Here is a 72,089-nt window from a genome sequence, read left to right on the forward strand (position 1 = left end):
ACCGGTCAAACGAGTTGGTGATCTGCAGGATATTTCAATGGACGATTCCTGCCTTGAGTTTGGACCCAACGACAGCCAAGTTGTCCTTAAGCCCAGACGAGGCTTTGTGCCTAAGGTGCTTTCTACACCCTTTAGGGCACAAGTTATTTCACTCTCTGTTCTCCCCTCTACTGAGGATGAACAGACGCCACATCCACTTTGCTCAGTTTGGGCCCTTAGGGTGTACATTAGGCGCTCTAGCCAGTTCAGGCAGTCAGAGCAGCTGTTTGTGTACTTCAGCGGCCGCTCTAAGGGGCTGCCAGTTACGAAGCAGAGACTATCCCATTGGATAGTGCAATGCGAGTGAACCGTATCGAAAGGGTTCCTAACATGGGAACAGTGTGAGCTTCGTTGAAAATTCAGAGTACATTTTTAAAAAATGCTCGCAACATTTATTTCTTCTTAGACAACTTAGTGGCTATGGAGTTAGTCAGCATATTTTAGAACTTGTGTACAAATCCATTTTAGAGAGTGTATTACCTTTTCATCTCCCTGCATGGTATGATCACCTAAACTGCAGATCTTAAGAACGAACTCACCAGAATTGTGCCAATGGCAAGCAAAATAGTCGGCAGACCACAGAAGCCCTTAGTGCAAATTTATGCTGAAAGGGCAAAGAAGATGGCGAAGATTATTCTTGCAGATAATTATCATTCTCACTTTAGTCAATTTGAGCCCCTGAAATCAGGTAGGTGCTACTGAATCCTTCTAGTGAATAAAATGTGTTTAAGAGGTCTTTTATTCCAAACACTATTACAACTCTCAACTGTGCAAATGATTGATAAACCAAGTGGCATGAACTGTGTTTTTATATCTATGTAATGTGAATCTGTCTGTGTTTTTGTTTTGTTTTGTTTTTGTTTTCTTACTACTGCCTGAATAGTTATTTTATGTGCTGGTGGGCCAAAGACAATTTTCCACCTTTGTGGACAATAAAGACATACAATACAATACAATACAATACAATACAATACAATACAATACAATACAATACAATACAATACAACATAACTAACATATCCTCGGTTCGCTGAGATAATTGGAAGGAGCATTGCGTAGCTTTCTGCGTAATTCTGACTAAAAATGCCAAAATAGCCATAATTCTGACTAAAAATGGCTTTCAGCGCAACCCAAATAGGCAGTCAGCCTCACCCGTTTTGGCGGGCTGAAGTAATAAGAAAAAAAAACAATTCATCTTTTTTTTTCTACAGTGTGAACATTGAGATGCCTGAATGTTTTGTTAAAGCTACAGTGTAATTTTTTTAGTTGATTCTTAGCAAAAAACACTTAGTTCTTTCAAAAATGTATGTGCTCATAAATGTATATTTACTTCTTTCATGTAATAAAGTATTCTCGTAAGTTATAATCTGCCATTGAAAGTACATACGGGTGAGGGGTTCGAATGCCGGTAGCCATGTTGCCCCTCCATCTTGAAACTACATTAGCCAAAGAGGGACATACCTGTAAATTCAAGCTTCGCCTTTTGCGCTTTACACTCAGTGACACAGAGACGAATGCGAGGGGGAGATTACTTGCGACTGCCGGCAGATTTGAAAGATTGCTGATGGAGGATCACGCCTATTTTCGAGGACATGTAGCAGAGTCACCAAGGAAGCGAAAGAGAGAATTAAAACGTCAACGCGACAGGCAAATCAGCAAGACCAAAGTCAATACTGGAGTAACTTTTCCCAGATGGAAAGAGCTCATGAGGAGCAAAGATTTTAAAACGGACGCCGAAGTTGCCTGCTTTCTTCTCGACAGGTAAATCAGCCTATTTGTGTAAATTCGAAGTTTTATAGTTGCTTGTCTAACCATAGCATGGTTGTGCATAACGCCAGAACGACCTCTAGTATACATGCGTTACTTTTCCTCACGTCAATGGTGAAAAGTATTGTTTACCTTGTAACATAAATCTGTGCTGCGACGGATCACAGGTGATAGTTTTAAAGGCACAATTGGACGAAGTCGAACTGGAAGCAATTTTAAATGATGTTTTATAAACAAAGTTCGGGAGGAGCACGTTCAAATAATCAATCCAATCTACTCGTCATCAAACAATTATGTCTACCCTAATCAGTAGGACAAGAAGTATATATATATCCACTCTGTCAACTCACCTAATATTCCTTGAGTTTTTCCAACATCCCTCCACCACCCCGACTCCTCACTCTTGGCTCAATCTTTTACAGCCAGGAATACGGGGGGAGTACTCTGGGTTCGGGCCGAATACCGAGCCCGGAGCCCTCTCCTCGGACAGCACGCCAAATACGCATTTATTCTATCTGACTTATTTGTAAGTGTGAACTAGTGAATCTTGGAATAATATGGCCACCGTAGGAGTTAAAACGCCCTCGAAATTGAAAGGAACAGAAACTAATATTCACTGGGTAGTCATATACAATTTCACCGCTAGATGGGGGAAAATATCACACAGTGTAGCTTTAAAGTATTTGCCGTGTTGTAGGTACTTTATAATAGACATCCAGTTTAATATAGTATCCACAGACCTACATTACTCTGCATTGTGAAGAGCCAGCGTCAAGGTCCAGCACACTTCTGAATGGTTGGTGCCGGGTTTCATAATGCATTTCGAAATGGTAGGTGTCACTTTATAATGTTTTGTGGCATTTTCTCTAATGCTAGTTTACAATACCTAAAAAAAAAATCGTCTGGTTCCCGTTGTTCCACCACCACTCTGCTTTTAATAAATACTGTGTGCACATAAACCTGTCTGTCTCCTCCTGTGTTTGTGACAGAAGACCAGACCATCATGCAGAGTCCTGTTGGAACCAGCATGGAACATGTGCAGGCGGTTCAGCAAACTCTCCCCTCTGCACCACCCGCTCCTTCGCCACCTGCCTCTGCCAGTCCCATGGCCCAAACAGCGACATACAACGTGAGGCGGAAGATTGCAGTGGGTTCCTTCTACAATGTTCGCTATATTTTGAGATGCAACCACAGCTTTTCTCCACCGAACGGGCTCGTATCGCCTTCATGGTTTCCCTGCTATCTGGACGCGAACTCCATTGGGCCCGATCCATCTGGCACGCCAACGGCCCGGTTACGACTTAATTGACATACTTCACCAGTCACTACAAGGAAGTCTTTGGTCAAACCACCTCAGAATTATCTGTTCATGATCAGCTATTCAACCGCCGTCAAGGTAATACTTCTATGAATACTTATACTCTGCAGTTCTGCACGTTAGCGGCATCTAGCGGTTGGAACGAGACAGCCCTGTTAACAGCCTTTTACCAGGATCTGAACCCGGAAGTGCGCCACCAAATGGTAATTTATGACGACATCGTTGGTTTGGAGAGTTTCATTCAGAAAGCTGTGCGAATCTCTCAACGTCTTTCAGCCCACTCATTGGATCAACCCGCTTCGCATCCTCCGCCCATCTCTCCATCTGTCGCCCTTCCAGCACCAGAACCCATGCAGTTAGGCACTTACCATCTGTCCAATGCTGAGCGTCAAAGAAGACTAACACAGCACTTGTGTCTGTATTGTGGGGGAGAAGGTCATATCATCACCAACTGCTCGATACGACCACCACGCCCAGCGGTGAGTACCATCCAGTTTCTGCTCAAAGTTGCACCTCTCACTCGCATGCCTGTCCAAATTCTAACCCCAAAACTTCTCGTTTCAGTGCAAGCGCTCATCGACTCTGGGTCTGCTGGAAACTTCATCTCTCATCAACTTCTCCAAAGAATCAACCTCCAGAGGAAACGCTGCTCACAAGAATTAGCCATTCACACTCGGCAAGCCACTGGGCCGTGGTCATGTCCGCCACTTCTCCCCCACAGTCACGCTAAGTGTCGGCTGCCTGCATGAGGAGAAGATCTCGTTATTGGTGCTCGAAGGATCCACCGCTGACATCATCCTGGGACACCCCTGGATGGCCCAGCACAAGCCCACCGTCATTTGAAACTCTGAAGAGATTCTACAATGGAATGATTTCAGAACTGTCTGTCATCTGTGATCAAACCGTCTTCACGTCGGACATCTCTCAAAATATTCATCCAGTCTCCAGGTGAACTCCACCTCCGTCGAAAGCCCAGAGACCGAGAGCAAAACTGAAATCCCTCTAGAGAGTCTAGAGTACTGGGCATTCTAGGATGTATTCAGCAAGCGGTTGGCGACCCTTTAACCACCTCATCGGCCATGGGACTGTGCCATCGAGCTGCTGCCTGGGACTACTCCACCTAAGGGTAAGGTCTACCCACTGTCCATCCTGGAACAGAAGGCCATGGAGGAATACATTCAGGAGGCTCTCAAACAACGTTTCATCTGTCCGCCTGCCGCGTCCAGCTTCTTCTTCATGGCCAAGAAGGATGGGGGCTTGCGGCCCCTTAACACACAGATTGTTAAATACAGTTATCCTCTTCCTCTGGTCCCTGCCGCGTTGGAACAACTCAGTGGGGCTCACATCTTCTCCAAGCTGGACCTGCGGAGTACCTAAAACCTCATTCAAATAAGCAAGGGTGACGAATGGAAGAGAGCGTTTATCACTCCGGGAGGCCACTACGATTACTAGGTGATGCCGTATGGCCTGTCCAACCCATCCTCCGTATTCCATGGTTACTTGAATGAGGTGTTCTGGGAGTACCTCCAACACTTCGTCATCGTCTACATCGACGATATCCTGATCTACTCCCGGAACCTGGCCGAACATCGCCACCACGTGACGCAGGTCCTCAAGAAGCTGAGAGAACACTACCTCTATCTCAAGTTGGAGAAGTGCGAGTTCCACACACCATCTGTCCAGTTCCTTTGGTACATCATCGACCAACAGGTTATCAAGATAGACCAGAGGAAGGTGGACACCATCCACAACTGGCCCCAACCTGTCACCGTCAAGGAACTCTTACGCTTCCTAGGCTTCGACAATTTCTATCGCAGGTTCATCTGGAATTACAGTCTCCTCAGCTCACCTCTCACCTTGCTCCTCAGGAACCGGCCCAAGTCTCTGTCCTGGAACCCCTTGGCCACCGAAGCTTTCCAACACCTGAAGGATGCCTTCACGACCGCTCCAATCCTGGTACATCCCAATCCAGAACTCCCATTCGCGGTTGAAGTCAATGTGTCTACCACCGGGGTTGGAGCGGTGTTATCCCAGCAGCAGGGTAAGCCTCCTCAACTCCATCCATGTGCCTTCTATTCCAAGAAGCTGTCCCCAGCAGAGCAGAACTACGACATTGGAAATCGTGAGCTGCTCGCCATCAAGCTCGCCTTGGAGGAATGAAGACACTGGCTGGAGGGGGCGCATCACCGATTCAAGGTCATCACCAATCATTCATCACTGATTCATTCATCACCGATCACCGTAACCTAGAGTATCTCCGAGAGGCCAAGTGGCTCAACCCACGACTAGACCGTTGGGCGCTATTCTTCACACCGTTTTGATTTCACCGTTAACTACCGACCCGGTACTAAGAATTGCAAGGCGGATGCCTTGTAGCGTGGCCACATAAGGGAAAGCTTATTTATATTAATTGACTGAGATTTGAAGTTTGGTGTTGTCAATTATTTTAACTACTTTTCCCTGTATTCTGTATTTGCCTTAACTGTTGTAGCCTTTATTTGACCTTGATCCCTGTTCTCGCAATATTATCTTGTGTCTTCGTGTCACGTGAGGTCCTGTCACCCAAACAGGAAAATACTATGTGATAGGGGTGTCCATGGTTAACCGATTAACCGTTAAAAATTGCATAACCGAGTGAAACATTTTGCTCGGTTAAGTGGCGTCAATGGCGTGCATTGAATTTAGTTGTAATACATTTTTGCACCGCCAGAGACCGCTAGACCAGTTTTCTAATATGAAGCGGGCAAAGACAGCGCGCGTCCGAGAATGAAGGCTGTGCGCGAGCCAGAAACAAATATAGTCAGTCAGTATCCGCGCCACTGATCGCAGCACAATAATATCTGTCTGCAGAGCCGCAGAGCCGCAGAGACACCAGCAGTTTTTACCCCGCGCATGCACAGTTTCATCACAACAGTTTTAGTTCGTTTACCGTTACATTAACCCATACAATTTGTATTATGCATTTCCTAAACATGTACTTGCTAATCAAACACTTCATATGAACAAACTACTAATCTATAAAACACAATTGGTCTTCCAACCTTTTACTGTGTTGATATGCGCAAGAGAGAGAGCAATAGGCCTACAGCGCTCGTGTTGTTTGAAGGCGGTGAGAGTGCGCGCGCGCGGCCGGGGCTCTCTCACTGTTTGTTCTTATGCGCCCTGTCCACTGATCTAAATAATTAGTTGTTACGACGACTTATTTGTTCCCTCGTTTTAATAAATCGTGGACACGTTGAACTAATTCCCTCCCTGATTTTGATTACAACGTGGCCAAAAACAGTTTGATAGCCTACTATTAATTAGTGAATGCTAAAGACCTAGGCCTATATTTTGTGATTTGTTGAATATTCAGGTGAATTATTTCGTGGCCACGAATTAATAATAATTATTAAACTGTTTTTCTTACCTGTGAAGATAGCTCTTCAGTGAAGGCCGACTATTCTCGTACAGCTTTTTATTCTTTTTTTTTTTTTTTTTGTGAATTGGTGAATATTCAGGTAAATTGTTTCGTGGCCACGAATTAATAATACCTCAGCACGTTTTACAAGACCCTTCTCGATCACAGCGAGAAACATTTAAAAAACAAATCGGCAAAAAAAAAAAAAAAAAACGAACGAAATGAATGCTCTGCTAGTTAACTGGAGATGTTTTGTTTATTTGTATTGGTAATCGTGCGGCGAGACCTTAGAAAATAATGGTGGGGACATGTCCCACCCGCAAATTTCGCCTATCTCGGGGTTGCGGCGCGCACACTATGGTATTAACAGAGAATGTCTTTAACCGCTAAGGGCCTCCGTTAACGGTTAATGAAAAACTTGAAAACGTGCAGCCCTACTATGTGATCTTTTATACAGGAATTATTAGGACATGATTGGATAGATAAACTGGAAGAACTGGTTGAGGAACGACCACTCCTTGAGAAGACAAATGACCTTTCTGGAAAATAACATTTGAACTCTCTCTTGTGAAACTAGCACCTCTCACAAGTAATCCTATTTTTCCTTTCACCCATGCCTACCTGAATTCACAGAAAAAAAAATGGTTTAATGTGAATAATTATAAAACAGTATTACACATGTTTGATATCATTTGAAATGTCTCAGTGCAACTGGTACAAAGGTCTCATTCTCAAATAAGTAAAACAAAAGGTAACAAGATTTTTAACAGTTTATAGATAATGACACACAGAGGAGGGTGTGTCTCCTACTCCTAAAAGGTGTCAACTCTGAATGTAAGCACTTACATTCTGAATCCCATTGTTAGCAGATGTTTCCATGTGAAAGAAGTTTCTGGCTATAATGAAATGCAACTAGAGGATCAGCGCGATTCTGTAACCCAGATCAGCCCATGATGTTGAAGGACCTCAAAGACTTCAGCATCATGTATTTCCTAATGTCGGGTTTGCATCTCTTCTCTTTATTTCCAGAGCATTTAATGTTTTGTATTGATTATCTTTGAAGTGATTATGTATTTGGCATGATATATTTACCTGACATAATAAATTGTAAACATTTGATTTTATTCTAACAGACTCATTATTTGCAGTAAAGAGTTAAAATGAATAGTCAAACATTCATTCACATTTAATGATGCACAGATATCAACATTACAACCTTTTCATTTATGGAGTCAGATGAAATAACGAGAAAATACAAATGAGAAAATGTATTTCATTTAATCAAAAATACTTTGCCACAAGAAAAGACAGTAACACGCAGAGACCTTCCCCGCTACTCGGATGCCTACATTGGACCGATTGAGTGCGGGCTTACAACTCATGGAAAAACACTGTAATACATATGAATTGCTACAGTCACAAATTGATAATGCAAAAATAATCAAAAATACTTTGCCACGAGAAAAGACAGTAACACCCAGAGACCTGTAAGTCTTCCTGGCAGATTTTATGCTAAAGCTTTCATTTATACCACAGGCTTTATTGTACACATAAATCGAAAAACCCCATTCTAAAATCCCATAGGAAAATGTCTAAGGAACCAGTGGTGAATTAGTCTTCCGTGTTCTGACGTCATACTGTACCTGCACCACTCCATGGCTTCTGTGTGTGAGATGCCATGCCAGTGCGAGAGAGACACTGAATGCGGATTCAGTATTTACGAAGGCGTGTATACAATCTGTGTGTCATCTGAAGGTTTTACATCAAATCACTGTGTTCCAATGCTTCTTTAGAGTCTTAATTTTAATTTCAGGAGGTCTTAAATTTGTTGACAGAAAAACAGAAATTACAGAAATCACAATGGCTTGACGTGACCAATAAACTTCAAAAGGCTATTACTAAAGGCTATTAGACAAAATAAAGGTGAGCACTGCAGGTTTCAATGTAAAAACACAGTGCTGTTGCACGTTCTAGGCCAACTCGCACTTTCAGAGCAGTTTGCAATCACCAAATAGGCTAGCCCACATTTATGCCAAGCGATTGCTAGATCGATACTGATGAATTATGACTAATTTATGTTGTTTATATCATACCTGTAAACTCGTCACATTTCGACTAGGGAAGTTTCGATTGCATTTTTTTTTCCATCTTAGCGAATTATGTGACCCTATAATAGTAGACACTATAAAATTTGGCACTACACCGGTGTGACCGCATGCCGCTATAATTCTGCTATTCCATAGAGAGTGAATTTACATATTCACCTATATTTGACTTTTACATTTTTACGCAGCATACACACAGTGTTGTAAATGCTAATCGGAGTATTGAAAAATATCAACATAATAAATAATTGACAAGAGGGGGTAGGGCAGGGGCCTCTAGTTATCTTAAGGCCCCCCTGTTTATAATAGGAGAGACAAGGGAGTGTTGTAACACGGGGTCAGTTGTAACACTGTCCGTTTGATAAGTAAGAAAAGAGCTGTGCTGATGTCATCAACATCATACACTTGCATAACTTGTTTGAGCTCACAAGTGGCATGTGAATGTGAGCAACATTGTACATTTTATGAACAAAAATATTATTAACAATAATCAAATTATCAAGAATATTATTATTTTTTGCCTAGCAATCATTGATTTATTTGACTTGCCTTATCTAAAGTAGCTATTTCTCTAGTTTAATTTGATGCTTTGCATTCATGCTAACTTCAAACCCACATGCTAAAAACAGTAAGCTAAGCTGTTAGGGGTGGGGGTAGTTGTAACAGTTGGTTCATTAAAACATGTTACAACCAACCCCTTATGATAATTCCAGTTATCAATCACATCCCCTGTTAAGACAAAATCATGTGAGGGTTTTTTTTTTGTTTGTTTGTTTTTTTTTTTACATTGAGGAATTTATAGTAAATATGTTTCCATCATCTGCCTCAATTGAGCACATACGTTTTTTGTTCACATTTTTAGAATTTATGCACATCTGTACTTCCATACAGCGTTTTTAAGTGATTATGTGATTTTTTTTTATGTCCAAAAATTCACATAAATTATGTGGATGCAACATAGTGACTGAACTGTTATGTGACGGGAATACAGTAGGCCTACACTCAAACACATACAGCAATCGTTTTTGTGCTAGATTTAAAGACTTTAAAGAAATACAATACAATGTTTTTTGTTGCTTTAATTGCTCACTTTATTCAAAACTGGTTATACAAATGTACATACATTAGATTGTGTGGATCTTATTTCAGCAAATCACCTCTCATTGCTACATCTATCCCCAGCCTGTGTTACAACTCACCCCAGTTATGGGTTAGGTTGTAACAACGGAACTCTTTGTGTTTGACAATTAACTCACATAATTTGTGATAGGGTTGTACATGCCCATGCTGTGAATTATATTTGTAGCTGACAAAATGTGGCTTCCGTGTATCACATTTTGAGAGATATATAGCACACCACACACAACCACTGTTATGCTCAAACAAAATGTGTTACTTTCATCCCCGGTCTCCCCTACTCCAAAATCCTGTACAAATGACAATTGTCCATTTTTGATTTCATTCCGACATCCAGAACACTGATCTCTGACCCTTGTTCATCATCTCGGTCTCTTCAAAAACGATAATAAGAGTTATGTGTGCGTGGCACAAAGCGAGAAGGGTTTGGCAATAGTTGTGCGTATAAACGCCTATACTGCAACACTTGTGGAAGTCTCCGCCCCGAACATCTCTACGGGCCTTTTATTTTCTATCAATCATTCCGCGCACGTCCGTGTGTGTTCATTCACACATCCGTGTGTTTATACCTCATGGCTGTGTGTCGCGCGCTCGCATGCACACACGCAATTGTTTGCTTATTGTATGACTTTTTTTTCGTGACTGAATCATAGAGGATAGTGGGAGTTTTATTGAATAAGGGAGCAGACAGAAGGGGGGGGAGAGAGTGAGAGAGAGAAAAGAGAGTGAGAAGGAAGGGAGGGAGGGATTCGATGTGTTCATACAGGCTGCGGAGTGTTTATTTATTTGTGCTAGATACCCTTTTTCTTTCTTTCTTATTATTTTTCAACTGATTTTTTTCCAAAATGAGATTAAAGGTTGGATTCATCCTTCGAAGTGTACTGGTCATCGGCACATTTTTGGGGCTGGTTTTGCTTTGGTCTTCCCTGACACCAAAGGCAGGCGACGATAACCCGTTCGCTGGCGTAGTGGTAAAGTATCCCTTTAATGGCCGTTAGTTATATGGAGACGAAAGTGTTTTCGCTGTGTTTGCTGTTAATTTCACCATGTTTTAGTATTCAGGCGGGTCGGCTAGCATGATGATTAGCATGCTAACTGCTGCGGTTGTCATGGAGATGAGCAGTGAGAACTGACCGATGAATTGAATCAGACACAGGACGTTTTTATTAATCTTAAGAAGTATTTAAATATGTATTTCCATTTAAATTAAACTCAAAACGCAGATATGGATGTCAGCTACTAGCATAAAGAGCTAAATGTCGCTGTCAGTGTCTAAGTTACATCCTCATAAGTAGCAGCAAATTCAGCGAAAACCCGGAAGGTCGTTTCTGTTTTTACTGGTTGTTTAAATTTGAGACACGCATAATTAATTTAAAATAGCAGTTATTTAATATAAACATTTAATATATATATATATATATATATATATATATATATATATATATATATATATATATATATATATATATATATATAACATTATATATATATTAGGTGATCAGTCTCTAGATGGTTGTTTGCTGTATCAGTAACGTTACTGATTATGGACTAATGGTGTCTTCGAGATCGAATAGCCTAGGTGGTCGATATGCTTGCAGACTGAATTAAATGATCAGCTCGAGATGAATAAGTGTACATGGACACACATTTCTTTGCTTTCAGAAGAGATTGCACAGAAATGCAAGTGACACGTGGCACATTGACACCTTTCTGTCAACTCCAGTCTGGTGTAGTTTGGCTTCTCTCTATGGTATTCAATTCTCGCGGATTTATTTGCACTGCTTTTGTACGGAGCATACATTATTTGTACAGAGTTTCTTCTTTGTTTACTCATTTCACCTCAGGTTGTCTTTTGCATAATGGGTGCTTATGTAGGCTAAATGTTTACTTGAAAGTGCTTGTCTGTAGACCTGTCATTTGAAATAATACTTTGGCCAATACCTTGTAGTGACCCATGTAGTATGATTAAATTAGCAAGAAAATTGAGCTTACGATCGAAAAGGGGGAAAAACATCTTAATGTTATTCAGAGGCTCAAACTGAGTAAAAATAGGCAATTTGGTTCAGTTTCAATTTAGATGGTCAAAAAGTAATATGAAATTCTGATAGCTTGTAAATCAGTGAGATTTTATGACAGTAGCGTTATAGCAATTAGCAAACTACAGTAAATGTCCATCTTGAAATATTATTACTGTAAATGGTTAGTTCACCCAAAAATGAAAATTATCCCATAATTTATTCACCCTCAACCATCCTAGCTGTATGATTTTTCTTCTTTCAGCCAAAAACAATCGGAGTTGTATTAAACATATCCTGGCTCTTTATAATGGGAGTAAATGGTACCAATTTTTTTTGAAGCCCAAAAAAGTGCGTCCATCCATCACAAAAATAATCCTGGACGTTTATAAAGGCCATTTGAAGTGAAGCGATGCGTTTTTGTCATAAATATTCATATTTACTACTTTTATACAGTCTAAAAATGCATCGCAATTACAAAAACGCATCACTTCGCTTCAGAAGGCCTTAACCCCCTGAAGATGTACATGGACTACTTTTATGATGGATGGACGCGCTTTTTTTGGCTTAAAAAATTATACCACTAACATTCTCACATTATAAAGCTTGGATATTTTTTAATATAACTCCAGTTGTGTTAGGCTGAAAGATGAAAATCATATAGGCCTACACCGTAGATGGCTTGAGGGTGAGTAAATTATGTGATAATTTTCATTTTTGGGTGAACTAGCCTAACCCTTTAACAACATAAAAGCTATTTGCTACGTTTACTTTATTAAAATCATTAAAGAATTCACAACAACAAGTGTAAAATCGTGTGTACCACAATCTGAGGTGGAGCATTTCAATGGAATTGTACTTGCTAAAAAAGTATGAACTATCAGCCAGAGGGCAGAAAGCATGTAGTAGATATGGGTTAACATCTAACAACAAATTTGTCTCATTTCATAGGTAGGAAGAGATGCAGATAAACTTCTGCAGCCCATCCCTCCCAACAATGACATGGCTGACCAGTTCAAGCCAGTTGTTCCTTGGCCCCACGTTGAAGGAGTTGAGGTCGATCTGGAGTCTATCCGCCAGAAAAATGGTGACAAGCCAAACCCTGAATTAAGAGCCCAGAACCAGCAGAATGTCATTCAAAAGCAATACGTCACCTTCAAGCCCCACACCAATGTTTTTAGTGAACCTGTGTTGAAGAAAGGGATTCTGGGCAACTTTGAGCCTAAAGAACCTGAGCCTCAGGGGTCCCAGGGCGGACCAGGAGAGGGGAGCAAACCGTTTGTGTTGGGACCCGAGTACAAAGATGCGGTTCAGGCCAGCATCAAGGAATTCGGATTTAATATGGTAGCCAGCGACATGATCTCCTTGGATCGAACTGTCGGCGACTTGCGGCATGAAGAGTGAGTATGACGACGCACGTCACTCTGATTTCAGAATTTATTTGGGTGTGTGTGAGGGGAGAGTTGTGGGTGTGGTAGCAACCTCTGTTTTTTTTGGCAATGTTTTATTTTGGTGTTTTGCTTCATTAGACATTAACTGTTTGGTCCTCTTTTGTTTCAGCATGTATTTGACTACAGTAGGCTATCTATTTATAAAATATTTTTAATTTATTTTTTAGATGCTCAGACCACACACTTAAGACAGTCAGGTTTGACATATTGACTTTCTGAGTTATTTTTGTGATCACACCCAGAAAGATGAAAACGATAAGGACACACCTTTTCAAACAAGTTATTTCAGTGGCGTAATAAAGGAAGAAAAACGTCCTTTTGAGCCACGTCATTTTCCATTTCTCCTTTATTCTATTCACACACACACACACACACACACACACACACACACACACACACACACACACACACACACACACACACACACACACACACACACACACACACACACACACACATGTCTGGTTTACTATCTTTGTGGGGACTCTCCATAGACTTAATGGTTTTTATACTGTACAAACTGTATATTCTATCTCCTTACACTAACCCTACCCCTAAACCTACCAATCACAGAAAACTTTCTGCATTTTTACATTTCCAAAAAAACTCATTCTGTATGATTTATTAGCTTGTTTACCCATGGGGACTTCAATTTAGGTCCCCACTGTGACACGAGTCCCCATGAGTCTGTGTGCATTCAGGTTGAAGTCCCCACCGGGATAGAAAAACATGAACACACACACACACACACTCACACACAAAACTATAGTAATCCTTCATTTCTCACATAAATTTCACATCATTTTTGTCAGGTAAGACCATTGAACATAGAAGTACCTTGGTGTACAATGTATTGTGAGCACCATGTAGCCTATGCAAATATCGAAAAGTACCTTCAGATATTAACACTGTACTGTGTTGCAGTACATTAAGGAATGTATCCTATACCCTTTTCACTGAAAGGATGGTTAGTACTGGGTAGATAATGTGCTGTACTCTGTTACTAATGTTCCAGACATTAAATAGGATCGGCATTATGGCCATAATTCAGCCACCAAAATGTTGTTTAGCCACGTCACAGCTGAATGATAAGCCGCAGTCTCTCTCATTAACTCCCCTCCAAGCTGGAAAGCTGGATTATCTGCCTGAGACTGCTTTATGAGTTCATACAGCTTCAGAAATGTCCTACCTGAGGCTTTAACAACAGCTTCAGCTTCATATTTGACCACTGTCCAGTTTGAACACAAACTCATTTTCTTTTTCGACAATATTATTATATGGTTACATTTCACACTTGGTATACATTGTCATTGGGCAATAGTTGATGGCATAAAAAGCATGCAGTGTTTTCACTATCTGCAGTTTAATTATTAGTGCATTTTATAGCGCTTTGGTCAGTGCTGTTTCTTTTGCAGATAGCCTGAATGGTGGCTTTTAAAGGGATAGTTCACCCAAAAAAGAAAATGCTGTCATCACTTACTCACTTATTTACTTAGCCTATGCCATTTCAAAACTGTATGACTTTCTTTCTTCTGTATGACCTTAAAAGAAGATATTTTGAGAGATGTTTCTGTGTTTAATTGTACAATGAAAGTCTAAACTGTTTTGTTACCAGCGTTGTCTGGAATGGCATGAGGGTGAGTAAATGACAGACTTTTTATTTTTGGGTGAACTATCCCTTTAATGAAAATTGTATTTACCTTGACCAGCTTATTATCTAAAAATTATATTGAAGATGTTTTTAACAAAAAGAAAAAAAAATGAACTCAAGGTATACACTTTGTCAGTTTGCCTGTTCCCTGGAAATTGAACACATGACCTTAAAGTTACAATGTTGTGCCCTCTGAGCTACATGATCCTAAATATAACCAAATTCAGTCATGCTCATTCATTCAGCTGTGTTGTAATGTCATTGCTACATGTTTTGACTTGATGCCAGGATGCTTTTAATACACAAATACGCATGTTCTCTCAAACTCGCTTCCTTCAGAAAAAACTAATTCTTTTCTAGTAGAGAAATCTGGATTGCGTCTGGATCCAAGTTAGGGCTGAAACAATAGACACCACTGTTCTTTGGTACAGGCAGGCAGGGTGCAAAGGTTTTCAATAGCTTATGAACTTGGAGTATGGCACTAAATGTTCCTGGGAAAAAGAACACCGCTGATCTTTGGTGGTATTATTATTAACATTGGTTAGAAGGCTATATAATATATATGGCCCTTTTGAACTGATCAGTTGTGAGCCCGCAGGTCTGTGACTTCTCAGAGTGCAGCAGAGCTCAGATATATTTTTAACCTTTCACAGACGCAGTTATGATCATATAGATTGTAGCATGATTACGTTATGGCATTTGTATTGGTTGTATTTCCTTGGAGTGTATTCGGTGATGCCAACTTTTGTCTGAAGATGTCAGTGTTTACACACTTTGTTTCTTAGTAGTGATGTTTTGCTTCATTTCATAATTTAGTCATGCCTTCCTCATAAGTCAAACACACTGCAGCATGTTAGTCAAGTCAAGTAAGAATAGCTTTATCAATTTTGTAATTTAAATATTTGTTTGTTGGCACATACAAGTTTTTTGAGCCAATAACTTCCCTTTTGAAAAAGACAAAGCTTATTGGCCAAGACTGCATAAAGTCCCAATTATTAGCAATTATCCTGAACTGTGACATAAAAGGAAGCAGACGAGGACACATAATCATTCATCTCTATTTCCTGCTTTTTCACCCCAAATATTCTAGCCTATACTATATAACTATATATATATTGCAAAAAAATGTATTTCGTCAGAGTTGCATTTGAATGGCCGTCAATGGAAAATGCTTTTTAATTTATGAGTAAAATAAGGTGAGTGGTTTACATTAACTTGTTTTGAAGAGACCTTGTTTTGAAGAGTACAACCACCACAAGGATCCGGGTTGACGTGCTTCATGATTCTGACAACCATTGTAGTTCTTCTAGAATTATTTTTTTGGCTACTATTTTTAAAACTCACATTTGACATATAACTGTGTAATTTACCCTATATTGTAGAACAAAACATGAAAATCTCTTCAAGTGATCTTTGCAAGACCCTATTTTAGAGAGATAGCTGCAGGTCGATATAATGGGCGTGCTGAAAGGTGAATTGCTTTAAAGGAGAACTCCGGTCAATTTTAACATTGAGCTCATTTTATTGTACATTTGGAGTGCTGTCAATACAGAGAACAACTACAAAAATCGGTGTTGCCTACACCTAGTTATTCTATTTTTAAAATTTGCACCCTGTTAACTTCAATAGGGCAAGTACTAAACCTGCTTTTAGGCTCTTAACATCCTTGATGTGTCATTACAAGTGCACAGAAAATGTGAGTGATTCCTTCTGAGTGAACACGAGTGGATCTGACTGCAGTAGATGTAAAAGATATGTATAAAAATGATGTTATTTAAGCCAGCGCAAATACCTGTTTACATCCTGTTTTTCGGTTGAAGTCCAAAGTAGTCGATTGCCGAGTTCACGCGCATAGGTTTAGTTACCTATGATCACGCGCGTGAACTCGGCAATCGACTACTTTGGACTTCAACCGAAAAACAGGATGTAAACAGGTATTTGCGCTGGCTTAAATAACATCATTTTTATACATATCTTTCACATCTACTGCAGTCAGATCCACTCGTGTTCACTCTGAAGGAATCACTCACATTTTCTGTGCACTTGTAATGACACATCAAGGATGTTAAGAGCCTTAAAGCAGGTTTAGTACTTGCCCTATTGAAGTCAACAGGGTGCAAATTTTAAAAATAGAATAACTCGGTGTAGGCAACACCGATTTTTGTCGTTGTTCTCTGTATTGACAGCACTCCAAATGTACAAAAAAATTAGCTCAATGTTAAAATTGACCGGAGTTCTCCTTTAACAGAAACTAACCCCTAACCCTACCCTACAACCTGACATACAGCTTTCGCTACTGAGGATAAAAACCTTTATCCACACCCCAATACCTTTTAGCACGGCAATGATGCAGTGGAAATTCTCAAGGGACCTCATGATGAATTGGCCCTCTGAGTTGGCCTACAAATGGACGTCACAACCGAACAGCTCCATTACCTCAGAGATTCAGTGCTAAAATTAGCTAAAACATTTAACTAAATAGAATCATGTAGTTGAGAAGAACAGTTAGTATTAGCACTCGGATGGTGACAACGTGTTTACAAGTAGTGCAACACACCTTGATCTCCAGCGAGATTGAATGCCATGGGAGTGAGTTGTTCTTTCAGTTGAGTGGCTTTACTGTGTTATGTAACACACAAGTTAGGCCTCTGCACACTTAAGAACACTGAAACCTAAGTCTGATGCTAAAAGCGGTTAAACCACCTTAAGAAAGAAAGTATTGCTCTGGCAGTGTGTTGTGTTGCAGGCAGGAAACAATATTTTTTTATGGTTTTGGGAGGGAAATTGTGTGTGTTTTAATTGCATGCATAGGCAAATCTATGTCCTATTTACTTAAGGCATCAAGAGTTTCCTCATCAATAGATTTTCTATTTTCTAACCTGATCAAACTTTTACTTTAAAACTTCTGTTTGCACTATGTAAGAACTTGTACATACATTAAGCCCTAGTGCAAATAACCCACCTGGAACCTACAAACAAAGCCAAATTGTTTGTGCATGCATATCCTTCAGTTTCATAGCTCAAATAAGTGCCTCTATATTTCAAATATATTAGAGGTGTCTGGAAGCTCAAACCTTCAAAAAATAGCATGAAGTTTGTGCAATTCACTCAACAGCATTTCTCCCCCAGTCCCACACACAACTGTATTATTTACTGCAAGTGAATGAAACTGGATGAAGAAACTTCAATTTTGAGCTTAGAAAGAGAATGAGGAAGTGTAACTGGGCATTGCTTTCCCCCTGTGCGGAGGAAACTGTGAGCAAAGTTGCTGTTTCCTGTCTCACAAATTTCTTTCACTGGATAGAGGTGCATGCCAGTGTGTAATAATCTACCACTAACACATGATAAGCTGTGTATTCATGTGCAAACCCGTGAACAGAAATACAGACCAGACATGCACTTATAGCATCAACGTTCACTTCCAGTACAGAGTGTGTTTTATAGCTGTTTATTATTGTCTGCAGGTGTAAATACTGGCACTATGATGACAACCTCCTCACCTCCAGCGTGATCATTGTCTTCCATAATGAGGGCTGGTCCACCCTGATGAGGACGGTGCACAGTGTCATCAAAAGAACCCCAAGAAGATACCTGGCTGAGATAGTCATGATTGATGACTTCAGCAACAAAGGTAGTGTGAGCATTGAACATTGTTTTCATTTCTTCATCAAATACTCTAAATAGCAAATATGAATAGCACTCTAAATAGCACATGTCTGGTTTGCACTTTTTTTTTTTAAACTCAGCACAGTGCTTGTGCAAAAAAAAAAAAACTAAAGTCATATTTACACCACAAACATGGCAAAGAAAAAGTGCACTGATGCTGGTAGTTTTTTAATTAACAATCACAAAGGAACTATATCTATATCTTAATGACATTTCACAGTATTGTGACAGTAGCTCTCGGCTGTTTTCAAATCAATGAATGTAGATGTAGTAACTGGAAGTAGTGTCACTGGTTTTTATGTCCCTTGCACATTTCATTGTTGCAACAGCCAAGCAAACAGGCAATAATCAAACACACTTTCCTGTCCTCCTCAAATACCAATAAGTCTGAATCATTTTATTTTATTGGTTATTGCATTCCATTTGGTAATTTAGAAGAAACTGAAAAAAAGATTAATTAATTTAAGTGAAGTGTTCATTGCTGTTTTCTACTTATAACTTTCTAGTTTTAGTGTATTTAGTGCTAATTAATCTGTAAATTAGATTAGAAATTAGAAAAATATAATATCATCTGATGCTGCTTCCCATTGACTAAAGGTAAGGACACACCAAACTGACTCCAAAGAACTAGCATTGATTAAAGCCGACTGTGTTGTCGGCTCGCGTCGCCTGCGTTGGGGAAAAATATATGTGCTTGAACACACAGAAAGGACTACAGGCGACTGTCAAGTAGCATCTGCATTCTGCTTGTTAAAGGAGATGGCCCTAACTCTGTTTAAGCAGATATGTTCGTCATTCAAAAAGAGAAAGTGAAACTAAGACTGCAGGTATACAAACCATAAACAAAGCAGCGCTCGCTGACTTTTTTGCGCACGTTGCCCGATGGCCGACCTTCGGCTTGGTGTGTCCCTGGCTCTAAGGCGGGCGTACACTGTGCGAGTTCGGACACTCGGGAGGACATGAACCATTGCACACGTTACGAGTCAGTTAACCTGCTAATCGCCTCAAAGTAGCTGGTACACGGCATGACTCACTGCATGGCGATCTAGCGACAATCACATGAGCTTTCGCGCTAAACACAGAGACCTTTCAATGTAGCTGCTATATCGTTGGATAGAACAAGAAAGAAAATATAAAGACTAGTATCTACTTGATTTTAAATTGATTTTAATCTACTTTTTGTATAACTTTATTATTTGTTTATTGTATTATTTTTTATGTATGCCTGTACGGTGACCTTGAGTGTCAGAAAGGCGCCTTTTAAATAAAATGCATTATTATTATTATTAAACGATTTGGTGAAAAGCAGAGAACAACAAAGCCATTCCTTTAAACAAAAACAAAAGTGTATTTGTGTGTCAGTGCATGCGCACGCTGTAGGTTACAGCCTGGGCTGTAGTAATATTCATAGTAGTGCTGGGCGGTTTACCGGTTCATACCGAATACCGGTGTTTATTTTTGTTACGATATGAATTTTTAATATACCGCAAAACCGGTGTATGTCGCTTTAATCGGAACGCGGCGCTGCGCGACACAGCAGGCATGAAAACAGGTCAGGGGTAAAAAAGGTGAGAAGGATGCGGCATATATACCCCCCCCCCCATTATGCAATATATAATTTATATATTAATATATAAAAAAATAATAAAATAAATGTAATGAGTGAGTAAGAACGCGTGAGAGTTAACACGAACAGATGAAATTAGTTCAATTAATAGAATTGAACTATACTCCACAGTGATGAACCACCCCCCCCATCACTGTGATGAGTGGACCTCTGCCACTCTAGGGGGGTTCGGGGGCATGCTCCCCCGTAAGAAAATTGTGTGCTTTTTAATGTTAAATTCATCAATCTGGTGCAAATTAAACAAAGAAAAATTCAAAACTCTTTTAGTTACAGTGTCTGTCTACATTACTACTACAATAATAGTTATAATATTAATCCCATGATAGTAATAGCCATATATTGTAAAACAAATGCACTGAAAAATAAAGGAAACTTTCATAATTAGTTTTGTACTAATTTCTATAGGCCTACTTGAAAGAGTATATTTCTATACTTCACATTAAAGATGTGATTGGGCTAGCCCAGTGTCAATCAAGAAAAGAACCAATGGGCCGCTGATCTACGTATTTCATCGGGTGTCAGAGAAAAAAAAAACTATTTACTACTACTATTTATCACGCATTAAAAATGCCCCAAACCAGTCGTCTGTATGATAATCTGAAACAAGGACTGTCCTGCTTCACTTCACAGATGCTGAGTGAAAGGAGAATTATAGAATGAAAGGATACTCATTTATATGACACTTTATTAATCAGGAGAACAGCTCGTTCAGCGCGTCATACGTCGTCCTTTCAGTTTCGGTTTTCAATCGATCAAGTTTTTTCACGTTCTCTCGATAAACCACCCCTTTCAATCCGATCGAAATGATTTGTAATAGACACTTTGAGTTTTTAACGGGTTATGTTAAAGCCCTACTTGTTATTAATGTTCTCTAGTATTAAATATCTCTAGTGAATGCATTATCATATCACCGTATTATTTACCGCCATGCGAGCCACAAATTAAAGCTTGGCGAGCCGCGCAATGAGTACTTGTTGTTCCTGCTCGCTCAGCGCTCACGGCGCCCGCGCCCGCTCGCGATATTATCTCGCCCACTTCTATGTCAAAATTAAAAATAATGACATTGGCAACATCGCTGTCTGTATCTGACAGGACAGTTAACATTGTAAGCTAACTTACCTCAGGCTTGCTTTCCGGCGTGCGGTTCTATGTTCGGCAGTGTGTCCAGTTGTCAGACTCGCGGTGTAAAAGACTTTGAAAACATTTCTGCCCGTTACTCTGACTCGCATGTTTCGGCATTAGGAATGATGCTTGTTTTTTAAAGCTGCGAAGTTTATGGTAACTTTATAGGGGATAAATGCTGGCCTCGACCTCGAACACCCCCCCCCCCCCCCCCCCCCCCTCTAAAATATTTTCTCATCGGATCTGCACAAATCACGTAGGTGACCCTTTTAGGTTTTAAAACGGCGAATTTCGCCGAAAGGTGAGGAGTTTTCATGCCTGCACAGTCTCACCCCTCATTTACAACACACGTCTGCGGCGCATTACAGCTGCGACAAGGTTTTATTCCGTCCTCCACGTGGTGCGTCAAAATAGACCAGGCGCCTATATTTAGCGAAGCGGCGCGGAGAGCCGCTTCTGGGAAGCTTCGATCTGAAACACAAGGGCTGCGTCCGAAATCGAATACTTCCCTACTATATAGTATGCGAAAAACAGTACGCGAGCAGAGTAGTATGTCCGAAATCATAGAATTCGAAAAACAGTAGACGAGAAGTACCCGGATGACCTACTACATCCGGCGAGATTCTGAAGTGCGCATACGATGGACACTTTACTATCCCATGATGCCACGGGAGAGGAGTTGTCGTCGTTATATTTGAAAATGGCGGAAAACGGAGACGCGGCTGTTTTCAAGTGTAAGTACTTTACAACACACTTTTTGTTTATTTGTGGTTAAATTGTATTTGTTTAACATCATATAAGTAAACGATTGACTTGTTAAAAGTTTAAATAATGTAAATCGAGGGTACAAGTTTGTGAATTGGCTGCAAAATGACAATTTTATCATTATTATTATTGCCGAACAGAACGAGCTAATGTCTGTCAGTTAACACTGTTTTATTTAAACAACGACGTTGTTTCTCAGTTAAATGAGAGGGTTACAAAACTTTTATTTTTTAATTTTACAACGATTTTATTTCTTCTTTACCAGTGTTGATATGTAATTTGTGTTGGCTACAAAGCAAGCTACTGTAATCAAGTGTACCTCAACTTGTCCAACATTAATATTAATTTAATAATATAGATTGACCATGGTTCATCACTAATGTTAAATTCTGTATTGATTTTGCAGGGGCTGATGACCACACCTGTGTTCTTATGGCTAATGGAAGAGAGGAAAGAAAAGAAAGAGCGACGAGAGAGAGAGGAAAAATTCCTTCTGCTTTTAGAAATTGCTAAAAAAAAATTATAATAAAGAAAACAAATGTTACACACTCTCTTTCCATTTATTTGTTATAAGTTCATTTTGTAATGCTGTTTTAGCAAGTTTTATTACAAAACACTTAATTCCCAGGGATTTACAGTAGTTAGATTGTCAATTGTAAAGTGTTTAATATGTGGCATTGAGTAATTAATATTTTTAAAGGGTGTTGTGTGTGCACTTATTTTGTGACAGATTCCAGATGTTTTTTGAAACAAGCAAATTGCAGGTATATCTGAAAAATATGAGTGCCACACTGAAGAGAAATATCCACATACCCCAGACACCTTTAAAATGTATTTGCTTTATTTTTGTATATTATTTAACTTTTAAATGGATACAGAATACAAAAGTTTAAAACAAAATAACAAAACTTTGGCAAAACTTTTTTTTATTAAAGTGTCATCTTGAGGGAAGAAAATGAACTTCAGCAGCTTCAGTAAGGTAACCTTCACAGGTTTCTAAAGATCTAAAGGGACTTTCTTACTAACAGTCTCATTTGTTGGGCATCACTTTAAAATAATTTAAAATCTGTTTCTTTAAAAGCATGTGTACAAGATGAGAACTTTACACCTTGGGTAATTTTTGGATTTCCACTTGAATTTTTCCTACCTAAATTTAAAGTAAATAATTTGTAAAAAATTAAGCTCAAATATGTGATATGTAGCTAGAACACCAGCACCTCGATGTCCTTTTTTTCCACCCATGGTCGCAATCAGTGACTGGATGGACTACCGTGAGGGGTGGAGGTCAGCTCCATCTTTAAAATATAGATGAAGAATTGGCGTTGTAGGGCTCACAATCTGTAACGTGTTCATAGTTTATTTTAAAATACGATTTGAATCGACAAGACACTTGTTTTCTGTGTTGGATTATTTATATGTATATGTATTATATGTATATGATCCATTTCTTATATGTGTGTGTGTATATATATATATATTATATATATATATATATATACACACACACACATATATATATATATGAATACTTAAGATGTAAAAGCCTCTAAGTGCCATCTGGAATTTTCTTTTAGTTTGATTATTTTTATCAAGCTTGTATGTTTATGTTCAGTTATTTCACTTTAATGGCAATGAAAAGGACCTATTAATTGTCATTAAAGTGAAATTACTGAACCTATAATACAAGTTTGATAAAAATGCTCATTTTAGAAGAATCCTTTTCTTTTACGTCTTAAGTCTTCATACATGAATGAATGTGTGTGTGTATTGTATCTGACCTCAGTGTGTTACCCTATTGTTCACTGTGTGTGTGTGTGTGTGTGTGTATATATATATATATATACACACACACACACACACACACACACTGTGATATTGCCATCCATGAATGAATCGACAGAGATAAACACACGCATATTATTGATTCATTCATGTTTATTCATTGATGGCACTATCACAAGCAAATAAATTACTTTTTCCTTACCAAAAATCAACCTCTGCCATTGTTCACAGGTTTGTGTGTGTGCGAGCAACTGACCGACGACTCTGAATTGTGAGCACGAACGACGTAAAAACGCAGACGAAAGCGGAAAGAAGAACTAAAAATGTTATGTTGGTGCAGTCAGTGGAACGGGCTCTTTAAATTTTCGCGCTGATGTGACCGCGCATGTTACGTGACAATACCAACATGGCGCATGTAGTACGTCCGGACTCCATTCATACTACCCGTATTCATACTATATAGAACGTACTTTTTTAACGGTCGCGAAGTACGTTCTAATTTAAATGTAGTACCTACTCACAAAGTATGCGATTTCGGACGCAGCCAAGCATTGACTAGAATGGGCACGAGACGTGTGGGGGTGAGAGTCTTTTTTTTCTTGCGGCGCGCGTGTTTTTATACTGTATTAACGTATCTGAAGTGAACTGACGGTCTTAAGAAAAGTTTCTTTGTTATTACGATTGAATCTTTCTTTATCTTTCCTGATAAAGCAGTGTTTATGAGCGTTGCTGCTTTGTGTACAGCCGTTACCGGGGAAACCACTGTTTCTGCCGCTCCTAAAGCGCGTCCTGCTGGCACCTCTTTGTAAACAGCCTTGCAAACCTGTATTATTAATATTAGTGTGGATTTTTTCTATAATATTCACTCATGACAATAAAATAGGGCATTATAAGTAAATCTACTGCACTATTTCCTCTCTCACTCAGTAGAAAATGTGGTAAACACCCATCATGCTTGAGAAAAAAAAAACACACAAAAAAAAAACCGGTAAAAACCGTGAAACCGGTATAATTTAGAAAAAAAACGTGATGTTGATTTTTGGTCAAACCGCCCAGCACTAATTCATAGATCTAGCTAGCCTGTGTGAAGTGGTAGTGTTTGATTGTGGGCAATAGGGGACAGACTGGGGTCAAAATCAGGTCGACTCCCTGAATTTTTTTTTACATATTTTGAAAATTATCGGGAGGTGCTCGTAACGTACTTGGCTCGGCTCGTTATTCCTCTCATACAACGCGAGCCACGATCATACGAGCATCAGTGATTTCCATGCAATTTCTCCCGAAAGAAAAAAAAATCGCCTTCGAGCTCGTACAACAGCAAAAATTGCACCGTGTGCACCCTGCTTTATGGCGGGCATACACTTTGCGATTTTTCGTCTGATTTTTGAGCCGAATTCTGACTCGTGCGACTCTTTTTCGAGTCGGGCCGATTTTCAGCTTTGTCGTTCGTCGTTTGTCGTGCAGTGTACAGGGAGAAACGAGAGGCGATTAACCTCTCCCGACCAGTCGGATGAATTTCTGGCATGTCAGACTCGTGACTATATCGCACAGTTGAAGCAAAGCTACTGTACGAACCGATTGCCCTAAACTCAGTGTTTTTTCCCTCACTGTGCCTGCGCAAAAACAAGTTTAACCATTTCATCTGCAGCAAGAAAGAAAATGATAAGAGGGAGATCTTTAAGTTCTGTAGCTCAAACTAGCTACAAATTACTGTTGCTTATACCTCCAGTTCGTGTTGTAAAATGGATTAACCATATATTACCCACGTCTTCCAAGCCACCTGTGATGCAGCTACACCGTGCCTCTTAGTAATTTGTTAAACATTGTTTTTGAAATAAAGCTGTTTTTAATTTTCATTGATGACTAATTATTGCAGTGTTCGGACATATTATAGACTGTTATAGGTCCCATTGCATGAAAATTTCACTTTATGAGGTTTTTTAACCTTAATATGAGTTTCCCTAGCCTGCCTATGGTCCCCTAGTGGCTCGACGTTTTGATGGGTGTAAACCAAGCCCTGGGTATTTTTGAGAAAGCGAAAGCTCAGACATCCCCCATAAGGGGAAAGGTTACCTCCCCTTTCTCTTCTTTGCCCCGCAAAAAGAATTTGGCCCTCCCATGAGAAAATGAGCTGCGCGAACGTGGTATTGGTTTTTCCTCAAGAGACATCATGGCTTGCAAACGAGCGAAGCATGGCAGTTGCTCAGTGTTTGGATGTACAAATGAACACAATTTTTTTTTTTTAATTCCTTCATCCGAGCCTCTGAAGAACCAGTGGGTTATGTGAATTTCTGATGTGTAATTGTTCAAGTTCAGTCAGATAATCTTTCTCTCAAAGCCGTTCAATACTGTTTATGCATCAGTAAATCAAGCCAGTGACTAAACGATCAACTTCACGTCGTTTCTCTTAGTAGGATGAAAATAATCTTACTTAAACTGTGATTAATATATACAGAAAGCAATCAAAGAACAATCCCTTTCCAATCGCCCAAGCTGTCAATCACACAGCGCAAGTTTATCTGGACACTTGCCAAAACTCGTTATGAAATCAATGATGCTGTTACGCTGCACAACGAAGCTCTTACTGTACTTGCCTCATGTTTGCATTGGTGAAATCATTAGTGAGAGTGCAGAAACTGCGTTGCAATGATAAGATCTTCATTCACACGATCAACAGTCTGTCATCTGCTCAATGCTCATCACTGCAACCTTTTATGTGATGGGAATAGATCTAAATACTTAAAATACTTCTCACGATTCGTTAATCTCGATAGCTGTAATAGTAAAAACGTATAATAGCTGTAATAGTAAAAGTATTCGAGAGAGTTCCACATGTAATGCTAGTTATTTCATATGTAAGCATGTCAGCCAATCACAGCAGAGGGCGTTTACACTGAAGTCTCACAGCAGACACGCCCCTTCAATTAGAGTGTTCAAATCAGAGGCTAAAATCAGGCTAGGAAAAATGCCTTTTATTTCTAAATTATAACAATTTTTGATCTAAAAAACATACTAACATTATAAGGGCACCCCAGGAAACATTCTAAAATAATAAAATAATCCATGCAATGGCACCTTTTAATAATTTTAATTATATGCCTATAATTCATTGTAATCGACCTAAATGTTTTATACAATTTTCAATTGGGAGTAAGCTACCATGTAATCTTTTATTATCCTCACAGCGCGTTGGTTATGTGGTGATGCGCTATGAAATTATTGCGTGGGAAATTAATTATAATAGCCTATCAATTTAATAATAAAAGTAGCCTAAGCCTTCCCTAATAATAATAATAATAATAATAATTATACAATAATACTAATAATAATGTAATACATAAATTGGAAATGCTAAATCATCTAGATATTGATAGCTGATGCTTGTTTTGACAATATCTCTGGATACATGATATCGTCTATTGATGCAACCCGGCACGGGGGTTTATCGCGCATATTTCACACGTATAGTGTTAGTAGTCAAGCCGCAGCTCGACGTTCGGACCGTATAGTGTGAGCACACAAATCCTGAGCTTTGGCTTTACATCGCATGCGATCTACTTGTTCAGTGTGAGTAGGTAACCTTGCTGAAATCGCACAGACATCTCACAGTGTATGCCCGCCTTTAGTCGTGAGAAGACTGAAGTAGTGACAGATTTGTTTGTTCCATATTGTGCTGAGTGAAATGGATTATCAAAAAAAGAAAGAAAAGTAGGGCAGGCCAGGGACTTGTTTTTATCAGTCGGTTGTTGATTGGATGGAGGTAGATTGCCTTAATATAAGTTTGCAGTTGATAATAATAATAATAATAATAATCATAATAATTTATGACATTTATATAGCGCTTTTTCTGGGTCCTCAAAGCGCTTCACATATGGAAGGGGGGGGATCTCCTCAACCACCACCAATGTGCAGCATCCACTTGGATGATGCGACGGCAGCCAATTTGTGCCAGAACGCCCACCACACACCAGCTCATTAGTGGAGAGGAGACCGTGTTGAAGCCAATCAGTATATGAGGATGATTAGGAGGCCATGATGGACAGGGTCCAATTGGCAAATTTGGCCAGGATGCCGGGGTTACACCCCTACTCGAAGGACATCCTGGGATTTTTAATGACCACAGAGAGTCAGCACCTCGGTTTAACGTCTCATCTGAAGGACGGTGCTCTTTTGACAGTATAGTATGTGATGGGGTCACTACACCGGGGCGTTAGGACCCACACAGACCACAGGGTGAGCTACTACAGAGACTACTGGCCTCACTAACACCTCTTCCAGCAGCAACCTGTTTTTTCTCAGGAGGTCTCCCATCCAGGTACTAACCAGGCTCAGCCCTGCTTAGCTTCAGTGGGCAACCAGTCTTGGGCTACAGGGTGATATGGCTGCTGGCAAGAGTAAGAGTAAGATGGTAAGAGTCTGGCCAAAGTTCCCAAAACCCATTCACTTGGTACTTTGGCAGCAATATTTGCAACGGCTTTCGGCAACTATTTTGGGCATCCAAGACTAAGTCCTATCTACTTGAATAGGGAATCCTGAAATCTCAAAAACTGCTTGCCACACTCACATTTAAATAACATTCCAAATCAGCAACAAGATCTGGGATGAACTGTCCCATAAATGTTTTTTTTATGGTTGAATATGAGCAAACCTAAGCAGTGTCTCAGGACACTGACTGTTTCTATTGCATCCAGAGCCTCTAACAGCGGCTGCAGTGATGTGAAGACTTAATTTCATATACGTATGCGGATGAATTGTTCACAGTAAGATCGATAACATGCATTTAGTAAATCAGTTTAATATCACTTGATTTAAATATAGAACCTGTAGTGCACCAGGTGTTTTTTTTTTTGTGTTTTTTTTTTGGCTTTCTTGTCTTCTAAATGCTCTGGGATTTGCATGTTCCAGCTGTTTTGGGTTGTGACTGTCTTTCAGCTGTTACTGGTTTTTCAGGTTTAAGGAAGTGATGAATGGCTTTAGTTTTTTTATATATCTCTCCTGAGAGTCTATTCTCTCCTGAGAGTCTATAAGTGAAAGAGACATATCTTTGCCACAACCTGTAGGCAGTCTGCCTGAAGACTAATGCTTAGCGCTTGTTCATTAATATGGGGCAAGCAGACTGTTACTGAATGGAGATCATTACTCTTTAAGAGATCGCTCACAGGGGAACTATGAATGAATGCAGTGCTGCAGAATTAGCCGATAAGAATCGATAAAGAGCATATAGGCTCAGAATGTTTAATGCGCTTTCTAGTAAAGGTCAGTAAAACTTTGTTCATGCTGCACACAGTTTCGATTTGTTTTTCAAATGCAATCTTTAGGGCTGACTGTCTGCACTGTTATTTTGCAAGTGGTCAAATCGGATCCGCTTGCCTCAGACGTAATCGATGTCTGCTGTATCTACTCTGGCTGCTGTAGTAATGATGTAGATTTGAACAATATGCCAATAACCTTCTTTTACAACTGAATTGCAAGGTATAATTAACAAGTGCAGGAAGAAAGCTGAAAAGTTTGCTATTTGCTCAAGTTATGTCCCCATGGAGCTTGTGAGGTAATTTGGACAACATAAATAAAAGTGATATTGTTGTGTCTGTCAGTGTAGACAAAGCCTGAAAGTGTTTGTATGTGTTCTCTGTTTAGTTCATCTTAAAGAGAGGCTGGAGGAGTATATAAAACAATGGAATGGGTTGGTCAAACTGTTTCGCAATGAAAAGAGAGAGGGTCTGATCCAGGCCAGGAGCATAGGAGCCCGCAAAGCCACTCTGGGACAGGTATGGGCCCCATTATTAACATGCTGTTTAATGGTACTACATAAATGTGCCTGTCTCACGCTGTGGTTCTGTCCTCAGGTGCTGATCTACCTGGATGCTCATTGTGAAGTTGGGATAAACTGGTATGCCCCACTGGTGGCCCCAATTTCAAAAGACAGGTATGACTTAAGCGCTAGGCTGGTTTTGTGCTCACTAAAAAAAGAGACTTTGAATATAGACTTATCTTTTAAATATTTAAAAATTGTTTAATATGCATGTGTTGGCTTTCTAGAAATGTTCTCTTCCTATTCATGTTGGTTTCATATTTAAAAAACACACAAAAAAAATTAGTTTTAAAAGAAAAGTTTCAATTTAATGAATTTAAAAAGGTCATGTGGGTCATTTTTAATTTTAACTTTTTTTAAACACCCAGTCTGAACTAATCTTCCCTTGTCATAAAAATATAAAATTATTTAAAAGACTTTAAAGAAGGGCTGCAGTCTCCTCTATGATATAAAGAGATTTTTTTTTCATATTGGTTCGACCACATGACTTTTGGTTTTGTGGACAAGTTATTCACACATTAATATATATATACATTAATTTTATTTTATTTTTTTTACATTATATTTCTAGTACACTACACAGGTGTGGTATTTTTTTTATCTTTACCTAAATGTATTGTTAATACTGTGTTGTGTTAATGTTGCAGAACGGTCTGCACAGTACCGTTGATAGATTACATAGACGGCAATGATTATACCATAGAGCCACAGCAGGGCGGGGACGAGGACGGCCTGGCGCGAGGCGCCTGGGACTGGAGCCTCCTGTGGAAAAGGGTCCCTCTTAGCAGCAGGGAGAAGGCTAAGAGAAAGCATAAGACAGAGCCTTATCGGTAAACTTCCACCCTCCTATAAGCATGATCATTAAATCCATTCTGTCTCTCTCTCTTGTTTTGTCTCCCCCACCCTTTTGTGTGTGTATATGTGTGTCCATGTTTGCTTGCATGGACGTCCCCCTTGTCTCTCCTCCATCCTCTGTGGCCATGTTCAGAACGGTGTGCACAGTGCCTCTCATAGATTCTATTAACGGCAAGACTTATACGATCGAGCCCCAGGGAGGCGGGGACGAGGATGGCTTTGCCAGAGGAGCATGGGACTGGAGCATGCTTTGGAAACGCGTGCCACTGGGTGGCAAGGAGAAGCAGAAGAGACTAACTAGAACTGAGCCTTATCGGTAATTTAGAGCCATAATCTTGAGCGGATTAGGGCTGACCACAACACGAGACTTTGTCTCTCTTTTGTAAAGATTGGTGGTGGTCTGCTTGTCTCTGCTTTTTTTAACAGTTCAGCTCTTTTGATGCTCATGCTGCATACTAACTGCTATGAAGTGGTCATAAAACAATGAAGTGATTTTAATAAAATACTTCATATATTATGACTCCAGTATGGCTGTTCTGGTTGAGTCGCTCAACTACTAGAATTTAGAAACTAACTACTCACAGACCTTGCTTCTGCTTCTCTTTGCATGTAGTCTCCATTCTCTCTTGTCTATCAACTAATCTCTTCTGTGGTAGTGACTTGGCATAAGTCTACAACCCAAGTGTACATATACGTGTCACCAAACAAGGGAAAGTGTGTATGCTGTTGCTGCTTGAATTTTAACTAGAGCTTCATCTTTACATTATGCCATTTTCTGTGCACTCTTCTGAAAAAAATTATCTCTGATGTTTGATTCTATGGTTAATATAATGTAAAAAGAGACACCAGAATTTTGCAGAATTATGTAGGCAGAACATGGACAATTTATAAAAAAAAAATGGCACATCCTGATAGTATAATTGAAACGTCTTGATTGGTTGTCAGCATTTTACTGCTTGGTTTGGTGTCTCTTCGGTTTTGTTCACGCTGCAGGAGAAATCCTTTTTTTCCCCTCTTAAATTCCTTTTGTTTTTACATATAGAATTTTTTTCCAAAGAGTAAATTAATTTTAGTCAACAGCCGTGATGTGCATATTTTGCAGTTTGTTGTGTCTGTCACTGTTTTTCATTAATTCAGACTACAAGAAACTAAATTGATTTCAGGTTTTTACTGCCTGTCTGAACAAGGCCTCGTCTCTTAATGTTGTAAAATAGCGTATTGTATGTGTGTGAAAAGTAAGGGGTGAACATTCCTTATGAGTGAATTTGTGTGTCAGGTCTCCTGCCATGGCTGGAGGACTCTTTGCAATAGAAAGAGAATTCTTCTTCGAGCTGGGCCTCTATGATCCAGGCCTTCAGATCTGGGGAGGAGAAAACTTTGAGATCTCCTACAAGGTAAACTTTTAGATATAACTTTTAGAAATTGGTAGTGGTTTCGATTGAAAATTGTACTAGATGTTTTCCCTCACAAAAGTTTGCATAAAGGTTAATTATGTGTTCATATGTGTATGAGATCCCACCCTCCCTTCAGAGCGTCTACAAAGCCACACCTCCTCCAAAACGCATGAACGCTTACAGCAAGAAGCAAACAAAAGTGTCACGAGAGACGGCGTTAAACCACCTCATGTCTCAAAGCGCATTAATATCACAATAATAATGAACATTAAAAAACTTAAAGCACTGACATATATTACCTAACTGCTGCAGGTTCATTTCACCATTGATAGTGTTGCCATTGAAACGTATAAATTCGAATCAAGAACCACTCCGACTATAACGTCACAGGTTTCGATCTCTTCCAAATTACAGTAGTTATGGCGTGAACTTCGCACAAGCTTGTTGTTTTGGTTCAGGAGGAACTGTAAAAGGTGGCTGCTGTTTCTGTTGTGGTGCTCGGTGACTGACATCTGTCTAATTCGTAGCATGAAACGTGCTGATGTTGTGTGACGTCTGCACGAGCAGGGTGTGCAGAGGTATGCAAATACATATGCTAACAGGCAGATATGACATCCTATCATTGCATTCGGACCGAATAAACAAACATTTAATGCTCCTACACCATCCACAGACAAGATATATACATATAAAGTTAAATATTTATACCACTTAACTTAGTGATTGCTATCAGGATGTAAAGAGACTTTCAACCAGCATAACAAAAAAAAAAATCTGGAACAAATAACCTACCCTGCCTTTAAAATCGGCATGAAACGGAAGTTGTGATAGTCTTTTCTTCCCTATTGTGATGCATTTGGGTAAGTGAAACAAAATGTTGGGTGGGACTTGAGGAATTGATTGGATGGTTGAATCATTGTGGTTTGCTATTACTGTGATCTCATGCCAGTGACGGGTCGCCCTCGAGCTGGTAAACACATCATCACAGAAGAGAACAAGAGATGGGTTATAAGAGGGAGGGGTTATAAGTTATTTTGATTAAAGATAACAAACAATAATGATGTGCACAGTTAAATAATTTATTATAACTACTGCGATATTCCATAAAATATTCCATATTTTGATTTAATGGTGACTGTAAGATTGATTTGATTTTGTTTATCGTTTTGAATGACATGGAAGTGACCGATCATAATCAGTATTCAAAACTGTCAGTTATTTCCGAATAATGATCTTCGTCAAGTGCAACACTTTGTAACTCAAACTGACTGCACAAACATTTTTCTTTTCAGCTGGCTCAACCAGCAGAATAATAAAACAATTTCTACTCAAATTAATGCCCATGTTTGTAAGGAATAATAATGTACAGTCAGAAATACAGTCATTATCTCAAAATAAACTTCTTCAGGGTGATATTTCTTCTACATTAATTGCACCGAGCAACATAGTTTGTACGTGGACACTTTCTGAATCCCTGCCATGTGTGTGTCCTGTGTAGATATGGCAATGTGGTGGGCAGCTTCTGTTCGTGCCATGTTCACGGGTGGGGCACATCTACCGTCTGCAGGGCTGGCAAGGAAACCCACCTCCTGCTCATGTAGGCTCATCCCCCACACTTAAGGTCAGTTTTTTTTTATTTTATTCTATAATCAGACCTTTCTGAATCTGAAAAGAAAACTGGGTCAAAGCTATACTTTACTGATACACTTTAATCCAGTCTGTAACCTCCCTTCTCCTTACTGGCTGCATGTAGAACTATGTGCGGGTGGTGGAGGTGTGGTGGGACGAGTATAAGGACTATTTCTACGCCAGTCGGCCTGAGACTCTCACGCTGGCCTACGGGGACATCAGCAGCTTGAAAAAGTTCAGAGAGGAACATCGCTGCAAGAGCTTCAAGTGGTTCATGGAGGAGATTGCCTACGACATCCCTCTACATTACCCACTTCCTCCAAAGAATGTCGAATGGGGAGAGGTGCAAATATGTAGTTATTCGAGAAATGCAGTTGATTAAAGTGATAGTGAATGTTGTGGAGTTTGCCATTATTCAGTCGCTTTTTCTTTCGATAGATCCGTGGGTATGAGACCAGCTACTGCATTGACAGCATGGGCCACACCAATGGTGGCAATGTTGAGATTGGGCCTTGTCACAGAATGGGTGGAAATCAGGTATAGGGAAATGTTTTAGCAGCAGCACTTTGCTTTGACCGGTTTTAGAACAAGTTTTTGATCTCGTTTCAATTTGGCATTTCTTCAGCTCTTCAGAATTAATGAAGCAAACCAGCTCATGCAGTACGACCAGTGCCTGACGAAAGGAGGAGATGGATCTGCCGTCATCATAACACACTGCAACTTGAACGAGCACACGGAGTGGAAATATTTTAAGGTATGTCACAACAGGTATCAAGAGATGACAGTGAAAATTTATTAAACATGCTTAATGTTAAAATTGTATTATTATCTGTAGAAATGATCATTTCAAGTCTCTTATGTTCACCAAAGCTGCATTTATTTGATGAAAAATACAGTATAAACGGTATTATTGTGAAATAACAATAAAATAACCTTTCTATTTTAATATATTTTAAAGTGTCATTTATTTTATCATTTTAATGCATAGTAAAACATAAAACAATATCCCTTAGTTAACAAACAGTAACAATTACTAATATTTTATACATGAATACATTAATAATGCTGTAAAAATATTTTTTTTTTAGTTCATGATACCTAATGTATTAACTTTATTATAAAGTGTTAGCAAGCTTGATTCCGCACCTTTCTGTATCAGTTCTTCAGTGAACTTTTCCAACTCTTCTGATTTCTGGTAGGATCTGCATCGATTCACACATATACCTACAGGGAAATGTTTGGATCGCTCTGATGTATTGCACAAGGTTTATATAACTGACTGTGACAACAATAAGAGCTCGCAGAAGTGGGAGATGAACAACATTGTGGCAGTCTGAGGAGCTGGCTTTACTGTCTCAAATGTGCTTCAAGGAAAACCACTGACTACAGAAACATGTTTTACCTGTATACATGTGACTAATGAAGTTTTTAGTCTTCGCCACAATAACTGAACTCTGATCATACTTGTTTTTTTCTCTCCATTGAAGACAATGTTTACATCGGTTCATTCCCAGTGTCCATTGCATGGGTTTTTCTTTGGAATCTGTGGATTGGCGGGGTCTACCTAACAGAATGTTTTTATCTTTTGTAGAATGTGCACAATGTGTGCGGAGATAAATTATCTAATACCACTTCTGTTGCTGCTCCATTATAAAGGAAAGTTTGTCCATCAAGTACGGGGGATGCATATATTTTTTTAACACTGGAACTTCGTTATGTTTGAGATGTCAACCTTCCACTTGAACTTTTTTCGTCTTTGGCACAATGGCACATTTTTGCCACATTCTATGGGTGAAGAATGGGAGTGGAAAGACAAGGGAAATGAGGACAAGGGGTCAACAATGAAAAAAAAAAAAAGTGATACATTTATTTTTGTCTACTGCATAAATGTTTGGTTGGTTGAGGGAACATTTGTTTACTTGTTTGTGAAAATCATTGATTGATTATTCTATTCATGGCCAAAAATCACAAGCAAGTGGAGCAAAGTTATGTTTTAAGGGCGGGAATGATTGCAATGTGTACATTTTTGTTTGTTTTGTACAATGTAAATATGATTATTTCTAAATTAACATTTTGAGATATGGTGGGTTTCTGAATGAAGGTGTAAATATCTAACTTATACTGGCTGTTTTCTCAAGAAAATAAATGGAACATTTTTACCAGTCTGTTGCTGTATTAAAGTTTTGTTTTTAGCAGGTTATAAGCACTCATATTTCAACCATTTAGATGATCATGGGAATTAAGTTGGCAAGTTTAAGTTTTGTAGTTTTGGTTTATATATAAAAAAAACTTAAAGCATAACTTCAAGCTATTAGTTGATAAACTGTTTTCTGAGAATTTTAAGCACCCCCCTTTAATGTAGAAGTTATAAGCTTGTTTGCATTGTTCTTGGAAAGTGCCTGCTAATGTGGAAGTGATCCCAGTATACTGTTCATATGCAAATTAGGTTGTTCAGGGCAGTAGACTGAGCTTTTGGTTGTAGGTGAGCAGATGTCAAATGTACGATATACATCTATTGTCACTGCATAGAACAATACACCCAACCTATATAGCAGACCACATGTCACATGACCAAGCAGAAGGACATCTCAGCCCAAACATAAATCATTAATGCACTTAATCATAACTCTGGTTACAGATGAAGTTACATGTGCATTTATGCCTCTTATTTTTCAGATCAAATTATTCTCGGGTGAGATTAGCATTTCCTTCAGAGTAATCTGATAACCAACAATTAAGAAACAAACTTCAATATAAAGGGATAGTTCACCCAAAAATTTAACTTGTCATTACTTGCTCACCCTCATGTTGTTCCAAATTTGTATGAGTTTCTATCTTCTATTGAACACAAAAGATGATATTTTGAAGAATGCTGTTATCCAAACAGTGGACAGTAGCCATTGACTTCCATAGTAGTTTCTCCCTACAATGGGTCTGATCACCAACATTCCTCAAAATATCTTTAGTGTTTAACAGAAGAAACTCATACAGGTTTGGAACATGAGGGTGAGTAAATGACAATTTTTCATTTTTTGGGTGAACTATCCCTTTGAAGGAACACTCTGTCTTTTCATATTAAACCATGTTATTCCCTTAACTAAGATGAGTTCATATATACCTCTCTTGATAGCATTTAGCTAAGCCCAGTTCATTCATTAGGGACCAAATCTCTGTTTGGTCCCTAATGAATGAACTGGGCTAAGTGCTATAAGTGTCACCGCGTGCCAGAGCAATTGAGTGCACGCACTGAGACAAGATGTATGACCTCGTCTTAGTTAAGGGAATAACAGTTTAATATGAAAAAACTGAGTGTTCCTTTAAAAACCAGTAACAATTACACTCCATAGTTATGGTCTAATAGCATCATGGCCAGTCCACAAGAAACTAAGCCTAATTTAAAGCTGTCTGCTTGAAGTAAAAGTGCAAATAGTCTGTAAAACAGCCAAAGCTTAGTTTCAATTTAAACAAATACTTGGTTTAATACAATTTGCTTAGGCAATGATTGAATTAGTTTTTATACCTCAATGATATTTAATGAGCACCTGTTGCTATGAATAAATGCGGTCTGACAATATGCAGTATGAACAAATTCTGCAAAAATCTTTAATAAGTCAAACGAAGTCAAAATTGCACACAGTGGAAAGGGAAACTGGTCATAATATACAAAAATTTAATAACAAAAAAGAAAAAAAAAAAGATTTCAGTCTACACAACTTTTAAAGCTCATTTTAAAAATTGAGACACTACACAAATTGTTCCTCATTTGTCTTAAAATGGCAGTAGAAATAATATGAAACAGGGAAAGAAAACAAGCAACCACAGCTATCAAGACAAAAAGCAGTGCTTAAAAAAAAAGCTGTTACATTTACAAAACAGCACATGACCTCAATATGTATTCAATTATACACATTTCTGTACAGGTCTTGAAAAATTTAAATGCATTCACATTGTTTTGCAAACAACTCAGCTCAAGTTTTCCTGATAGTTTAATCGTCATCATCATCCTCCTCTTCCTCGTCCTCTTCTTCCTCATCATCCTCCTCCTCGTCGTCGTCATCATCATCATCATCAGCTTCCACCTTTTTTCCTGCTGGCCGGCCAGGTCCACCCTTCTTGCCAACCTCTGCTTTTGCTCCTTTGGCGCGATATGCAGCGACGTCCTGGTACACAAATACTTGTTAACACGAGCGAAATGCCATCAAAAGCACCTGAATTGGGCCAACCTTTACCTTTTCATACTTCTCCTTGAGCTTCATGGCCTTCTGCTCATATGGAGACTTTTCCTTTGGTGAAAGCTTGGACCACATTTCCCCGAGTTTCTTTGCGATGTCACCAATAGAGATGCCAGGGTTGTCGCCCTTCACCTTCGGGCGATGGTCAGAGCAGAAGACAAAGAAAGCCGATCTGACGATGGAAGAAAAATTAGACTTAAAATACATATTCAAATAACATACAAATCTCAGGGGTCTATTTGTGCACTACTTACGGTGGTCTCTTAGGAGCATTTGGGTCTTTCTTCTGCTTTTTCCCTCCTTTCGCACCTTTAGGAGGCACATAAGTTTTCATCTCCCGTTCATAGCGGACCTTGTCGGTTTTGGCCATTTCTTCAAATTTGCCCTTCTCCTTAGAGGACATGGTCTGAAAAACATGAGACTATGATTAGATTGTGCCAGGCAGGCGCAGTGTGTCTCTCTTTATCCTCCCGCCCTACATTTGCCTCAGTCACTTGAGTAACAGATGCATCGTGTAATTCTGCCCCTCCTCCCTCCCTAACAACAACCACCCCCCGGAAAAACATTGAAGCAGCCCTTCTGTTCAGCTCACCTTCCATCTTTCAGAGCACTTCTTGGAGAACTCTGAAAAGTTCACCGATGTCCCTGGATTTTTCTTTTTATGCTCCTCCCGGCAGGTTTGCACAAAGAAGGCGTAAGAGGACGTCTTTCCCCTGGGCTTAGTAGGATCCTTACCCATGGCTGTAATGTGCTAAAAGTGATAAAGAGACAAAAACCTCTTTAAAAGAAAATAACCCTCAGAAACAGCAGCATGTAGAGTTCAGTCAAAACCTATGTTGTCGCTTTGTGCGCTAGCAAAGCGACGGAGAAATGTTCGCGCACTAAACGCTAGTTAATCCGATCAAGTTCCTGCTTCGTTTCCACCAGATCACTCAACTAGAACAATAAGCGTCCCTCCATTTTGTTTTCCCGCCTAAACTGCAGGAAATATGCACTATAATGTATGAAGGCTATGAAGTTTCAGACTCTAGCCGTTGAAATTAAGTAAACCAAGTAACGTTAAGTTTGTACGGCACACAACTTTACAGCACTTTTAGCCGCTTCGGTCTCACGAGCGCTCCATTACGACCTCAAACTCAAGCCAGCCATGGCTGCTTACGCTCTTAACTTCACAAGATCACTAAGCTGGTAAAATCCTCTAAATCTACTTGCTCATGTAACCAGCTACAAAAAGCTACAGCTGAGATGATAACACGCTTATTTATTTTTTTAAATAAACAGCACTTTTCTTGCTTTCAACCGTAGTAGCAGTAAAAAGTATTAAAATTATCATACAAAATTCTAACGCGACCGTGTAACGTTATCTTTCTCAGACATATTCGATAAAAGCTCAAGTTTAAAAGATTTATCGGGTACATTAAGACATGCAGCTTACCTCTAATCAGCCTCAACTGCTCAACACGTACTCTGGTTGTAAACTGTTGTTTTGTAGCTGTGTGCTGCAGGGCGCACAAACTTGATTAAATGCCCATAGACTCCACCCTCAGAGCTCTCGTCTGATTGGTTGGGACACGTTCGAATTTGAATCAGGAACGTTCTAGACGCGGTATTGAATTCTTATTGGCTGTCTATGACCGCAGTCAAGTTTCTTCGTGAAAATTAGATCCAGATGACGACGCCACTGATCTCGTCAGCTATTGGTTGAACTAGGGATTTAAAATAATGAGCGGTAAGTCTTTGAATCAAGGAAATGCGCCCCGGTTTCGTTCTTCTATCCAAATTACTTTATGTAACAAATATTAATACTTTGCACATTCTGAGTGAATTTTTTAAGGGAGGATCACTATGACAAACAGAATCAGGATTCGAAGGCTTTAGGTTTTAAAGTTTTAACTGGCACAAACAACGTCGCGCCATATGGACAAAAGCTGAAGTCTGAGTTGATGCGGGGTTAAAGAAGGCACGCCTTGGGTCTCTGCTCACACCTCCTAGGTTAAAACCAAGTCATGGCTACTATGATTTTCATTACTATGGTTTTTTTCCATTTAAATCTAAAAATCTTGTCCCATGTTTCCAACGCATTTTTTTTTTTTAAATAAATTTGTCAAGAAGATAAGTATTGCAGCAGCGTAATCTACACATTTGGACGATTATTGCGTTCGTAAACACATGGTCACGTGATACTTTAACCTTTTGTGGGGGAAAGGGCGTTCGTTTGTCGTTAGAGTACCATTGAATGTTATAAAGTAATACAACAGAAGACAAAGACGACAAACACAAGACAAAGATTGCATAGTTCACTTAAACATTCTTAAAACTGTTATAGTAACAAGCAATTATTTCCTTCTATTTCTTAATATATTTAAGAGAAATCTGTGAGAATATCTGCTAGAATCACTATTGTAGCATTAATAACAGCATGGCCTGGACAAATTATAAATTGCTGCTGTTGTATTATACAAGTTATGCTATGAAATTGTGCCAGTGCTAATGTCATTTAACACACACACACACACACACACACAAACACATAGGCTATATATATATATATATATATATATATATATATATATATATATATATATATACACACACACACACACACACACACACACACACACACACACACAAGTCAAATTCTAATCTGAAGTGTTTGTCTGGGCAGTTCAAGCCAGTTCCATGAAATATGTGCCATCAAGATTCATTGTGGAAAACACTCTCAGCTGTTCAGACAACTGAAAGGCCAAGGGGGGATGGACAACTGGAACTCTGCTGAAATGTATAAGAACAAGGGCAGTTTGGTGGTATTTAAAGAAGTGAAAATTTTATATGAAAGAAATAGTGTATTTATAAGAACTTTAACAAGATCACAAAAAGCTGATATATTTATACACAAAAATCTTAAATATATTTGCACAAAATTATGTATTTCAGACTTAACTGTGATGGATAAGTAAATTAGGTCATTAGCATGACACTGTTACCACCTGAGAGCCTAAAACAGCACCTCACATTCAAATCTATCTACATTTTCCCTTTGGATTTCAATAGGACAATAGAGGTGTAAAACAGTTCTAGAGAATTAGCCAAATGGCTGTCTAAGTACCCTATGAGCACAGTTTGTCTGAGTACAAAGGGCATGATCGGGGATAACTCAAGTCTGAAATGTGGTCAAATAAGAGACTGAATAAGAATGCATACCAGCATAAAATTGCACTTTTCAGATTTGACATTTAAAGTGCAAGAGAAAAAATATTATTTGTGAATAATCAGGAGTGCATTAAGTATCCCAAATGTGACTTAGAAACTAGCTCAACAACTAAAACTAGTTTTTTGTTGGTCTTTGTTTTTCAGTGTCCCTCTGTTGTCAGACATAGGCTACCTTGTCTTTTGACTCATGCTAATTTAAATGTGTCTTCCTTTAGATTTATGCAATTAATAGGTAGGCGTACAGAAAAAAATGGACAGATGAAACACTGTCCTCTTTTCTTTCTTTTTGTAAAATGCCCTTCCGTTCAGATTTCTGCATGAAACACATCCTGTTCATCTGTGGTGTGGTGCTATAATCCTTGTGTGGCCCCGCCCCTTCTCAGCGCTGCGCTCGTTGTCTTTTGTCTTCCGGTCTGTATTTTCACAGTGATCTTGCGGATTTATGAATGAACGGCTCGTTTTAAAATCTTCCCGGTCTACTGACATTTGTTAAGACATCTGCCCTAAACATTACAACTTTTGTTAACTTTACAATAAGTAAATCCACTTTACCAGCTCCTCGACAGCGATGCCATAGAGATAAACAGAGCGACAGCAAAAACGGAAGTTCAAAGACAATATAAACTCTAAATATGGCTGCGCGCCTTTTTCTCTGTCGCATAAGGTTTATAAGAGTGCTCCAAGCTGGCAAGAATAGACATGCTGATACAAACCAAAACTATCATCTTGTTATTGCACATGTGAAGAGAGTGCAAGAACTGGTTTAGGATGACTGTACAGCACTTTGCGGGTTTTTTTTTTTTTAATTTACATGTTGTATTGTCAGCAAACCAATTTAGGGGAAAGTAATTGAGAAATGAACATGAATTGCAGGATTTCTTAGTTTTTGGTTTGCCTCCCTTTTGCTTTTTAATGACAGCAACAGCTGCATTAACTCTGCAAGCAAAACCTGATGATAGGATGATTAAGAGCATATGAGTCATTCCACGAAACCGGTATGATTTGAATCCCTCAGACCTTTTTTAAGTGTATTTTACCTATTGGGTCACCAAAATCTATTTTTAAAAGCTTTTTGTATCAATTGAAATATCTCCTTTAATAAAGTTAAAAAATAATGACATACATATTATCTTTATATTAGAAATTATCTTGCTTTTTTCAGTTGACACCACCTATTTTGTCATGTCCCTCATGGCATTCTATGAAAGTGTACTTGGGAAATGAATAATATAATTAGAAAAAAGTCCATACATTTTGCCGTTGAATATCTATCTGTGCTTTTTTTTTTGCTGCATGTTTTTTTCCTAAGTAAATTCATGATTATTCATTAAAATCACATTATTTAGTTCCGTCCTTCAGTAATCCCTCAACCCCGTTACACAAATCATTTTTTACAATACTTTTAGTGTTTTACATATACAATTTTTTTACAATAGTTTTAGTGTTTTACATATAAAACAACACACACACACACACACACACACACACACACACACACACACACACACACACACACACACACATATATATATATATATAAGAATTATATCCCTGGGTGGGGGCTTCTTACCCCAGTGTGGCCCATCTTACCCCTCTTTTAATATTTGACATTTTCTGCTATAACAACTAAGTTAGTGAATGTTTCTATTTATTTCAATAACACATTGGCTGATGCATCAGCATCCTGCACATGCTAAACGTATATCTAAATATGTTTCAAAGTAAATCCACATTGTTCATAAGGGGGCATCTTCCCCCATCCTACCCTACTTTGCAATAAAGCTCATTCTGACTCTGATGTCATCTAACCTTAAATAGTTAATGTCACTTAATCATTGTATCATTTTTCAAAATCATAAAATTTCAAGGATTACATTATTTTAAGTGTGGACTGTTCTATTAAACATCAAATGAATACAGTGCTTTTCAGATGTAACATCGAGATAAGGCTACACAAATTAAAGACAGTAAATGCCCAAAACTTATAATTTATTGTGTTTATTATTTAAAATGTCCACATCTGAATTCAGGTTCAATTGTTTTGCATTAGGCAAATACAATATCACAATTGCACCCTTTTTAAACCATTACATTTCAAATACTGCCCTCTAACGGAGGCTTATTTGTTCAAAACATTACCTCACACTGTGTGCTGCTATCCCCTTCAGAGCCCCTGTCTGTAAAATTTAGGTAAAACGAAATGAAACTTGATAAACATTCTTTATTGTAGCGCTGAGAGCCAGTTTAATTATTTAATCATTTCTTTATATTTCGCATTTTACTCTCACTGATTTCCACCAAACGTTGGATTTTCTCACTTAGAGAAAAGGCTCAGAAGTTCTTGCATGGAATTACAAATAAGATTTTCGCCCCAAAGAAGCTGTGCCGGTAACAATTAGCTCGATTAAAAGAAAATGTCCAGTCCCGTTATTTAGTCAGTTATCTAGGCTAATCGTTACATTGTTAACTTACATCGAACAAAAAAGCAACTGTATATCAGTCTACCACGCTGGCGCTGTTAGTCATGTGCATATATTAATAGATGGTTCAAAATAGCAGCTAGCTGACCGTATCCGGTGTGCCTACCTGTAAAACTAACATGGCGCCCTCTAGCGAAATTACTAAAGTCTACAATGGCTATCGAGTCTGAGCTAATGAACGTTAATTTCGCAAAGCTGACCTTGCCTAACGTTTCAATGATAAATGCTGGGGTAGCATACTGAATATTAATTAGGTAGCCTAGTCTACACGTTGCCAGAGGACTCCTGACCAAGAGGACAGAGGTTTGCACTTGCCAAAAGAGTAAGCTTAGCTCATGAATTATAAATATTCAGAAACAATCCTTCACGTCAAGCCCTTCACTACCAGATCTTTAGCAAACCACTGAAAGCAGATCTCCGCTGCGCTCTAGTGGCCAGATCGTGTAATTACAGACTTCGCACTCGATCGTTGCCCTCCCAAAAATGGCTCTGCAAGGTGTCAATTTGTCGCATCATCTTCACTCCTTTTGTAATGCTCGATCCTTGAATCATTTTTTTGTAGCATACCAGACGGTTTAGAGCGAATTGCACAGCTGTTGTGTCTATTCCCCTCAGGAAATAAACAAATCAGGCCTACAATACCTGCATTTTAATGTAGAAAAAAGAAATGAGAAGAAAATGGATCATTCATATGTGTTGTTGAATGCTTACCTTTATATTTGCTGTAATGAGAACCGGATGTATGTTGGCTACGTCTTAAGTGGAGACTTTGACCACTGTAAAGAACCTTTTGTGTAATGGAAAGATGGATGTTAAAGGTTCTTCGTGGAACAGATGCCAATAAAGAACTTTTATTTTTAAGAGTGCAGATATACAGATCAGAGAACCTGAAGATGGCTTTTGGAACAAAAGATTGCATGTAGGCCTACATGTTACCAAAGTCTCTTTAAGATTTTAATTCAATAGTCTTTGATGTTAGTAATAATACATGCCCCCCCCCCCTTAAGCCGTTTTAAGTTTTAAGAAATTGTAAGCATTCATACTGCATATTAGTCACTAAGTAGGGCTGTTAGCTACTTGTAGTATCACTTGGCATCTTTTTTTAGCAACATTTCTCTAGCAGTGTGTTAACAATGAATAGGCTACAAGGATATCGTTTTGTTGTTGTTGTCGTCGTTGTTGTTGATCTTTGTTTCCCATTTAAATCGCACGAATGGTCAGAAGCTTTAGTTAATTTACGAACACATTTGCTTAGGTTACATAATGAAGTTTTGAAAACGTTTACAAAGCCTACTTTGTGCTTAGACAAAACCCAATGAACTTGCACTAGCCTATAACACGCAACAACCACAAGATGGCGCTCTTAACCCATGTTCTTACACTATTTTCCAAAAGATCTGGATCACCAACAGCTATGGATAAAAAGACTCGCAATTTATTCTACACAAATCCTTAATCAGTGGTTTAGAAATATGTATGCGGCCTGTTATTCATATTGTATACAATATGATTTTTATTTTATTTTTTACTATAGAAATATAATATATTTTACTTTTGGAGACTGTAGCCACTAGCCAATAAAATACACGTTTTTTTATTTTTTATTTTATTTTACTAAAGACATGTCTGGTTAGGTCGATGTGCAGTGTTTTTAGGCAACTGTTGATAGCCTATATTTCCACAAAATGTAGCCTAAGCACTCATTCAGTTTCGTTATATTGTGACCGCATGGATGTGGATAATTGTGTATTTAGCATATTGCCTTCATTCTCCAATAAAGTGTTAAAGTAATAATGTTCTGCAGAACAGAGCACTATTTTTATAACCTTAATTGATCTTTGTTGTGGAAGGAACATTGACGATGCTGTTCAACTGCTAGTGATTGTGAACAGTGACAGTTTCAGTAGTGGCTATTTGACAGCTCTAATCACACAAGGTTTGTGCTCTAATCGCTCTGAGATCAGTGTCATAACAGTAATCATTTTAAAGCTCCCGCTGAATCACTGACTGAAACAGCGCTGACCATTGGGCAGTTGATGTTTTCTTTTTTTTTTAATTATTATTATTAATCTAGTCTCACAATTTACTAGCCTACTGAGACCGCATACTGTTGCCTGCATTAAAACAATATTTAGTCGTCTTAATAGCATTATTATGATCGAATGGTTTGAATTTCCAACTTGGAAATACATTTTATTTTTCCAAAAACATCTAAACCCCAGGCAGATTGTAAAAACGAAAGATCAACGAATAATCGAAGTACAATGCAAGGAGAATCACCTGCAGGGCAACAGCAAAATTACACTTAATATAGTTCGCTAATGTATGCAGTGACTTTTATATTTTACATTTAGGCCTAGTGTGAATTCAGGTTTGGGACACGTTTCCCCATCATCACAATGGCAAAAAAGTGTCCCAATCAACCTGAATTCACCCTCTACGTTACTCACGAGTGTTTTATTAGGCTATTATTGTGTATAATGCATGTACAATATTTGCTTTTATTTAATCAACTATTTGAAATGATAGCCTGTCAAATAGCCTACTGCTTAAAATATAATAAAAATAGGCTAATAATTAAATACATAAAGTAGGCCTATGAGCAGAAGACCATTCAAATAAAGTGCTTTACAGTGCTTCCTTGCCATTGCCAGTCTCAGGGCTTCAGTGACCCTGCAGGATTGCACCTCGACCTAAATCTGAGAAATCGCAAATGGCATTCAAATGAATGGAGTAACTGTGACTGTGTAAAAGTAGGGTAATATATCGTTCTGCACAAAACAATCAAGTGTTGAATATTTAAGAAAATATGTTTAGCCTATACCTTTCCCTCCAGGTAAATAAAAAGCTAGTAACAAGTAAATATTGCGTTGTAAAAACGCTATAGGCTACTATTATATTATACTAATGACTTTACATTTCAGCATGTCATAAACAAACAGTGACTCTTGCTGCACTGTTCGCGCGTTCTCGTTAAGAACTCCATTTTAGGGAACCCCGTGAGATATGAATGTATAGGTTACCACGCAGAGGATGCTCCTTAAATCTATTTGCGTTGCCATCACAGTTTGGGATTACCGAATTCACCTTTAAAGCATGCAGTCCAAAATAGGCTAATAAGATTCCCATAGACACTGAAGTTGACCCTGCGTCAGAATTTCTTTATTTGTTTGTTTTTGCTGCTGTGTCCTAAAATTGTGCCAGCAACATGACCACTCTCACATTGAATCAAGGTGTTACGTTTTCCTTTGACTATATGATCAAAACCATTCTGCGGCAAGCAATGAAAGCAGTGGGGTGTGGTGTATCACAGTGGCCTGGCCACCCGTGAGAAGTCCTAATACCCTCAGACCTGAGGACTTGTGTGCCCAATAAACATGGGGCCACTACAGTCCCAAATCAATCTGCCACCCACTTCCTAAATCAATAATTGTACGTGAGTAGGATAAGCAATGAGAAAACGGCAAACAATTTAGTTGCACTTGATAGTGGGTGTATTTTATAATTTTTTTTTAAATAGTGTTTTTCATATTGTAGCCTATGGGTAGCCTACAGCTTATTCAGCCATGACAAAAAAAAAAAGGTATGAAACATTTAAATGCGCCGAATCGTTTATGTTTTACCTTCTATAATGAGGTCTAAATGTTTGGATCAAGAACGCTATGCAGGATTGAAAACATTTCAATTTCATTATTCAAGCCCTCTTGAATAGTTTATTTGTTGGAAAGTTTTTATTTTTATTTGTTTTATCTTTAAGTGTTTTCCTATTTGATTGAAATGTTTACAGCTATTTTTACTTTATTTTTTGTAAAAATAATGAATTGCTCATTACGAAAACGGGAATGTTACTAAACATTTACTTCTTTTAACATTTTCTTTCTTTTAATATTCCGGCCATTTTAAAAATGCATGAATGAATTATAGGTGTGAAAGACAGAAATAGTGTCCCGTGCCCGGCTCTTTTATATATAGCCTAGGCAAATTTCCAATCATATTTTTATTTTAATGGTTAGAATTGGGGCTGTTTCCCAAAGCACCATCAAGTAGAGCCCGAAAATTCTCTGGAGCAGAGACTAGTGCTAAGTGCATCGTAAGGAGACCTATGCAATAATTTGCAGGACAAACTCAAAATCACACAGAAACTTAATATCAGAATGAGATTTATTGCCAAATATGTTTACACAAACAAGGAATTTGTCTTGGTGAAAGAAGAAGCTTACAGTGTACTAAACAACAATAACACACAATAAAAATAAAATAAATTGAAATGAAAAGATAAGATAAGCGAGTAAAGAAATATATAACACAATAAATAAATTACGTAGACATAAATATGCAAATATGTAGGCCTATTGCAGTCCAGTATTCGATAAAATGTGACTTTAAAAGCAGTAGGCTATTCTTTTAATTTTACCAGTGATTACAGTAATGTTATATAACTGCAGTTAAATAAAAAGAGAATAATAAATGGAACAAAATAATAAAGAGATAAATAAATGAAACACGGTGAATGTCGAACTCATATCCTTTTCATTGGCCCTTGGTCTCCTATTCATTGAAGCTTGCACCTCGACCCGCCAATGTAGGCTATTTGTGAAAATGAAGCATTGCAAACGAAGCAGTGTTTGTGCTAAAGAAATTTATCGTTCTGCAAAAAATCAGTTACATTGAACATTTTACATTAAACATTTTCCGGCCATGAAAATAGCATATTTTAACATAATGTAAAAAAAAGAAAAAAAAAAAGAAAGAAATGATATTATAGCATATCGATTGCTTAAAGTAAATGTATCGTGCAGTTATAGAAAGCATTCTCGATGTAAATCTAGAAGGTGTAATTAAGAACTCGTTTTTTATAAAAGAAAAAAGTTGGAGTTTTGTCTTTTAAAAAAAAACTTTTTTCTCAATAAACTAGGCCTGCATTACAAAAAGTGCTGTACTATATGATAGTGACGTGTTCATTAGGCTTAAAAGAGAGACCATATATGTCATATGGACATCTTATGTTTGTTCCATAGAAAAACAATCCGGGAACGCTCTGAATGTGAAGGGGAACACAAACTGAAAATGTAGGCTATATCCAACGTGATCCATGTCTTTGCAGTGTAAAAAAAAGAGGGTACCCTTTGTAAATGAGAATGCCTGATGAGACGTGAGAGAGAACCGGAAAGAAAGAAATATAAATGTGATAGTAAATGTAAAGAGAAAGAAGGGTAGCTCAGAGCAGATAGCTGTCATCGCTGTGGTTTTACACAGTCAGCCACAGACTGCTCCAGAAACTCTCCATTACTGCCAATGATGGATGGGAGAGGAACCTATCCCCGGATATACTGGCCTGAGGGGCCCCTGAGTGACAGGAGAACCTGGGGTTGCCATGGTACCACTGTTTCCATGGTTACTCACTGATCTGCTCTTCGTTATTGATACATGAGTTTGCTGTCTTTACTTAGAAGCCACTCTTTCCAAAAGTCGTAGCCCGTTTAGTTGGATACCGCACCATACTCTCAACTCCATACTTCAATGTATAGCCACAAGCAGTGACTGAACGTTTGTATTTTACCACATGCCACATAAGCTTATTTTTACAGTCTATTATTGCATATGCAAGGTCTGTGGAGTGCAAAGTAATAGATGTTTTCATGACTGGAAAACTGACCGTCCATATTGCAAATACGTAAAGAGGTCTGAGAATTGGCTAACCAAGTGATAATGCTAGAATGCTGGTTTTAGCTCTTGGCCCATCCATCTTCTTGTGTGAGATAATTTATGAATGAATTTTCAGACTCTACAATGCCTGACGACATGATTTTTTGTGAGTTTCGTCATGTCAAATCCTTTCCCAATGTTATTACATGAGCAGGAACATTTCAAATTTGCGAGCAACAACATTTTACATAAAGACTAAATACGACCAGTCAGTCAGTGAAATACGACCATGATTTTGTGCTTGCATTGCACACTGGATTTAATAAAGGACACACAACACGTAGGTAATTCATTTGATTTGTTCATTTTAAAAAGTCCAATAGCCCATTGCTGCATCTGCCTGCATTCATGTGATTTCTTTGAAAGTCACTTCGCTATTTCCCCCTTCGATAGTTAGATGGCTAGAACCATGAAAGCATCAGAGAGAGATTACGATATCTTTATAGACCATCAGCTGCATCTCGGGGCCCCGGGGCAATAATGTAGGTGTCTTCTGACTGGCGTCTATTGAATGTTTCTCTTTGTGCTCGACGGTAGATTTTGTTTTCTAAATGTCAATGATTGGCCATACTGAAAATAGACGTCTATGTTGTAACCAAAAGCAAATTTTCAAGCAAAACTGATACCCAATATCAGCGGAGATGCTTTTACACCATTTTATTATTATAAAAATACAAATGAACATTTGACATGCATGCTTGAATCGAGTGAAACGTCAACAGGCCACAGGTTTATAGTGAACGGTTGATTCCATCAACAAACTCACAAAATTGCAAAGACAAGTTCAAGGTCAAATATAATATCTTCTTCGCTCTGTCCACATTTTTAATATAGAATAACAATCAAAAATCATAAAATAGGCTGTTTAAAAGTAAATAGCAATGGCAACAGATTGTGCAATTACTGAAATAAGGTCGAAAGTTTTGATGTAGATAAAATCTCAACATTAGGATAAGATAGTAGCCTAAGCGAGGAGAGTCTATTCCAGCTACAGGCCAATGATTTGAATAGACCTGTATTCAGTTTGTTTAATTGGTCAGTTTAAAAGGTTAACACTGTGAGTAATTTGTGTCTGTGATGAACGAAGTCTGTTTATTATTCACTGAAGATGTATTGCACTACCACTCCTATGAGTTCCATTTAAATAAATGGGATAAAGAAAGCGCGAATTTGGTGAGGGTCAGGCAATGTCAATCCTGGACGTTTAGCTGAAAAAACATTACTATTAGGCTTAATAGATGGTAATATAAGGCCTACCGTTAATGATTTGATCGCCATCTCCTCACACAACCAACAGTGCACCTATAGATGAACTTAGCCTATAGGACATTTTCACCGTTGGAGCGCAATGAAATTAACAACCACGATGTCCGTAAATGAATCTTTAACAGTACTAACCTTTCCCATTACAGCATCCCTACACTGCATAAAGATAACATCTCCACAACAATAATTGCGTAGCCTATATGCACATGGCTACGTGTTATTTACTAGAATTACCCTTATATGTGTATCACTTAATGTAAAATGTTTGATAAGCATTTCTAGAGGGCATTATTTATTTTTTAAAGGCCGTGCACTTTCTCGAAGACTGCACCCAAATTAATTTGCATATTTAATGCTTGCTACATTTATCCTAATAAACGATTCTTTACGAAATGAACGTCGCCTGTTGATCTATCCGAAGCGCATTTCCGTATTTATTAGGTCGGTTTCTGAAAATGTAGCCTTTTTCATGTGTTTTTTCCCCCCATCTGGATTTATGCTCTCGTTTAAAGGTTTTAAATGTTTATCACCGACAAAACAGAGCAGTCGCCTCATGCTCGCAGGGATAAATGGAGTGTTAGAGGACTCGCTTGAAATGACACGCATGCCCTGACCACTTGGGAGGTCTTCCTCTCCTCTCACAGGCTCAATAGGATACGTGACGCTTTTTATGCAGTATACGCTTTTTCTGAAATGTTTCTGAAGGAGTCGTTGTACTCATTGCTGAGCTGTGATGCCAAGGTGTTCAGCACGAGTAACCTAGGCATTTTTTTTTTTGCCGATTTGAATATTTTTATTTACGAAATATTTAGTGGGCCTATGTAACAGTTTATATTTAAATTAGCCTATATTTTATAGTCTTAAATTAGGCTAAGTTTAAACCTTGAAGGACACACATGCAACACTACCTCAATATGGCTTCAATGGCATTGCCTAAGTGCAAATTAGGCCATTTTTAATGTGCAATAACCTACATACATTTATTATGTTTATTTAAATGTTTTATGTGTGTGTGCAGCCTATATATTTAGGCTAAATGTATTTTTGCTCTCTGAGAGTTGCCACTCTAAATTTCGCTGTAGGCCTACCGTGTACAAGGACAACTTCAGCTTTTTGTTGTGTAAGATGTTCTTTAAAATGATCTTGCAACTGAACTGTCAAAATGAAATAACATTTTACAATATATTTATATTACAAACATATTTTGTTTGATGTTGGATCTATTAAATATAAAAATATAAAATATGCAATATTTGTATAGTAGCCTAGCATACAGCAAATCGCGTAACGGCAATTCTTTTTTTGTAATTAGGCTACAACATTTAAAAAACGTTATCATTGTTTAAGGGCCATCCATAGACGCATTTACTGGTATCTGCCCCTACCAAGTTTAAAAAGAAAAGAAAAAAAAAAGAAAAAAAAGTTGGTTAATGTGTAAGTAGCCTAAACAATTTTCAACTCATTTTCGCAACGTTGTGCATCGCAATAGAATTAGGCGAGTGCAAAACCAATAAAAGTATAGCTAGTAAAATTGTAGCTAACAGAAAAAAATAGAAACAGCACAAAAACCATACTAATTATTTCAAATGGCTGATTTTCTACTGACCGAAAACGTATGCTCTTTATATCTTATGATCAGAAAAGAAAGCTCTTAGTTGTGTTTAAGTTGTGTGCCAGTTGCTAATAAAACCAACAAATCACTTTACACATTCAAGGCAAATCCAGTTTACCGTAGTACCATCAGTGATCCTGCCACTAGCTCGTCAAGCAGATGTATAGCCATCTCTTCTCGTCAAGCATATACTCTGATGAAGCGAAGCGTCTTTATTCCTTCAAACCTCCGCTCATTCTTTCCGCGTTACCGATGTTTGAGGCGTCGGGGCGCAAGAGTGCCTGAAGAACTTTTGGAGGACGGTTTGGAAGAAGAGGGAGTTGTTTCTGTGAGAAACTCAATCTCGCATACAGTAGCGGCCTCCATCTGGGAACTGTCACAACTGACAGCACCACGGGCACTGGCCTGCTCTTCCGCGCAACATTCAGCAAGACACAGGACAGTCTCTCAAAATGGCACATTGTCTGGTTGTTTAATTTCGGGGGGAAAACAGCTGACAGTTTATAACCTGATACGCTGGCGCATTTGTATTGTATGGGAAATTTAGCAGATTGATATTGCTGTCCTTTCAATAAACTCACGGAAAACGTTTTGGGTCAGTGACTGAGAATACACTCGGATTCAAAAATGAAAGGGACTTTTTGGGTAGTAAATTACACATTTACGTATAAATATACATTAAGATTGCACTTTTAGGCCTAGGCCTACATGTGACAAAAGGGCCTAAGAACAAAATGCCGGGTCGATGTTTATATTAGGCTACGCTAATTCAAGAACAAACCAGGAATTCAATTTTATAGGCAACTAATTAGACTATCATGTTATTGGAAATAATATAAAGTGTTCAATTATCTAATTCAGTCAATATCAGACTTGATTCAACCACCGAAATGGTTGCAAATGTCGGCGAAACGCAAGCAAAATCTTAAGTTAGAATGCTCCGTTATATCGGTAGCCTACACATTGAGGATGTGGGACAAAAATGTAAAATATAAATTATGCTACATCTAATTACACTGAGGTGATCCAGTCTAATCTCCCATATTACAATTTGATATTACGCGTTAGGCAATCTATATGGTTCCACGAACCTTTAACATAAATGGAACCTTAACATTGCACAAACGGTTAAGTTATAGTGCAAAATAGATTCTTAGATGCAAAATAGATTAATTAAAATGTTCTTTAAACTCAGGGAAAAAAGAGAGTATTTTAAGAACTTTTATTTTCAAGAGATCTGTTCGGAAAACCATGTAAAGAGCTATAGTAGCCCAGCCTTATCACAAAATTTAAGAATATATAAGACAATGTCCAAATGAAATGGGCCTACATATAGCCATGAATTTCACTTTAAATGATTAAGACTGCGACATCTATTTTTTTTTTTAAAGCGCGAACAGTCTAAAACAAATAGACTATCTTAATACTGTAGGCGTGTTTGTGGCACTTCAAACCATTGACTATATTTTTTCGAAAGCTTAGATTGTCTTTATCATAAGTTATTTCCACTGAACGAGTTTGATGCGAGGCTTTTTGTTGAGGTAGAATCACAGGCCTCGTACGTGATTACGTTTAGCATATAGGCGCAGGATGGCTCTGTTCTGACGTCAACATGTCTACTAGCCACTGCCACAGACAGAAAAAATGGAGGAGGGCCTTATGAGCTAATGGTTTACAGATGTCTGTAATACTAAGAAATAGATGCTGTTTGGTCCATGTTTTAAAATATTATACATCATTCGAGAACGTGTTTTGGACAATTTCACGCAAGAGATTAAATTGATTTGTTATTAGGCTGATAAGTGGCTTAGTATGCCATCGTCGAAGCAAGTTGAAATAAACAACACTAGACATATAGGCAACTGAAATGCAAGCGTTTTTGCTGGTCGGAATGTGTAAGCTTAGAATTATATTTATTCATATGGGACATGAGGTGAGGGGAAGTGAGAGATAAAAGAGCTCTGTATACCAACGAAATTGTAGGCTATATTCCAGGATTAGACGACTTCGTTTGCTTTAGTGCCAGAGGAAATAAGGGGTCCTGACTATACTTTGGGCCTTCTGGAATCATGGTGTCGAATGTAAGATATGTGTTCTTTTCCATTTGGAGAGCCATTCATGTTACAGCAGCAGAAGCAGGTCAGAGTGAGGTCACAGTATTATCTGTATTCTTAATCAAGGGAGTACGGACGGTTAATTTTATCTAAGACGCCATCTTGACACTCTCAACAAATTATCTACAATTATTAGCGCATAGGACCTGTGGAATCAGACAATACAATGTAAAGTACGCGGTAATTTAAAGCAATTGGATGGGTCTTAAATTGTCTGTGTGTCTTCCTATCTAAAGAGATTTACTCTCCCGGAGATGTCAGTTTAATTGCATGCCTTTGTGTAAAGAACAAAATCATACGAATGAGGCCTGAACCGAATAGCATAGCTCACGTTAGCCCAAAAAAAAAAATAAAATAAAAAAAACGTAACAAAAACGCTATAACGGTAAAGAAAAATGTTGGGTGGGGGGTGGGGGGGGGTTATTATAAAATATATTTAATAATAAACAATTATTATATAAATAAATACATTTATTTATATCTAAATATAAATAAAAACTTTGCAAAAAAAAAAAGAAGAATTTATTATAAATCACGGATGTTGTAGCCTATTACGCCATAATTCCAGCTGATACTACTGACTCTTGTTATTGTCATCAGAGCCAACATTCGGTTCAATGAATTGTGGTGCTAATTGTGGTGGTTATCAATCAATTGCACATCCGAGCTGGCCGTTAGGCTACTCCGAAAGTCCAGCCCTCCTCCGTATTTTGTTTTTAACGTCATTTTGACATTTTCCACTGGCTCCAGTAAGTCTACTCAATCAATTATGGAATTAAACTTCATGCGTCTGCAGTTTCAGTGTTAGAATTTGGTTTATTAAAATACTGTTAAGGGCTGTCTATATTTAACAGCTACATCAATACTTCGGGATTCAGATTCTATTTGATTTTTCCCTTAATCAGTAGATTACTGTGATTTTTTTTATTTTTTTATTTTTTTTATTATTATTATTACATGAGGACTAGTATATTCTTTATATGTCACAGGCATTGAGGCAAATCATAATTTTGATTAATTAAATTAGCCTATGATATTTCTTTTTTGGCACCTGCTGCATAAACCGTATCACCTGTTCAACAAACCTGTTCATTTAATAAAATGATTAAATCAAATTTCATTTGTACACTGGCAAAATGTATTACAACTTTATGTAAATGAAATGGGCATACATTTCTTATTTTGAGATAATAATGATAATAGGCTAGTTATCGCTTTTTTATATATAGGCTATATAGGCCTATTGTAATAACACGAAACTACAGACAGTGCTGTTACCTGAAGTAGCTTATCTACATCGAATTGTAGGCATGCTTGTAAAAATGAATTACCTGTACACTAGGACGATAGCTAGCAAGAACATTATATATTTTTGGCGTATCCAAGTGTTGCACGTAGATCAAAAGGCAAACCGTGCACACCAGCCACATTGCTGACACTTAGCCCACAGCAAATTTGTCAAATGTAACTCGTCTTTAAAACTCTAGAATACCTTTTTAAAAAAGCCAAAATGTCTCGAAGCGGGACACAGTTTGGGCTGTGAGAATCATTCTGTTTGTGCTCGAGGAGCTGCCGGGTATGCGTGAGTGCTGTTTGATTTGACTGTCAAGTTAATGTAAGTATAACTGAAAATACGTTCAACAGCCTCTCTAGGCTCTGAAACGTATCATTAATTTCTATATGTTCACGAACAGCACTTTTCTTCTGTGAATTGGCTAGTTGTTAAGTATGCAATTTACTAAGTGGCACCTTTAAGTTAAATTACATTTCAATACAAAAAAAAAAAAAGGTCTAAGATCGTTAAAAACACAGTGGTTTATTGAATTAATTACATTGTTTACATCTTCAATATTATTTAAATTTCGTGTCTCTGGACGGAAGTGCACTGGGTGGTTTTAGACACCAGCATTGTACGACCACAAAATGACATTATAACACTTCATGACATTTTCAAATAAAACATTTACTATATCATAACATCGACTATTCTTCCTCATAATTAAAGGAGAGAAAGAGAGAGAGAGAGGGAGACAGAGATAGATACTGAAAGTGATAGAGAGGCAGAAAAAGACAGAATTTCACGTACTCCTTAGTGGCAGATATCTCATTTTGATTCACAATGGGACACGAAAACAAACAATGATAACCCAATATCAGACAGCAACATACAATTTCTTACCAAGAGAGTATCCTCCTTCTAAAATGGAATGGTTTTTCCTCAAATATCCACTGTCCGTAGCGGGAAATTGCACATAAATATTCCATTAAATAAAGTGAGAGAACAACTAAAATGAGTTCAGAGGGCCTCATTTCGTGTCTTTTGCATTAGTCTCATTGTTTCAGTTCCAATGCCCATACATGCTGCGGCCAACCAGTTCTCCCTTTAGTTTTCTTGTCATTGCTGCTCCCTGAACTTTTCAAAACGTCATTCTGTGAAAAAAAAGAACACAAAAGAGATTATTTATATTGCAAATGACCAAACTTCAACCAAACAGACACAGGAACAACAACGTTCACAAAAGTTTTTGCACAGAATGATATTGAAGATTGTAGCTCAAAGTCAAAGCAAGTTTCTATTTATCTTTTAACTTACATTTTTGCCTAATAAATTATAAGTCTAGAACATAATATTTATTTCAACTAAAGTTTCAAGTTTTTTGAGATCTTACCATTTCCTTCTTTCGCCTTTCTTCTTTGCCGTCTGTCTTTTTGAATTCCGCCTTGAAGGCCTCTGCTTCCCCGTTCTGTTCGTCTTTGTCCAGAATGTCCATAAGGTAAGCAATGTAACTGGTAGCCAAACGAAGGGTTTTGATTTTGGACAGCTTCGTATCCGCGGGCACGTTGGGAATGCATTCCCTGAGTTCTGCAAAGGCGCTGTTGATGCTCTGAGTCCTGCGCCTCTCCTTTCGGTTTGCCGTGGGTCTACGTTTCACTGGTCGGGGTTCCATTCCAACGGCGCCCGGTACTCCTCCGTAGTGCGAGTGGTCAAGCCCGGGGGCTCCTGTTGAGTATTCGGGGCTATACGAGGGTGCCATCGTGTAGTCTGGAGGAGACATCTCCGGATGGCTGATAAGCCACCCATGAAAATAGGGGGGTTCTTCATGACAGCGACTGGCAGCAGCTGCAGCAGCGAAGGAATAGCCGTCATGATGCATCACCGGGTGGTGGGGAAACCCTCCAACTAAACTCATGGCGACAGATTTGTGTACCCTACGGCGAACCACAGACGGAGCTCGCTTTCGCTCTCAGATTGTGCGTACTTTGACTTGATGATTTAAACACTGGCTGTCTCCCCATAAAAAGTATTTATTTGTTGCTTTCAGACAGAATGTAAAAAATACAGTCCATAACAAAGATATCGCAGAAAATATAGCAGATCATTAACGGATAAGGCTACACAAAACAGGCTTCGGGTGTGGGCTAACTGCAGTCGAGTTATTACAGAAAAATCATTTACTCACACTTATATTTTCCACTGCAGATATCCATCACGAAAAAGTTCCATTGCTAATGGTTATTATTGTTTTAGAAGAGTTCACAGCCTTTTTCTGAATTTCACACCCGTTGTGGAATCAGTGTGCGTTGGATGGAAAAAGATCCAATCCCAGTCGATGTTGTGCCCGCAAGTCGTAGCCTGATTCACTCGGTAGAAGCAGGCGAATTCCGCCGTTTGATCTCCATGTCAGCTACATCTTTAGAGCGGCTTGGGTTCATATATGTCGTCAAAACTGTTCTCAGCCAATAACGTTGAAGAGGAGGAGGGACATGAACTGCATCGTTAGGGTGTTTACGCTCCTAAATTGCACAAACCCTTGCAAAGCATACATAAAATATAGAAAACTATGAAATACATACAAAAGTAAATACTGCCATGTTTATATTAGCTATATATTTATTTTTATATAGGCCTATGTAGTATGTGCAAAAGCTAACAATGACATTTCGGCCAATTTGTTTTGATTTTTTTATTATACATTTAAATAGTCCTATTTGTGTGTGTGTGTTGCACAATACCGTCAGTCTTTTGTACATTTAATTTAAAGTTTTAATGTAGTAATAAAATAGGTGAAATAAAATAGCTTTTTGAGTAGGCCTAGTTATTAAACATGGGAACAATAAGCTTTTTTTTTCTTTTTTCTTTTTTTAAACAAATAGCTTACAGGAACCAAAGAGATGGATCGTATTTAAAATAAAACCCTGGTTAAGAGTAGAACTTGTGTGTGTGTGGTTTTTATCACTGCCTCTTGAAAAAATGAAGGAAAAGCAAAGTGCAGAGCAACAGATTTGCCATTTAAACGGACGTTAAAACGTAGGTTATTATTCATTCTCTCATAGCCACTGTGTAGCTATGCATCTTTAGATCTAACTATTTGTACTACTTTAGGTCGTCTATAAAATAAAATTTCTCAACAATATATAGCCTATTGCTTTTTGACGCGTTTTTGGGAATAAAAATACAAACGGATTCATACAAACACAAGCACAGCGTAATTTTTTTTTTTTTTTAAGTATAAGGCCAATATGCTGAAATATCTCGAAATACTTCCAACATAAATATAAAATATTTAATCTATATACACATTCAGTATATAAAACGAGAAATGTTTTTCATTTATAAGTTGATTGAATGTATTTTCCTTTCCGTATTAACTCAAGTGTTTTACATGAAAATGTTTAACGAGCCAATAAAAGCACAAGCAATATACATACAAGTATAGACAAAAATTATAATAATAATAACAATGTAAATGTAACATAAAATGCATAAAATAATATTGTTAAATCATTTAATCTTTTTGACTGCATTTGAAATTTCTGACAAAAATAATCACGCCATCGTCCGTTTATAATAGATTTTTTTTAAAGTATTATCTTTAATAAATCAATAGGCCTATCAACACTGTTTCATCATGTAAAGTCCAACTGAGGGCGTAGTTGAAAAAATATTTGTGCCATTAAAATGTAGACATCATCAAGAACAGGCCAATGATTTTGACTGTAGCTTAATATATGTTTATGTCGTATGTTTGTATACGAAACACTTTACAAGAATTATGTTTCCTGGATCTGTTAATCCTCAACTGGCCATTCATTTTTCACGACATCCATGTTTGAACACATATTTTGAAATGTGGTGTAGAAAAGTGTATAATTTTTGAACTGAATCCAAAAGACATGGCAATTTTGAACAGGATTGGTTGTAATACCGTTACCGTGCAAGTAGCCTAGCCTATCAGTGTTGACTGCATGTGAGCCGTTTCAGGGGACTTGGAATTGACTCGTTTTATATGGACAGTTCACAGTGTATTCCTCCAGTTGCCAAGTATAACAGCTATGCTGAACAATGTGTGAATATCTATGGGCATAGCTATTCTTGTGTGTGTGTGTGTGTGTGTGTGTGTGTGTGTGTGTGTGTGTGTGTGTGTGTGTGTGTGTGTGTGTGTGAATGAGAGAGAGAGAGAGAGAGAGAGAGAGAGAGAGAGAGAGAGAGAGAGAGAGAGAGAGAGAGAGAGAGGTGAGGGGAAAGGCAAGAGGAGAGTGAGAGAAAAAGGGAGTGGAATAAGTGTGTGTGTGTAAAATTTCACAAATTTCACAAAAGAAGGCTCATGATTTATTCGTGTTTAAGTGTTGTTGTGTGGAGTTCAGGCGTAATTCATCTGTCTGAATGGAAGTTCTCGAGTAATTTAAATAGGCCGAGTCTCCAGTTAATGACATATAATCAGCCTGTAGGTCACTTGGTCAGACTCCTGGTACAGACCCCTCCTCCTCCTCCTCCTGATCTCCTTTCAAACTGAAATTTTAAAAAATAAATAAAGTTATGCAGAACCAAATATTTGAGCATGAGAGAAGTGCTTAATAATCGTAGAATGAATCAAAACTAATAGACCCTATATGATCCGAATTGATGTAGCTTGTTATGCCATAGGACTAAGGTAAATCATGAATGGGGAAAAAATAAAACAATAATGCTTCTAGCAAATAACAATAAAGGCCTGGCTGCAGTCCTTTTTCCACTATAATGTATATATATATATATATATATATATATATATATATATATATATATATATATATATATATATATATATATAGGCCTATATATATAATAAAATAAATTAAATACAATTTAGAAATGTCACCAGGAGAAGAAATTCTTAAAACCGAAGTGTCCCCTTTTGCAAGCGTCCGCGTTTCTGATGGATATTTATACAAATTTTAATATCGCCTATATATTTGATGATTATTTTCCAACTCTGCCTTCAGGTTTCCTGTTAATTTCTGAAAGTTTATTGTTGCTGTTTCGTGCTTAAAGGTAACCAGAACTATCATTATGCTATCCTTTCTAGACAGTCTGTGAATTTAAGGTTTGTTAAATGAACATTTTATACCTGATCCTGCAGTGGGTTGAAGCCTAATGTCCCATCCCCCAGTCAGTCAGTCAGTCAGTCAGTCCAGTGACCGGTGGGCTCCTTCTTTCCTCTGGAGGTCTCATTAAGAGAGTCCTGTGCTATTTTCAACATTTCCTCAATCCAGTGACTTTAAATAAAGCCGCTCAGTCACACCGGCGGAAAATCCACCCAAATCACGGTAACCAACTTCTCTGCCAGACGTTTGTTCTCTTTGTCGTTGTAGTTGTGATAATTGACGGTCTCGGAAAACCGACATGTTTTCCCACCTTGCCTCCCCACTAATATGCCGCCAGGTAAGCCGTAACAAGCGACCCAGCTTAATTTATATCAGTATTAAGCCCATCTGATATGTCAACTGATATGGAACAGGCAAACGGCCAGATTTAGGGGACATTTACGAGATTTTAATACAATTCATCTGCCCTCATGAATCACAGTCATTATAAACAGGTTATTCCAAACATATTGAGGTGGCACCTTTCTTTCTTTCTTTCTTTCTTTCTTTCTTTCTTTCTTTCTTTCTTTCTTTCTTTCTTTCTTTCTTTCTTTCTTTCTTTCTTTCTTTCTTTCTTTCTTTCTTTCTTTCTTTCTTTCTTTCTTTCTTTCCAGAGGGAAAATAATTCAAATATGTAGCTACAATATGTGTTATAGCCTAAAATTCTCGTTAATATTGAATGATTTAATTAGGCTACTTACATTTATTTCCTTATTTCCCCTTATTATTAATTGATCATAACGGAGGATATTGATATTTGTAATTAAAAAGCGCATCTTTGGGAAAGAGTTTTTGTTATTGTATTCGTATTCAGCTGTAATTTTAAAAAAGTGTAAGGGTGATTAATTCTCCATAGATAGTTTTATTTTATTTTATTATTAGCCTACTATAAAAAAATATTTGTTAATGCGAACAGGTAGCCTATTAATTGAGTTATCCTTAATTATTAGTCAAATAATCGGTAATGTCCAATGCAACGTTGAATTTAGCTAAATATTTAAAAACTAAATGACACATTAAAAAAAAAAAATATATATATATATATATATATATATATATAAAAAAAAAAAAATATATATATATATATATATATATATATATATATATATATATATATATATTATTTATTTATTTTTTTTTACCAAGTATATAAAAGAGAGAACGATGGGAAAGTTTATGTGTTTTGCGTGGTTTTCTTCAAGAGAAAAACATTAAATGCTCCTTTTAGCAAAAAAAAAACAAACAACAAAAAAAAAACTGCTATCAGAAATAATCATTTTACAAGTTTCCATTCATTTTATTGCTATTTTTTAAAAACAAAAAAACAAACGCATTTAAACAACACGTTCCATTTAAAACCTATTTATATTTACGTGGAGGTCTTAAGCAATGATCACACCAATATATATATATTTTTTTTGATCAAATAAATATATTATAACTGGATATGGATATTACTTTAATGGAAATTTAAATATAAAATTGAATGAATAAGTTGAAGTTATTTGGTACTCATCTAGGGAAATTTGATAAGCAGGTACAACTTGAAGGTAGTTTCTGGTGCACACTTGCTGAAGGGTTATTATAACACCAAATATAACATGTAGCAGTGTTTGTTACAGTATATACATTTTGATATATTTCCAAATCATGAATTCTGTGTTCAGATACATCCATGGGCACAATGGATGCTTAAACGAATCACTTTTGTCAGCAGCTGTAGCTCCTGTGAATTCTTGCAATCAATTTTCAAACATTCTCTTTCCTGTCACTCTTTTCCTTCTCTCCAACCCATTAATAATTCGAATCTATACTAATCATCACTCAGAAGCCCATTTCTTATAACACCTGTTCACCCCCTAACACATAATATCTCATCCTCACTTTCAGAGCCAGCCTGAATAATACACTCTGGAGCTCCCGCAGAATGCAAATGATTATGAAGCAATTTGCGGATAGGCTGGTTTTGCTGGTTTCCAATGATGGTTGACTCTCTGTCTGATCAGAACCAATGCCACTATCTCCATCCGTCTCCAAGTTATCTTCATTCTTTCCGTATGTTTTTGCAGACTTCCCCACTGACCGCAGATTTTTTTTCCCCCCTCCTCTTCATCTTTTCATCACCACCCACTTCTGTTTTCATCCCCCCTTTCTTCTTGAACTGTTTTTGATGGTTCAAAGTCTCCTCACCTCTCCTTCACCAACACTCACTTCCTTTCACCACACATACACACAAACACACACACACACACACAGAGAGAGAGAGAGAGAGAGAGAGAGAGAGAGAGAGAGAGAGAGAGAGAGAGAGAGAGAGAGAGAGAGAGAGAGAGAGAGAGAGAAACACAGGGTCAGCCCTTCCATTGTTTCTTGCCCTACTGAGTTACTCTCTGATTACGTAAAGCAGAAATGTGTGGGAAATAGGGCCAATCTGAATAGAGGGTTAATCTCCATGTGCCTCTTGATCAGGCTGCTGTCCGTTTCGTACCATTGAGGTCAATGTCGAAGCCCTACAGACAGTAATACGAGCAGCACACCTGACACATGTGGGAAAAACAGGCCTCAGAGCCAAAGCATCAGACAAGCCCCAGTGTAACACGTACAACTCATCCGTTCACACACCAGACTGAAGTTCATACTGTATTTGCTCGCCATGCAGCCATTTCCTCCTGATGTCCATTTGCAACCATATTAAGTGCTATCACCAATCAATCTCTACCCAAATAAAATGAGAGTGAAAAATCATTACACTAATGAGGACAGCTTGTTTTCAGTCAAACTCACTTTTCCAATCATCATCATCATCAACATCATCATCAGTCTGCCCTCCGGTGCTTCTGCTGTATGTTTCTCTAATGCGGCTTCACCTTCTAAAGCAATTTCACCCCCCAGAGTCTCTGCTTTTACCGACCGGCCTTTTTTTTTTCGGAGCTCAGAGTAATTTCAGAGACAAATGAGATTCATAATTCACATTCTTTGGCCCTAACACAATACTACTAACCAGTTTATACAATACATCCCAAATCCAATAAAAAACAGAGAATCTGGGCTTTAATCAGAGCCATATGTGCACATGCTTGCGGTGCACATCGAATGCACAACAACATGACATCTTATGCCGTTCGGTAGACAATGCAATATGCTCTAAATGACCTCTAAAAGACAATAAGGTTTTTCTGAAGTAGTTGTAAGATTATCATGTTTCTCTAATCCTGTATGACTTTCTTTCTTCTGTGGAACACAAAAGAAGAATTTTAGAAAAATATCATGACATAATTTTTATTTTTGGGTGAACTGTCCCTTTAACTAGGCGGCATGAGTAAGAAGCACAATGAAAACCCACAAAGTCAATATTAGGGAATCTCCTTCCCCGTAATATTGTCTAGCTGTTAACAAGCTTTGGTTTTATTGTGTCCCTCAATCAATCACACACTTGTGGATTACTCTGCTCTGCATCACATCCTTGGACTCTGAGCCACACATGTCTGAAAGCCCTACTTAACCAATCATGCCACACGGATGAGAGCAACTGTTTGATGATCAGCTCATTTCTGTAGTGTTACTACAGCTGGTGTATTCCATATATAAGACTATGGACTGTTGCACGTCTGATTATTATAAAAACATTCAGAAAGGAATTGTGAGGCCATGAATCACTTTATCTAATGCAGCTGTTTAAAACCTTTCAAAATGTGACACTATGTTTGCGGAGCCAAGTTGCTGTAATTTTTTATTTAATCATCATGTTTGAATGCCAATAGACCAGCTCCCTCTTTGGTAAGATGATGGATGGGAATTGCCAAGCAAAAGCGTGGCCTTTTCCCAATTGACTTCATCTTTTTGCAATGGCTGTGATGTGCCAAGCAAAACTGGGCTTTTACCTTGCTTGTCATTGGCTGATCCCTTAACAGGTGCTTACGTGGCTTGCTATGTGCTGGCTGCTTTTGTTTTCCTTATGGCTTGGATTTGTCTATTTGTATGACTTTGCACTAGGATTTCCATAAAGTTTTCTCTGAGTCCTATTTGGCAATGCTTGTGTTTGCGAAGCTGAAAAAAAAAAAAAGTACAGCAAAACTGTTTGAATGGAATATATCACAGTTAATGTTTAGACTAAGTCAAGTCACATTTATTTGTATAGCGCTTTTTATTGTTTCAAAGCAGCGATAACAGGAAAATAATGCAAAAAAGTTTGTTTCCAGAAGAAAACAGCATCAGAGTCCAGCTTAAGTAAGTTTCATTTTTGTTTTTAAAAAAAAAAAAGTTATTAATTTAGTTCATTTATATATATATATATATAAAGCCGCTCTGGATTAAACTGTGATGTCATCGTACAGCTCAGTTCAGTTCTTGTATAATAGTGTCAATGCAGGCAGATCAATATTATTGTTGAATATTAAATTAAATGTTAAATTTAATGTCCCCAACTAAGCAAGGCAAGCCAATGGCAACAAATGTGAAAAAGGTGACAGTGGCAAGGAACCAAAACTCCATCAGGTGGCAGAATGGAGAAAAAAACTTTGGGAGAAACCAGGCTCAGTTGGGGGGCCAGTTCTCCTCTGGCCAACGAACGAACAGATATGATTATGATTCAGGCAGCATTACAGGTCAGAAGTCAGATTGGTTTGGAACAATTCAGATCAGTCATCACACCGGGATGGAGACGGGTTTGTTGAGGATCAGTGCTGATGGCTGTCGTGTTGATGAGGCCTTCGATGAGAGTCTAGTTGACACAATCTCTGCTGACACTTCAGGGACGACCTAATTTATGCAGCCTAATAATCATTTAAGTGTTTGGGGTTCAGCTGACCCCACTGGACTTTTCCTTCATTTTTAAAATTGGTACCTTCATCTCAGGGGCATGAGACTCTGTGACTTTTCCTAAATAATCAATCAAATCACACGCAAAAAATCTGGGCTTGATTTGATTTGATTTTTAAGATGTTTGGGGTCAGATTGACCCCACATTGAAAATGAATGAAAAAAAAAAAAAAAAAAAATCCAGTTTATAGCTGAAAATTTATTCATTTAAATCAAGGTCTGGTCCTAAAGCATTAACACAAAGTGGAACAAACTTTCTCTCTCTCTCTCTCTCTCTCTCTCTCTCTCTCTCTCTCTCTCTCTCTCTCTCTCTCTCTCTCTCTCTCTCTCTCTCTCTCTCTCTCTCTCTCTCTCTCTCTCTCTCTCTCTCTCTCTCACACACACACACACACACACACACACACACACACACTAAAATCAACAAAACTGGCATAAATCAGAAAAATGTCCATACATAAATGAAGGAGTAATACTAGAACACGCACTCTTTTGTTTTGTTTTGTATTATATTTTTTTTTATTTACTTTTTAAAATTCATCTCTTGTTCTACAAAAATAAATCCTTTGTGATAAATAATTTTCTGAAATGAATAGTATGTGATTACAGTCATGTCTTTTAGTGGTGACTTGTAACGTTTCTGCAAATTAATGTATAATAATTTGCAAAAGCAGACAATTCAAAATATATCGGACAACAACAACAAATTCTACCTTTGACAAATATACAGATTTTTTATGTATTTTAGAATGTTAAAATATATATTCACAAAATAAAGTTGTGAGGAGAAGTTGAAGCGTCAAGAAAAATGAAGTGAAAATTATGGACAAAATTATCCCTATGGACCTCTACTGGAGATATGTGGTCATTGCACTTTGTTTCTTTAACTATAATTCCTCAAGTTTTTCCACAAACCTGCAGATGGGAGTTTTCTATCCCTAACACATAGAGCAATGTCCAAAAACAATTTAGATTTAATTAAGATCATCATTTAAGTGATTTGTTCATAAAACATTTTTTTTTTCATGAGCCAATTTATGGCGTAGTTAAGTAATTGTGCAGTGAATAGGTAAAAAACTACCAAATATCCACAAAAAACACAGCATAAATGTATAGTTGAGAAGTAAATAAAAAAAATGATATATAGTTTGCACTGTAAAAAATGTATATTTCCTTATGCAATCGCTCTGTAAATGTTTGGGGTCTATCTGACCCCAAGCACCAAAAACGTAAACCCTACTGCACTGATTAAGGGTTAACTGTTTTGAAAGTCTTCTATAATTAGGGTCATCGCTAACAAGCCATTGTTTTTCCTTTGAATGAGTGTGGAAACCACTTGTTGCTCTTTTAGTGCAGTGGAAAAGTCTTCCCATTGCTGTCTTCTCAGATTGTTCTTGTTCCAGCTCTTTTCTCTCCATTTCCGCCTCCTCTGTTTTCACTGTGGAATAAAAACAAACAGGAATTAGTCTGTTATTACACTTTCACAGCTCATTAATAGACATGTTTTTAATGCAGTTATGGCAAGACAAAAGCAACTCAATTCCAGTGTTTATTTGACTAAACAATGGATGTGTGTCAGTGCCTGTATTTTCCTTCCCTCTGAGTGGAGCCAATAGACTTTGTGAGACTTCTATGCTGGGTCATCATATCAAACCCTAGTGGACAGACACCAGGCACACCAAACATCCAGTCCATCATTAATGCGGTGAGGGTAGACTGTCACAGCGGCTATGATGGAGAGCTTTTCTTGACTCGGCAGTATTTCACCTTAGTGCATCCATGCCTCCACCAATAATAAAGTGTGTCTAGGTTTACACGACATGGTCTTTATTCACCAGAGAAAGTGGGTGTGTCTTTCAATGTGAATGTGTAGGAAAGAGAGACAAAGAGGGCTGCCAGAGAATTCCAAAAAGATAAATACCTAGATATGAGTCAAATCCCAGGCATCCAGTGACATCTTTACCAGACTGTTTGGGCATTACTTGCCCTGCATTTGTGGTCCGGGACGATTTATAGTAGTGCCGCTCGCATCAAAACCAACGTATATCATGGCGGGGCTCTCTTGGCGGCCATTATCCCCCCCAACAATGTAATCCATGCACACAAGTGTGCCTAGCGTTAATTTATGGCATACTGATGGATTTACACCACTTGCCCCATTAGTGTGTACATTACCTTGGGCATGTTATGTAATGGTGTTAGGGAGATTTGGAGAAAGGATAACAAGTAATAAATTTGAGCTCTTCTGCAGTGAGAATGAAAAGTCTGGGTTCAGACTGGACCTTAGCTCACTGACAGTGTTGTTTTCATTGTGTATTGTGATGAATTCTGCACCATTTAGGTGTTGGTACTGGAAATAATAGAGAGGCATTGTGTTGAAAGTGCTGAAACTAAAAATCATCATGTCATCATGGCAAGTACTTGTCATAATGTTAATTTCGAATGGTCCCTCTTTTTCTTTAATAAAAGCAAAAATCTGGGTTAGCGTGAAGCATTTACAATGGTACAAATGTGAACATAAAATACTCACTTTTGCAACAAGATGGAAACAGTGCCTGTGTTAACATGAATTTAGTGTGAATAAATCGACAAAATGTATATCTTATTTTACAACTTCATCGCCATGACATTGCGACACCTAATTAAAATTATGATTTATTCTGCAATACAGTAGCCTAGAAATCTAGACAAAAATGTATTTTGCAGCCAGGGCAGTCTACTCTCCGTTGACTTTCAAGCGTCTATGCTTTCAAGCTGCAAAAACCTAAATTGGTTTCAGGCCAATCACGTCGTGTATAGAGTAGGCGGGGCGGGCTTAACATAATGACGACAGAGTTGCGACGGTTACCTGCCACTTGAAAACAAAGAATGGCTGCTGCTGCTGGCGAACATCTTTCGAACGGGCTTTGTCCGCGACTCTGGAGGACTTGGAGTTAAGTTTTTCTTTGAGAAAAGAGCAAAGAACAGCACTTAAGTCATTCTTAAAAAAAGGAAGATGTGTTCGTAGTTTTGCCGGCCAGATATGGGAAAAGTTGAATCTATCAACTAACGTTAGCTCCGCTGTTGGGAAAACGCTCTGGTTGGTTGAAGAACTGTCCTATTGCGTGCAGAGGGATTTTGAAAGACAGCCGTTTATCCCGCCCCTCGCATTGAGCCGTGTCTATGGTGAGTTGCCAGACCCAACATCTTGATGTAGGTCTGGCTTGCCAGGCTAGCAATACAGCTCAATTAATACACAAATTAACACAATAATTAATGTGCCAGAAAATTATAGACGTTTAAATAGTCTAAAAATGACTTCCATTGTGTGTTTATCACCATATAATTATTTTTATAATATACTCTTTTTTTATGAAAACCTTTTTTTTTTTTTTTTTTTTAGTATAATCAACATTATTCCACAAATGTTGTTGATTAATCTTTCTATTGAACCCAGAATATTCCTCTAATTACTATTGGATGAAAAAAAAAATTAGTTGCCTCAACACTGGTGCAAACCAGCTATAATTATTATTAGCTAATTATTATTAAAAAAAAGTTAAAAGCGAGAGGACATAATCACTATAGTTGTAATTTTGACTGTTCGAGCTGTGGGCAGCTCTTTTTTTCTCCTCCTTGTTCTCCACCTCTGTAAAGCGACAACATAAAAAGCAAGAGATGATGTTGAATTAGAAAAACAATTGTGAATACAGACTTAATTTCTTATTCACCAACTTTAATTACTGAGAACTACCAAATTGAGATGGTACAACACAGTTGAGGCACATTAGGCCATTATTTTGTACGACATCACTGCTATTGTGGAACTTCTCAATGATGTACTTTCCTGCAATTTAGTGAGCCATTATGACTGAAAAAGGAAAGATAGGAGAGAAGAGATGCATGAATTCCCATTCATCCAATACTAAGCGCATATCTGAGCAAATAAACACTAAAACAATATACTGAAAGTGTACATAGTAGAAGTGCCAACATTAACACTTCTCTGTTGAACCACAGCCAGGTCATTTTTTTTTCACAGCAAATGTGAATTAAGATGTCCTGTCCATTTAAAGAGTAATAACGGCCTTTTCTATATTTGACCAGGGAGTTTAGGTCTTGAGGTTGATGTCCATGATAGTTTCTCATATGCGTGATGAATTGCCTTCATTTATTTGTGTACACCTGGCAGTTTTAGTGTTTCTTTGATAAATCTTGCCACTATTGGCATACTTGTGATGCCAAGCAGACCCAAATTACACATACCCATTGATTCATATTTTCTAATTAGCCAAAACTGTCAGAAACACAACGGTAAGAGTGAGCGCCCCGGAAAGTTCAGTAATGGGACTCATGGCAACCGTCCAAGTTGCCAAAACTGGTAAGTTTTAAATGAGAACCTGAAACACCCTGCTTAGAGATACAGTTAGAGAAGACAGAGATCTCTGTTGATAAAACGGTGCACAGATGGCATGAACCTTAGAGCTGATTTGGCAGAGATAATCTAAAAGAGGTAAAAAAAAGTGATAAATGAAGCTGGGGGAAACTCTTTGGTACAAATAGTAAAAAGTCTTTGAAACTCTGTTAACCAGTGATGGCATTGGCTTCTGCAGTGAGGAGCGGTGAATAATTCTTATTCTTGTAAAGGGAGTGTTTTAATTTGTGAAGATGAACAAAATAAATAATGTATGATGCAGTCCTACGCATTTTAAAGAACACAAATCTGGCTCAGATGATTTACAGCCACGGCCATAACTTTAACCAATGTGCTAAAATCTTTTGCGGTGAGGAAGTGTTCATATTTATGTCGACATCTCCCCAAAGATATGGTGACAGAAAATAATCCGTTCCGGTATTAGGAGACATATTTTCTCAGGATATAGAACTCAACCGAAGGTCATGTGCATGCTAAAATATTTTTTAACAGGAACACATACATCAGTGCAGTGGAGCAACACCCAGGAAAGTGTTTTTGGGCATGCTGGACATTCTTTCTCAGGGCTTTACACCAAGATCTCTCTCTTTTTTTTTTTTTTTGTGAGGGTCTTAAAAGCAGCACTTTTAGGAGTGTGAGCATATCACGGAGTGAACTCTTACGTGTCAGAAAAAGTAGGGAGAGGATACAGATAACCGCTAGGATTGAAGAGGAGTAACTGTGGGAATTATGACCAGCTCACATGGGTGGTGTTTGCATGAACCACACTGACACCAAGTTGCCTAAGTTGGAGATGCCAGACCCCTGCGATCACACCACATGTGCTTTTGTAATGTTTAGAAGGTGGTTGTCTTAAAGGGATAATTCACCCAAAAATTTAAATTCTAATAAAGTCATCCTAGGTGTATATGACATTCTTCTTTCAGACTAATACAATCAGAGTTATATTTAAAAATGTCCTGGCTCTTCCAAGCTTTATAATGGCAGTGAATGGCCGTTTCTGTTTTGAAGTCCAAAAGAGTGCATCTATCCATCATAAAAGTTCTCCACACGGCTCTGGCGGGTTAATAAAGGCCTTCTGAAGCGAAGCGATGTGTTTGTGTAAGAAAAATATTCATATTTAAAACTTTACAAAGTAAAATAAGTTGCTTCCGGCCAAATGAACATATGGATTCGGCTTAGGTCTAAGCACAACTTATTCGAGTAATGCTACGCACTGCTGACATTTACGTTACGCCATAAAGCACTGCGCTACTTCTGACGTCACAAGTTAAGTAAGTTGCGCTTTAGGCGTAAGTGGAATCCGTATGTTCGTTTGGCAGGAAGCTAGTTATTTTACTTTATAAAGTTTTAGTTATGGAAATTTTCCATACACAAACTCATCGCTTCGCTTCAGAAGGCCTTTATTAACCCCCCAGAGCCCTGTGGAGCACTTTTATGATGGATAGATGCACTTTTATGGACTTCAAAACAGAAACGGCCATTCACTGCCATTATAAAGCTTGGAAGAGCCAGGGCATTTTTAAATATAACTCTGATTGTATTAGTCTGAAAGAAGAATGCCATATGCACCTATTGAGGGTGAGTAAATCATGGGCTAATTTTCATTTTTGGGTGAACTATCCCTTTAAATTCCCCCCCCCATTGTATAAAATGGTGCTAGTACACTTTCTTTGTTTTCTTGACAAGTTAAATAACAAAAAAGTGTAACACACTTCATATAGTGAATTTTTTTTATTCAAACATAAACTACATTTTATTGAGAGGTGTGAGAAAGCAGTGTAAAGATGTATCTTTCTGTATTTCAACGTTTCATATCCACAGTTACACGGCCAGTATTGTAGTTGCTCACATCTCTGTAAAAAGCAAGGTCACATGGCTCTTTTTGAGATGATATAATCTTTCATTGTGAATTATTTGAAATGGTTGCACTCATGATTTTGAAAATGCGTTTGATGTTTTGGTTTTATGAATCCCACTTATCTTTCAGACCACTTCAATGTCCCACATCCAAACGTTTCTGTGTTTACATCTGAATCCCTTTTTCCAGGATTTGGTCCAACTACATGTACAGGGACTGCTTGCTCAAAGCCGAAAAGGGGAAAGATATATTTTTTTGTTTTGCCACAAATCATAAAAGTTTGAGAAGGCTCAGGATGTGGAACTGTAAAGACAAGCAGACTCTGATTATTTTAGTGTTGTCACCACATGAAGGAATGTGCTGCTGAACTCTTACCATAACAATATATGTCTCATAAATAATGTTTTAACAGGTTAGTGGAATGTAAAATCCATCTTAATCG

The 72,089-nt window shown here is 38.0% G+C and overlaps 3 protein-coding genes across 7 annotated transcripts; 1 reads left to right on the plus strand and 2 right to left on the minus strand.

The window, feature by feature from the left end:
* Positions 1 to 10,171: 10,171 nt before the first annotated feature.
* Positions 10,172 to 35,734, plus strand: galnt7 (UDP-N-acetyl-alpha-D-galactosamine: polypeptide N-acetylgalactosaminyltransferase 7). Of its 3 annotated transcripts, XM_081362097.1 has the most exons (13): positions 10,312 to 10,737; positions 12,733 to 13,181; positions 18,348 to 18,514; positions 29,483 to 29,613; positions 29,692 to 29,771; positions 30,305 to 30,487; positions 30,646 to 30,828; positions 31,789 to 31,906; positions 33,405 to 33,527; positions 33,660 to 33,878; positions 33,974 to 34,072; positions 34,161 to 34,289; positions 34,735 to 35,734. In XM_081362097.1, exons 1-13 carry the CDS (start codon positions 10,612 to 10,614, stop codon positions 34,870 to 34,872), a joined length of 2,145 nt encoding a protein of 714 aa, XP_081218223.1. In that variant the 5' UTR covers positions 10,312 to 10,611; the 3' UTR covers positions 34,873 to 35,734. The 3 variants fall into 3 exon arrangements, with proteins under 3 accessions (XP_081218222.1, XP_081218221.1, XP_081218223.1); XM_081362096.1 differs by lacking the exon at positions 30,646 to 30,828 and having other exon boundaries at positions 10,172 to 10,737; XM_081362095.1 differs by lacking the exon at positions 30,305 to 30,487 and having other exon boundaries at positions 10,298 to 10,737.
* A 1,380-nt stretch (positions 35,735 to 37,114) lies between these two features.
* hmgb2a (high mobility group box 2a) lies at positions 37,115 to 39,757 on the minus strand. The gene is made up of 5 exons (XM_081362409.1): positions 39,203 to 39,757; positions 38,360 to 38,518; positions 38,022 to 38,173; positions 37,765 to 37,939; positions 37,115 to 37,695 (listed from the first exon to the last, which is right to left on the minus strand). Exons 2-5 carry the CDS (start codon positions 38,504 to 38,506, stop codon positions 37,522 to 37,524), a joined length of 648 nt encoding a protein of 215 aa, XP_081218535.1. The 5' UTR covers positions 38,507 to 38,518; positions 39,203 to 39,757; the 3' UTR covers positions 37,115 to 37,521.
* Positions 39,758 to 55,948: 16,191 nt separating this feature from the next.
* hand2 (heart and neural crest derivatives expressed 2) lies at positions 55,949 to 57,843 on the minus strand. 3 transcript variants are annotated; one of them, XM_081362411.1, is made up of 3 exons: positions 57,617 to 57,843; positions 56,825 to 57,365; positions 55,949 to 56,585 (listed from the first exon to the last, which is right to left on the minus strand). In XM_081362411.1, the coding sequence occupies exons 2-3, from the start codon at positions 57,344 to 57,346 to the stop codon at positions 56,487 to 56,489; spliced, it is 621 nt and encodes a 206-aa protein (XP_081218537.1). In that variant the 5' UTR covers positions 57,347 to 57,365; positions 57,617 to 57,843; the 3' UTR covers positions 55,949 to 56,486. The 3 variants fall into 3 exon arrangements, with proteins under 3 accessions (XP_081218537.1, XP_081218536.1, XP_081218538.1); XM_081362410.1 differs by having other exon boundaries at positions 56,825 to 57,440; XM_081362412.1 differs by having other exon boundaries at positions 55,952 to 56,585; positions 56,825 to 57,276.
* Positions 57,844 to 72,089: the final 14,246 nt, after the last annotated feature.

This window comes from Scardinius erythrophthalmus, assembly GCF_964197995.2.
Source record: "Scardinius erythrophthalmus genome assembly, chromosome: 3".
In the NCBI taxonomy this organism is placed as follows: Eukaryota; Metazoa; Chordata; class Actinopteri; order Cypriniformes; family Leuciscidae; genus Scardinius; species Scardinius erythrophthalmus.

Coding starts and splice junctions, on each gene's coding strand:
- hmgb2a (XM_081362409.1), bottom strand. CDS start 38,506: ATGGGTAAGGATCCTACTAAGCCCAGGGGAAAGACGTCCTCTTACGCC. Junction 38,174..38,359: donor AGTGCTCTGAAAGATGGAAG/GTGAGCTGAACA, acceptor CATGTTTTTCAG/ACCATGTCCTCTAAGGAGAA. Junction 37,940..38,021: donor AATGCTCCTAAGAGACCACC/GTAAGTAGTGCA, acceptor TTCCATCGTCAG/ATCGGCTTTCTTTGTCTTCT.
- hand2 (XM_081362411.1), bottom strand. CDS start 57,346: ATGAGTTTAGTTGGAGGGTTTCCCCACCACCCGGTGATGCATCATGAC. Junction 56,586..56,824: donor AAAGGCGAAAGAAGGAAATG/GTAAGATCTCAA, acceptor TTTTTTTCACAG/AATGACGTTTTGAAAAGTTC.
- galnt7 (XM_081362097.1), top strand. CDS start 10,612: ATGAGATTAAAGGTTGGATTCATCCTTCGAAGTGTACTGGTCATCGGC. Junction 30,829..31,788: donor ACTAGAACTGAGCCTTATCG/GTAATTTAGAGC, acceptor TTTGTGTGTCAG/GTCTCCTGCCATGGCTGGAG. Junction 34,073..34,160: donor ACAGAATGGGTGGAAATCAG/GTATAGGGAAAT, acceptor GCATTTCTTCAG/CTCTTCAGAATTAATGAAGC.